This window comes from Chaetodon trifascialis, chromosome 20 (assembly GCF_039877785.1).
Source record: "Chaetodon trifascialis isolate fChaTrf1 chromosome 20, fChaTrf1.hap1, whole genome shotgun sequence".
In the NCBI taxonomy this organism is placed as follows: domain Eukaryota; kingdom Metazoa; phylum Chordata; class Actinopteri; order Chaetodontiformes; family Chaetodontidae; genus Chaetodon; species Chaetodon trifascialis.
Window position 1 is genome coordinate 13,884,186 of NC_092075.1, and position 60,948 is coordinate 13,945,133.

Genomic DNA, 60,948 nt, shown 5'->3' on the forward strand with positions numbered 1-60,948 from the left:
TTAACCCATCTTTCTACCAACGCCACCCTGCAGTCACTATATGAAGCAAGTATCTAATTTCTGATTCCCAAAATGAAAAATTATGCATACACACTCAACAGGAAGTCACAAACAGACACAAAAAGAAGCAGGTTCACTCTATGCTGATGCAAAGACATGTCCCTGTCCCTAAATGGTGGCTCGGTGGAACGGTGGTAACATTGTCGCCTCACAGCTAGAAGGTCCCAGTTCGATTCCCGTGTCCTCCACCATGCCTTCAGTGCCTGCTGCTTGAGGGAAAAGGGGCCTTTCTGTGTGGAGTTTGTATGTTCCCCCTGTGTTCACCCGGGGTATCCTCCATAAAATATACCCCCACTAAAAACATGCCAGAAGATCACCATCTGACCAATGGTGACGGAGAGAGCTGGGTCCCCGGGCCCCGCTGTCGGCGCCCAGCTGTCAGCTGGCAGCCCACCGCTCCTGGTCTGTCGCGGAGGAAGGATGGACCAGGGATGGGTTAAACGCAGAGAAACTAATTTCACAAGAAGCATGGCGTGTGCATGTAGTGTGCAACTGTGTCATGTGATAATAAAAGTACGTTTCTTCTTCTTCTTCTTCTTCTTCTTCTTCTTCTTCTTCTTCTTCTTCTTCTTCTCTACATGCGCTCTTCTCTTCAGTTGTACAACTCCACTTCATGAGAATGAAGAGATAAAATGGGGAGAGTGGAGGCTGAACTAGCCTTGAACAGCTCCCGTAAAAGGGCTTACACAGGCCACTTCTGAGGGTTGATGGCTGTTTGCATCACTCGTCAAACGGATGCAAATCCGCTCCATAAGCCCTGTCTGGGGGCATGGCTATCACAACCGCAGCTTTACAGATAACACTTTCATCTAAGTTTCCCCTTACAACAGACAGACCAAGAGGGGTTGACCGCTGGATTTTTCACTCTGCTGAAAAGGTGGGACTGTAACTGAAAAGGGGCTCAGGCCACACTTTGCCTCAAACAGAGTGGCAGGAAATAAGCAAGGTGGAGATGGAGAGGTAGCGTTTCATTCTGCTGAGTGCAGAGTTTGCACAGTTTTGATTGCAGAAATGACAGCATCTCGAACTGGGATTCGATAAAAACAACAATTTATCTGTTATTTTATCTGGACTTTTGAAACAGTGGATCAAGACTCAGAATTGAAGTTTAATCTGCAACCCTGATTCCAAAAGAGTTGGGACGCTGTATACAACATGAATAATGTCCCTGAGCCCATGCAGTAATGTCCTTTATACAATCATGTGTTCACAAAGTGGTGAACCTCACTGCATCCTCGTTTGACTGAGCCTTTCGAGGATGTCCCATTCATACCCAATCATAATACTATCACCTGTTTACCTGTGGAATGTTCCAAACAGGTGTTTCGGAGGAGTCCGCTACTTTCCCAGTCTTTTGATGATCACATGTTTTATTTACTCAGCATCCCAACTTTTTTTGGAATCAAAGTCGTTGTCTTTGACTGCTGTTATTTTAACCCTTGCGAGCATCTTCAGAACTGGAGAGCTGGCGATCAAATTTTGGAGACTGGGCGGGTTGTTTCACTTTCTTGTTACTTTGAAACAACAATCTTCTCCTTTTTGAAATAGGATGACAGCTTCACCTTCAAAGACTTTTCTTCTGCACCCACTCCAGAAATATGGGCTTCGAGGATGCTGCCTTATAGAGAAGCCTAAATTTTCAGTTACGGTGTGGTTTAGTAACTCCACTACCCAATGGAGGAAAAAGCTGGATAAAATTGTGCACTCATGGGCTGTGAGCTGACTATCATCTGTGGCTCCTATGAGACCTGCATTTAATGCAAAGGAAATTCAAAGATAATAGCAGATATAGAGCGAGTGGGTGGGCAGGTTGGCACCCAGCCTTCATCTTCCCCAAGGGAAAAGGCTGGGGGCAATGAAAAACCAACCATTCTCACCATTTACCACATGAAAGATTACTGCACAGCTCCTCAGCTAATACATCAGCACAAAGCAATCCAAGTGTCAGTTAATGTCTTTTCATATCAGCTAGTATAATATTTAACAATATGCTTCTACTCAGTCAATTCTGGGAAGAGAAGGGAAAGTACAGACCTCATGTCCAGTTAATTTTGACTCATTTACACATAATCTTAAATAAAAACAATGGTCCTGTTCTTTAAATAGCCAGTAGACATGGCAGGGTAGTAGTTATGAATACTGAACTTTGGCTTAATAAAAAGAGGGAGACGTAAGAGAGTAAAGATTATACTTTGGACTCATTATCTCATAGTAATTCATCTGGGTATCCCACCTCTCATAAACCACCGGAGTGCAGAAGGCTGACATTCCTCAGAGGAACAAAACTTTACAGCAACAGCTGAATCCAAATGGGCCAACTCTGGACTGGCAGACTGAGCCCTCCTTGACTGTGGTTTTGTGTATTCCGATGTTGACTGGAGTGCTCGGAATGGCTGCGTGAGTTCACAAGGGTGCAGCGGTGTGAGACTGCATAAAGGGGATGAATGTGACAGCCTTTCCAATGCAATCTTTACATTGGCAACAGCAATCCAAGGTATGATGCAGAGCAGAGCAGCCAGCAAACATAAAAAATATGTGCATATCTGATGATGCACTGAGGAATCGGTCACCATCTTGCATGGGAAGAAATATAGAGAATATTGAGACGCTTGCTTGCTTGTTGAGGCATTATAGAAGAAAGTATTTGTCCATTTGCCAGTGCTGTAAAACTGAAAATCAGCCAATGGTGGCAATTTCTTTCTCCATACAGAGAGTAGTTACATTCTTAGAGCTCAGGTATGAGCTCAAACCTTTCAAACTTACTTGTCATACAGTATGATTGGGGCAGGCTTATCTGTCCTGTAAAATGGGAGCCCCGCACACCCACCTTATCTGTCGTGTCTGGAAGCTTTAGCCTCCATTGTGAGACTTTTGAATGTTTGGATTTTGGATGATCGAGGCAGTCCAGTCAAATATCCAGGAATCTGTCCAGTTTTCAACAGCTCACAGAGGTCCCAGAATTCACAAACTGCTGCTCGTGTGTGCGCGTCCTGTTTTAGAGTAGTACAGTTACTGACACAAATATACAGCTATGTACCAACTGCACAGATGTTAGCTTTCCATAAGCTAGCAACAGATGCACAGACCCACTTTTTTCCACAGTGTGATTGCAAAACAAACAGAAATGTCATATTTCCATCATGCGTTCCACAATTTTTTTTCACCGTTTGAGGTTCAACGTCACCTTGTGGCGACCTCTTCTTCTGCAATGGTATTTTTGTTTTCCCACTGGAGAATTGGCGCCACCTACTGCTCATCTCAAAGAACCAACTCCTAAGAATCGCAGTGGATGGAAATAAGCATTCGTTTACATTTTTTCTTGATACATTTGGAAACCCAGCTACTGACACGCCATGCCACCCAGGGGAATTACCCACTAATCAGTGGAATTGTATTGTGGTGATATGATCATCATCATGTTATGAATGTATAAAATTCTGCCGTTCAAATTAATGGTTCCAAGCTAATTGTAATTAAAAATGAAGAAAATGAGTTATTGAAGTTCTAATATCATATTATTATGATATTGATTTCAACCCTATTGTCCAAACCTAATAACAAGCTTCATTATCAGGACCTGGATCAGTCGACTCATTAAACTGCTAATGGAGGCTCAGCTGCTTTTTAATCAACTGATTATCGGATCTGTAGGGAAGAGTTGGCAGCATGGACCAAACAACTTACAGTGCAAACACTATTTTTAGTTTGCATCTACAGCTATCACTGCTTGTTTCTGTCATGCACTGCTTCTCTCTCTTTGACCTGCAACTCTTTCCTCTTTTAGGCATCCCCCAACCCCACTTTTAGCCATGCTTAACAGTTTTAGTGAGCATTTTATATCTGCAGAACTGCCCCCGATCTATCAGTTTCTAGTGTCCAGTTAGAACATTCATCCTCTGCTCCCATGAGAACGTGTAGTGAAGTTGCAAAGCTCAAGATGCGATGAGGTAAAATTATGCAGAGGTCTCCAGATCCCTAAATTGAAGTCAAAATTGAGGCCTAGATTTTTAGTATGGCTATGCAGGTGTCTGTGCAGTTGTCTCTGCTGTGACACCCCCCCCCCCCCCTCCACTAAATTCATTATTAATTGCTGGACACTTGTGGGAGGGAGGTGAGTGCTGTCTTATTGATTTCTCCTTAGTCCTTGTGTCTCTTCACTAACCTCAGGCCTCATGTGTCTGTTAGCCAAAGAGTTCAGCGTTAGGCCAATAAAAGAAAGAACCTTCTTGGTGCATTGACTTCAGTGATTTTAAGGTTAAGGGTTTTGAGAAGCCTCCTCCACTGATCTTTAAAGAAAGGTTCGGATAGATGAGAGTGCAAGCTTCAGCGAGAGCCGCAGATGTACGTGTCTTTGCCTTCTCAGACTCCTTATGACTGAGGTTTGATGAATCCTATCCACTTTACTCCCTCTCCCTTTATGTCAAGGGGGGATATGTAAGTGAGGATTGGAGAGAAATAATCCAAAAAGAGGTGAATGATGAGAGGCGCTATGAGAAACTTTTAAGAGGACTGGTGGGAAGATAAAAGTTACTTTTGCGAATTGATAATGTCGTTTGCTAATCATTATTTTCATCTTTTTCTGTACCAAAGACCTTTGAAACTGCTGGTGAAAAATGTCCATCAGACTTTCCCAGAGCTCAAGGTGAAGCCTTGAAATAGCTTGCTTTCGCAGCGTAATCTTCCAAACCCAAACATATTTATTTTACAATGTAATACAGCAGAGAAAAGCAGCAAATTGTCACATTTGAGAGGGTGGAAACAGCGAATGTTTGGCATTTTGACTTCCACTCTCACCTCTAAGCAGGATCCTCCTGTATCCTGACAAAGCCTCAGAGTCCGAACAGAGTTTATTGAAAAACAACTGTTGTAGCCGCATCAAGTGGATGCCAGAAGGTGGTTATATTTGTCATGGCAGCACCATGATAAGCAACCACCACCCTCTGCTTGCAACCGAAGAGGCTGGTGAGATGGAGAGGACACACTTGACTCAACAGAGAGGTACTGGCAAGCTACAGAGGTTGGTGGTGGTGGTGCTGCTGCTGCAGTATTTGCAATTATCTAGTTACATAATGTAGAATGAAACTCCCAAGCTTCAGGAAATTTCTCATGCTTCCTTCTGAAACTTCAAGCGTATCAAACAATTTGAACAAGTTTGGGTCAGTTATTTTCTAATCAAGTCTTCATTTCCACTTATTAGCAGATTTCTGGAGAGTTAAGAGGCTAAAGATATGCTTGTCAGGATCTATCCTCTTGAGTGATACTGTGTGTGTGTGTGTGTGTGTGTGTGTGTGTGTGTGTGTGTGTGTGTGTGTGTGTGTGTGTGTGTGTGTGTGTGTGTGCATAGGCAGCTGTGACAGTTGTGTGTGTGTGTGTGTGTGTGTGTGTGTGTGTGTGTGTGTGTGTGTGTGTGTGTGTGTGTGTGTGTGTGTGTGTGTGTGTGTACTCAGGCATACTGTATAATCCTTCTATAAATGTTTGTGTAACTGACTGACATCTCCCCTCAGTGCTCCAATAATAGCCTCCACTTGTTTCTCTCCTTGTGTGACCCTTCCTCTGTTTCCCTCTTTTCAGACGTGGTTGGTCGTGTTTGTGCCCATTTTGATTTACTCAGGGAAAATGCAAAACAATGTCTGGGCAACATCGACCCACGTCGGTACAACTGCGGTGTCAGCCATCTGTATATCTTGCAATGTAGTACAGACAAAAAACAAGGGCAAAATCATGTTTGCCATCCATTCATCTGCCCTCTTTGTGCCACTCTTTTGGTAATTATGACAGGCATATATGACTTTTCTTCCCTATTCCCTATATGTAAGTATTACTTTTGTCTGTTGCGAGCAAAGGAGGAAGCAATGTGATGTTATAGACCCATGTGGTCAATAAAATGTTGGACTTTGAGATTAGAGTTTTCCCTCCAGTTTCCTTCCATCACTCATTTGTATGGTATATAACCATGATCACAACTGTCCCCAAACCAGTGTAAGTGGTGCTAAGCTATGCTTTGTAATAGGAAGTGACATCATCCCACTGATACAAGCATCAGATCAAAAAACGCCTCCAGTATTGAATCTGCTTATCAAATTCCAATAAGTTTTAAAACTAAAACTGAGAGCTGTCATTCAAATACTCATGTTTGACAGCTGCTGTTCTGTACCGCTTAAACCTTTTCTGTGTATTAACATGTATATTTGACAGTTCACAGTCATTACCTGAGACCGGCTCAGTTACATTAATTTGTGTGCTGGTGCTACATATCATACATATTCACACACTGTCTGCAAGCTTATTCAGCCAAAGACAGACTGTTCTTCTTTTTCCATCTTTATTTGAATTCTGTTGAGAATTTCTCTGACTCAGGAAGAGAGAGACTGGCAAACTGGATTGTAAACATGTTCAAGGTCCTGTCAATCAATGGCTTTAATTCTACCCGACTTCACCTCACGCAGGTTTGATGTTTAGCCTCTCCACCAAAAACAAGGCTTTCTCTTCCATCTCAAATCCAGTGTTTCCTAATGCCTCATATATGCAAGGAGCACATTTGCATGGGAGCGTAAACATCACTTTCTTATGTTGACCTAAAGTCAACTTTGACCTGAAGTTACATCACGTACACCAACACATTTATTTTAACTTCTTTTCCTAAACCTAGCCAAGCAGTTTTAATGCCTGAACCAAAGCAAACTGTGACCATTTCACAAAGCCATTATGAAGAATGGCGGTTTGAGACACATTGGCTTCACTTGTCAGACCAGGAAGCTCCTTCCATTATTTATACTGTCTATGATTTGCAGTCTATGTTCAAAGTGTGAATTACAACCGTTTGGAGCTCAAATATGTATGAAATGAGAACATTCTGAGCAAGAACATTGATCTAACATTTTTTTTCTAACATGCAGCTTCTCCATTTTTGGTGCCGCTGACAAGACCTTTGCTTTTGGTGCAGGTATACAGTGTCATTTTTTCTGTTGCAAAAGCCTGAGTCTTTCGTTTACGTGTCAATCACAATCCACTCAGGTGGCAGGATGTGACACCTGCTCTCAACTGAAATTATGTCCTTCAAGACTTTAAGGAACGGGAATAAAGAATCCATCATCACCTCCCTGTACGTTTCAACAGGTGTTGATCCACCAGTTCAATGAAATCTGATGATACATAACAAAGATAATTCCTAGTAAAAAGAAAATTTCTTTTTAATCTAGTCACCTGTCACCGTTTTCATTTACCTGTGATATTGCTCCACCATTGAATCCCCTTTCAGATGCTTTGTGCGTCAGTGTGCGGCTCACACAGAGCAGTTTTTCATCGCTGTCACAGCCTAGACAATCTGCATATGCAGGTTTATTTCATGTCATTCAGCCTCACAGAGTCCTCTGGATGAACAGATGATGCAACCAGGTGCCCATACTGAGATCATTTTGTCTTTATACAGTAAATCCAGTATATAAGATGTAAATATGCAAAGCAGGTGTAGTTCATATGTGCTCATGTTTATGCATAGGTGCGACTGAAAGGGAGAAAACCCTTAACCATCTCACCTTTAAGTTTGATTTTCCATTGTTTTGGCTTTGTTTTGCCTTTAGGCACCTGCGCAATATATAAATACCTAAAACACGAGATACATGCAAAATTAGCATGGTGCCGGGGAACACAAATAAATACAAAGCTAAGTTAAAGTTTCTCTCAGCTGGTTAATGGGATCGCAGCATTGTTATGGATGAGAATGTGGTCAGCAGCCAAAGAGTTGCTGTTTACTTACTTAATTTTTATAATTCATACTTTGCTATATTAATTAATTAGCATCTTGTACACATTTTCCCCTGCTCTTAGCCTGGTAAACAGCTCCAGGCCATTTGGCATGGACAGGAGTATGGCTCTTTCTGTTAAGTGAGATAGACTGTCCAACTTACTCCTCAGTTATTGATTCTCCCTAGTTTAAAACTAAAGTTTAAGCTCTCATAAATAAAACAGATCAGTTCGTAATATTTGTATTCCCATGTTTGCCTCTTAGGCTTTGTCTTGTTCCAAAGGGCTCAGAGGCTAATAATTTTAAAATGGTATTATTCTTCAAACTTGCCAAACTTTCCTCTAGAGTGTCCAAGCAGTGCCTCCAGTATGTTCTTTCACATACCTACGGTAAAGTTTTTTTAAAATGCTGCTCTCTATAAGAGCTGCATGTTTGGATGAATAGAATACAAATGAGTATTATTCTGCTTTATCTTCCCTTACCCTCCTCCTTGCCCTTACCATTTATCAAGAGGACATGTGTGGTGAAGAATGACTAACGCAGAACTCACATCTGCACAAGACCTGGGTGGTGTGCACGCTGCCACTAGTGGGTGGGGAAAGCATTGGGAATTCAGTGAGATTTGTCTTCATGCTCGCACGTCTTCAACTGCATTGTTTTTAGGGGGTTCAGTGAAATGCAGGTTCCCTCGTCTCTCTGTCAGTCTCTCCCCTAAATTAATTCCCTTTGTCCATTTTCTGTTTCTGTCCGTCTTTGCCTTTGTCATTTTGCCTGTAGCAAAATGAATAAAAGATGGGGGACGGGTGAAAGATCTAGCAGAAGCGATTAAACAGGTGCAGGAACGAGGGGTGATGCGTTCAGGAACGAGGGGTGATATGAAAGGAGAATAGATATGATTAACAAGATCACTTGGGGATCTAGAGCAAAAGAGTGTGTTTTCTTTTCAGAAAGATTGCATTGCAGATAAAACTTATTTCAAAAGTTCTGTAGCTGTCTGTTTTTTTCCTGGGCAGATGAATCAGACTGTATGAGTCAGATTTATGTCAGCTGAAAACAAACAAGAAACTGTTGAGCAGAAATGCCAAAGATACATTTGGATGATTTTGAAACAGTGTTGCTATTATGTAGTTTGTCCAATCTAGAGTACTGACACATTAATTTTTAGTCATGCTAGATGTGTGGTTTTGTGGGTGGCAATATCGATCTGCCTGTTAGTCGGTCTGACACTTTGGGCCAGACTGAAATATCTCAACATCCACCAGATGGATTGGCACACAAGTTTGTGCAGACATTTATGAATACAAATACTCTGGTGATGGTCTAACTTTTCATCTAGTGCCACAATGAAGTTGACATTTGTTGGATGGACTGCCATGAAATTTGGTCCAGACAGTCATGCCCCCCTCAGACTGAACTGTAATAACTTTGTATTTAACACCAGCATAAGATCAATTTTAACTGTGCCCCGTTCTTTGATTTACAAATACCTGCAAAGCGCCGACCTCACCTGCACTGTGGCAAATGTTAGCATGCTACTGTGCTAAACTAAGACGGCAAACGTGGTCAGTGACACTGTAGCTTCATAGAGCTGCTAACACGGCTGTGAAACTAGTCTTGATTTAATGTTTATGTTCTGTGATTATGTAGAAAAATGTTCATTTGCGGTTGTCATAGCATAAGCATTCATCTGCCTTACAAAACGTCTCCCTCCTTCTTTTCTCTGAAGTTGATAAATCTCAGACACGGCGCTGTGCAACCTGTGATCAGCGGTCATACGGGTCATACAGATATGTGAACATTAAGATGTCCCGAGCCAAAAAAGTCGAGGAGCTCAATATGGATTAGAACCACGAAGAGACATTATAGTCTAATCCTCGCCAGTGGGTGAGAGCAGAGGAGGAGGATGGAAACCAAAATCAGCTCTTTATCCCCTCCCAGGCTATCAAAGTATCACTTTGGGTGTTCTTTGGTGCCAAGGTTACCTGTGACAGTGATCCAAGACAAGGCCGCCTCACCAGACTGCATTGAGGCTGAGCTGATCCAGCGTGTTTAACATTCTGCAGAAAGCTCTGGGAGTGATTTGGAGCCTGAAGAAAATGAAAGCCTGATGGGGCTTCAGAGAGAGGCGAACTCAGTTTCAATCAGCATCACATAACGAAAGTAAACAATTGCAATTACAGTAATTAGTGTTGGTTAAACTTCGGCTTTGCTAGACTTTCTGGCTGAAAATAGAATTGTTTTGTTACGTCAGAGGAGTAAAGACTTTTCACACAAGAGTGCCATCTACAGTTCAAACCCTCCCTCCGCTGAGACTTTCAAATATCTTCCCTGTGCCTGTTTGATCTAAATCTTAAGGCTGTCAACTGCCGATCACTATCAAATGAAAGCGTATTCAAGTTCATGCGATTTCAGCATGTCTTCACTGACTTTCCAGCAAATGGTGAATGCGACGCTGTATATTTTAGACCTCCATCCACTTGCATTTCTCATTTCCAGTCTTCTCTTACTCCCTTCTCATGCTGTGATCAGTGGTTCTTCCAGGAGTCGATGAAGTTCATCTGCTGCGAACGTAACTTGTCAATGTCAGTCAGCCTTGAATACCAGAGGAGCCTTAAGCTACAGTTCATGGCTTACTGAAATCATTTGCCTCAGCTGAAAACGAGAAATGGTGCTTAAAGCCTGTGTTTTACCTACAGCAACCGCCCCAAAAAAAAGATCCGTCATGCTTTATGGCTAAGCATACACGGATAGGAGGTTGTCCTTTTGAACCACCTGTTTGGGCAAGGGTGTCCTATGAGTGTGTGTTAGTCTGCCACACTGGGATTCAGAGCTCAAATTTTTCTGTGTATAATTGATTTGTGAATGATCTTTTTCCGCAAAAGGAGCCTCACAATCTATCCATGTTCATACTGAACCTTTAGCAGTCTTAAGTGCATGTTTGAGTATTACTATATTACAGTATATAATATATATGATGCAACATTGTGCTTTTATATCGCAGAGAATAACACTGCAATCAGCTGACTCCAGTGTTGATACTGGTTTGACAGAGCAGCAGAATAACCATAGAAAGCTTCTGGGTGGACAATAGGTCAGATACCTTCATTCAAAAAAAGAAAAAGCAGGAGATGAGTGCAGCAGGTAGGGAGAGGACGTACTCTACTGGAGCAATGAAGACAAAAACAAGAAAATGTCTGCACCACAATAAAGCTCCCAAAGACAAAAATTCAATCACACTCTTCTCCATCAGGTTCTCGTCTCTCTCTTAATAGATTTTCTTTTCTTTTCTCTTTTTCAGTCTTCGATTTCTCCCTGATGTTCCAACTATCAAGATGTGCGGATCCTGAGACCATTTCAGCGAACACTTTTATATTGAGGCACACATGTTCACCATTAACTAGTTGCTTATCGGCATGCATATTAGTCGCATTAGTGGCTTGTTATTCGTCAATATAAAGCACTTATTCTGGGAGTTGGTGGTCAAGGTTATTAAGGACATAATTTGTGTAAAATAAGTTCCTTGCTTACTATGAATAAGCAGTAATAGGAGGTTAGGGGAACTCTTAGGTAATGGCCTAGTAGTTGTCATATATGGTCATGCAGAATAAGGCATTAATAAGCTCTTTATAATGGCTCATAAAGAGCTAATATGCAATTAAGAGTGCACAGACACGCACACGCCATGCTTGGTGAAATTATTTCTCCGCTTTTGACCCATCCATTGTCCGTCCTTCCTCCGCAGCAGACCAGGAGCGGTGGGCTACCAGCTGACAGCGGCGTCCGGGGACCAGGTTCTTTTCATCACCATTGGTCAGGTGGTGATCTTCTTGCATGTTTTTAGTGGGGGTATATTTTTATGAACACGGGGAGAACATGCAAACTCCACACAGAAGGGCCCCTTTCCTCAAGCAGCAGGCACCGAAGGCATGGTGGAGGCCCCCAGCGCCAACAGCGGGAATCAAACAGGGACCTTCTAGCTGTGAGGCGAACATGTTGCCACCGTCCACCACGCCACCTAATGAGTTAATGTGCACCTTAATATAAATTGTGACCTCATTTTGTATTGTGGGAACTAAACAAAGCGCACAAGAGACACACATTCTGACATGCGTAGCCTTGTGATGTAAAATAATGCAGGGTGTGTCATTGCTCCTCGTCTCCCTCATAATCATCCTCCTCCAGGTTCTGTCCTGCTGCTATTCGTCATTCGAAGCCTTCAGCTGCAATCCACTCTGATAAATTATGGGATCTATTCATGGTGAGCCGAGATGGAAGAAAAGCCATTCTATAGTGTTCCTTCATTGTCCCTGTGAAGCCGAAATGAAAGCACAGAAATTTCTGCCATTGTTTGTTAAAGATGAAATCATGAGCCATTTACATAAATGGTGCTGGCAGCTTGTTTTAAGAGCTAATGAAACTGGCAGCAATGGAAAAAACAGTGAATGTAAAATCGGCTTTCTGTAACAAAGCCGTGACGAGCAAACATGCCTTCCTGTACCAATACGGACAGCTTCTGCAGCGGCAGCTACAAACAGTTTTATTAGATGAGTGATAATAGGAGAAGTAGTGCTGTATGTCCCAATATATACTATCAGTCATATGAAGCAGGGACTTGTATTACAGTATGGCTGCAAATAAAAATTTTTTGATTCTAAGTTCATGTTAATCATTTTTTTAATTAAATTATTATCTATTTTGTCTCTAAGGAAAAACATATAAAATGAAAAGCGGAGAGCCAACAACACCCTTCATCTTTGTTTGACAGGTACACATCAAAGCAGGTGATATCTGCCTTTGCCCTCCAGCATGGCTCAGAGAGTCAGGCCGATATACCACTTCACTGATCTACTTTTCTGTACACAGCATCACAGGGCAGGTTTGGCCATATAACTTGGAGCCGCACTTATTCGACATTCACATCACATTCTGATGGAGCAGATACAGACTCTGTCATCTGACCTTCCTTTTGTAATCTAGACTGTATATCTCCTCTAACAGGAAATGAGCAATGACAAGACTATAGATTAGATTATGCATATTTTTTGTGTTGTAGCGCAGGAAGTTATTACACTTGATGTGGAATAAGTAGGATCATGGACTAATTTCCCTTTTAAAGATGGGTGAGCTCTGTGGTCTCTGAATAAAACGCAGCCTGGACTCCAGGTATCTCGGCTGAATGAGCAGCGGTGCTTTATTTTCAGCTTGAAGAGTTCTTCAGTTAAGATGAGAGGAATCTTGAGAAAATATCATTGTCATATTTGAGTGTTAGAATAGGTAGAGGGGAGCCTTGCAGCTGTTGTTTGCAATGCCAGTGTGCCAGTGTCAGGAAGGGGTGATGAGCTGGCCTGAAGGAATGAGACACCAGTTAAAAGACAACCATTGATATTTCAACTTTTTTCACCCGTCCTCAGCAAAGAACGTCACTCTTGCACGTGTGTGTCTATAAAACCTCATTTTCCTGCGTGTCAGTGATTTCGTGCCCTGCCGTGCACACAATTTAATCCACAAAACACACAATTACAAGAGTGACAGAGAAGTTAATGAACAGTGTTGTGCTCTACTGAAGGACTCCCAAGGGTAGATCTTTTAAGCGTTAACAGCAATCAAAAAATTTTGTTTAATATATGCCATCAAGGGATAATGGATGTGTGATGAAAATAAGCGTCCCTTTGATTGTCCAACACAGCATAAAGTGGAGAATGGAGATTAAATCAATTCTTCCATTAAGTTTATAATACCCTACTTTCAGGCGCTGTTCACTTTGATGACTGGACAGCGGGGCACGCGGCAGTTATGGGAAATGTGTTTCGTATGGAATATCATCAGGGAGTTTCAGCAGAGATTTGAATTTTGAGATGAATATACATGAAAGTTGCACCTCTTTTGCTTAAATAACTGATAATAAACTAACCAATAACTGATGGCATTCAACCATAATGCCTTTAGATGACTTTTTCAGTAATGAGATATGAAAGGGATTACAGTTTATTACTCAAACAATTTTAGTTGATACAAATCCCACCTGCTCAGTGTTAATTTGACAATGTGGGGCTGTCAGCTTGGGGCTGGCCTCTACCAAAAGATGAGAAGTGCGGCTCTCAGTAACTCCAAGCTATCTTCTCAACCTGTTCTCACTTCCAACTCGTCACGTGCGGACTCATGATCCAATGGTGTCACCTCACTGCACTGGCTACCCCTTTAGCATCATTTTCAATGTGAAGGGTGCTTCAGGGGACTTTTATAGACAGCCTGCTCTCACTCCCAACTTGTGAAATGATATAATGTGAAGCATGGGAAAACTCCACCAATGGAGGAGGCTGGAGTGGTTGGATAGGCCAAGCAGAGGACTTTCACCCATTAAACCATGATGTTTTTCTAAATGTCTGAAATTTTCTAATTTGGTGCCAAAACTTAACCAAAGTGTGACTGTTTCATAATGTTAGCCACATATTTATTATAGTTCTCAGCAAGGACATTGCATATTTATCCTTGCTAACTTAACCTCAGAGCCGTGCAGGTTGAAAAATGATGCTCCCCAGTGCCTTAAAACTGATACCATCCTTATGTGATGAGTTGGGAGTGAGACTGTTTTGGTCTTCTTATCTCACTTGCTAAAATTAGCCACTGGTCAGTCTAGGAAATAGATGGTTTTGTTCAGTGCAGGAGTTAATGTTCGGATTTATTGTGAGGATGCAGCTTCTTGAGGGCTTTGTGCACTCAACAGGGCTCACGTTAAGCCAGTCGTTGTTGGTGAGTTATACTAAGTGCCTCCAGTGTGCAGACCGGTTGCTCCTGAACATTTATTGCCTAAAATTTCTGCATGTATAACTATTTAACATGGGGGTGTGGCAGTTTTGGAGTTGTTTAACTACTATTAATAAACGTCAGGTAATGAGCAATGAGTTATATGAGTAAAATTTAGAACCTTCTCAAGTATCCTTACTTGCCTGACACTGCTAACTGAACATGTGAATGCAAAATAAAAAGGCTTCTGTTGGTTCTGTTAAGTGAATACTGCCTCAAAACACTTACTATGACCTGGCTAATTAGAGAATCCACTGTGCTACATGTGTCAGCGCAAACGGGTTAAAGTAATTATCTCTTGAAATTTGTTCAGGAAACATGTTCCCCTTCTCCCTCCTTCCCACAATCACCCCAAGAAGCATTTCTCAAATCTCCTGCTAGGCGAAGCCAAGATGAGACAGTCAGTGTGATGACTATTCAAATAATTAACGGTTAATTACTGATAAACAATGAATTCTTAGAGTCAGTTAATGAGCTCATATGTTGTGACTGATAACACTGTTAATAAAACAGGAGTGACTGCAAGTGGAATAGTGCATCAATTAAAGATGGCATTTAAAGTTATCGTTTGATATTCTGTTGTCTGGTTCAGGAACACTATACTCATTTATTCTTGGGTATAATCAGGCTGCACTATATGTCTTTTTCAACATCAAAAGGAAGTTCCTTGTTTCTTCGCTGACATTTCAGCATCACATAGAGAAATCCATCATAAAGGAAACAGATATATCCAGTTCTCCCTCCTTAATGCATTGCAGCTGTAAAAGGTTGTGTTTAGGGGCATGATGTGCTTTATCTCAACTGGAAAATGTGGCCTCCCCGTCTGGACGAATTCTCTGTGAGATGCTGGAGGTCATTTTGGGAAATACAGGAAGTCAGTGACTGAGGCAGAAGTTGACAAGAGATAAAGACGATAAAACATGAACATATATTACACCACCTTATCACACACAGCTCTGGAATACTCTGGACATCCATGATTTATTATATTTACCACTGGAAGACAAGCATGGACTTTTCTATTTACAATAAAGCCTCAGTAGAGGCTGTGCTATCGGACTGGCCCACTGCGATTTACCCCGACAGCTAGCGCTAGTGCTGAACTCCACCCACTGAGCATTACACGATTATATCAGATCCAGCTTTTAATCATGAAAGTGAAAACGCAATTAAGCTGGATTGCACTGAGCATAAACCTCCACCCCTGCCTGCCTGCCTGGTTAATTGGGTGGTTCATGTGAAGGGGCTTACATTCACTCCACAGTTAACTCCGGCCATGGCCAAAATCACTGCAGATGTCTTGATATGGCATTTTAATAGCTAATGAAATTTCTCATTTAAAAATAGTAGAAAGGAGACAGGGGTGGCAGGTGCCAGGAGGAGCAGCAGAGGTGTGAATATATTAAATTATGTATGCCTTCTTGTGTGTGTGTGTGTGTGTGTGTGTGTGTGTGTGTGTGTGTGTGTGTGTGTGTGTGTGTGTGTGTGTGTGTGTGTGTGTGTGTGTGTGTGTTACTCATGCTGTGGGGACAGAAGTCTGTTTACAATCTCAAATTGTGGGGAATTTCCTTCTTCTTGGGGACAAAATGCAGGCCCTCATAATGTAAATCATTACATTTTAAGGTGAAGACTTGGGTTAAGGGCTCTGGTGGATGGTGTAAACTCTATTTATTTACTTACTTATTTCACATTCAAGCTTGATTTCTACATAATCCCTTAAACCAGTGTTTCTCAATTCCGGTCCTCGGGCCTCACTGCTTTGCATGTTTTAGATGTTTCCTGCTCCAACACACCTGATTCAAATGAGTGGCTCGTTATCAGGCCACTGCAGAGCTTGATGACAACCCGATCATTTGAATCAGGTGTGGTGGAGCAGGAAACATCTAAAACATGTAGGGCAGTGGGGCCCGAGGACCAGAATTGAGAAACACTGCCTTAAACAATCCAGTGTTGCACTATTTCAATGCCAGGTGATAGTTATACCATATGTATTTTTTTCTGTTGCCATCTCTGCTTTGACAAGACTTCATAGCCTGACACTTACTGCAGCTGGACTAAGCCCCACTGGTGGCCTACGGCAGCTTTCCTGGGGAATCATCATCAGTAATGTAGCAAAATAGCTCCCCAGCTGCCTGCCTGCCTACTCCTGGATGTGCCAGTCCGCAAAATCACTGCTAAGCACTGCTGAGCCTGCCAGCCAGCATACATTATTGATTTACATTGAAAACTGTTAACAAGGAGGGTGGGCCTGCGCTGCTCCACCGGTAGATCATGGCATCAAAACTGCCAGGTGCAGGGATTAGATTCCCTCTGTGCCACTGCTGGCTATTGCTCATAAAACTGTCATGTTTTCTTCTCATAGTTCATGGAGAGGCTTTACTTTAACCTCACCTTATTTAGCCTTTAGAAGCAGTATGTAAACACTTAATAAACGGGTTTATAGTATACAATGACAAATGCTAATGTATATGTAAGCAAATATAAAGAACATTTTAGAAATGTTAATGAATGCTTTGCCAAATATTAAAGCATTTATAACTGATGTATAAATATTTAATGACTGCTTGATAACAGAGTATAACAGCTGTATATACATACGTTTTATGTGATATATAATTAAACACAACCAACTCTTACAGGATTGTTATTTATACAATAACAATTTATAGATGGAGTTAACAGTTCTGACAAGAATGTGATGCATCAAATATTGTTTAACTGTTCATAAATCAGTTCTAGATGTTTCTTAGGAGCAGCTATACAGGAAGAGTTAAAGTTATTATAAAAAATATTGACAAGCGTTAAAAATGTCCTTCATGCTTCATATAGCTACATTATAGTGTGTTATAATGTGCTTAGAAATGCAATAACAGTAAGATAGCTGCTTAGAAATGCTAAAATGGGTTTTAATAATTGACAAAAAAAGAAAAAGCATTTTACTTGTGAGGACACTGACAGTGAAAAATACTCTTTCTCTCATGCATGCAAATCAGCATTCAGGTTATCCATTGCTGCTGTACAGTGAACGTCTTGTGTTTCTTTGTTCAAAATCAAACTACAGCTGTTAAACTGAGAAATACAAAAGGCTTGGATTCATTAATCATTATTCCCTGGTAGTAAATAAGCTTTTGATTTTAGCTTCATTCCTCTTGTTGAGAACTTAATCTGCCTTTTTAAGCAACTCTGAGTGTCTTGTCTCTGCTTTCCAGGACGGTAGACACCACTCTGCTGACTGAGCTAATTCAGAATGACACCGCTAGAGACGGTCTCCGCGAAGAAGTACCGCCAACCCATGAATTGCAATGGCACGTTGCAGCATCTTAAGCTAGATCACTGTTATCCCACAGAGGCATGTCTTGGATGTAAAGGCTGGGACAAGAATGCTGGCACGGAGACAGAGGCAGAGGCTGGCAGAGGTTGCTACATCTGTTTTAGCCTTAGTGTGGACAGGACGGACTGCTAATTAGTGATTAGCAGCTCATTATTGCCTGGACAGGACACTAGCCAAAAGCAACTGAATTACCTATGCGAGACACTGCGGGTGTTTCCAGTCCAGGGACTGTTGGAGAATGTGAGTCGTGGCCAACCACGTACGACCCACCCATGAGACTCTTTTGTTTATAGTTTGTTGCTCCTACAACTTTTTTCATAAAGGGTAAAAGAACCTTGTAATATGTGCAGCATCACCATCAATAAAAAAAAAAAAACTATATGGTCTCCTTTGCTGACCCAGAAACCATAAACCGCCTCCTGATTTGCTGTCACATGATATGTATTATTACAAATAGAATGTATTTGCTGTCAAGTAAACATTGGTTATTTATCATTAAATGGAGATCTCTCAGAAAACCTGAGTCTGACCAAACTGAATTAAGCTGAAGTGCTGATTCAGGTATTGATTATCATACTATAAGGCCCAGAGAGAAGATGCACTTTTCCTCCGATTCTAATGTTGAAGCTACCTCTAGTGGTTGGAAGAAAGAAATGCATCAAATAATAAAACAGGCTAAAACTTTAATTCATATCAAATATATATTAAATCCAAGAGATACCAGAGTGGTTACACTTGCTCTGAAGAGAAATGTGTTTCCAAGTCTCTGCTTAATAAATAATACGTGCATAAAACTGTAGTCTGAAGGGCAGCACAGGGGTGCAGTGAGTGCAAGGCTGTTTTTCACATTGACGTCATGTGTTTCAGCCCCTGTGATTAGACGTGTACCAAGGGAAGCATTCACCCTGTTAAAGTGTCCAAAAGACAGAAATCTGTTATGCTCTGACCTCCCTTTGGAGAGATATAAAATGTCTCTTTTACAGGTTGAATGGTGTATAAAATGAAAGGTCAGAATTTCCATATTTTCTACAGTGCATAGAAAGTGAATGCTAAATGGTGCTGAACCACACCCCCCAAAAATTAGGGATTAATGTAATGATTCGTCGACATGCAATGATTTCAAACTGTTGCAGCTGTATTGATAAATGCTGTCATTTAACTTTTAAAATAAACGTGATACAATCAAACTGCAGCATAACTCTGCTACATGTGCTTCCAGGCATGGTTATCAGTTTGTTGAGATCACACTCACTTTCTTGACATTTGGTTCATTGTTGTCTTCTATGCTTACAGACAAGGAGACAAAGAAATAAAGCACTTTGGATGTTGGATGGCAAATTATCTAACGCGAGTTAGTGAGCAAATATCCTGCCACGCCTTGATAACTCAAAGGATCCATCAGCCTTCAGGGTGGTTCTGAGACGCGAGCTTCAGAATTTGCAGCATTCATTGACGTAAAAGAGATTTGAAATTAAACTTCATGCAAACTGTGTCATGTTGAAAATTGGACAGTCTGCAAAATGTCTCTTGAAAACCCAAAGCCTTTACTTCATGACCTCTGCGATAAAACAATACAATTGTACCGTGCACCAAGACACCAAGAAGCTCTTGTACCCACAAGCACCTGCTGCATTATTTATGAAAACCAGCACTTCTGATAGGAGACAGAAGCTTTTCACTGTATGTGTCACTCATGTGAAAAGGCAACACTGTAGGTCCCTGAAGGATCTGTAATTAATTTCTCTGCAGAACCTCCATCTGATAAATGCTGCAGATGCTGAGATCCTCCTGCGTCTCCGAGCACAGAGGAGGACTCGGGCAGGGCACGCTAACAGAACATGTGGCAAGTTGACTGTAGACACACATCTGCTCACAGCTGTGCACCTCAAAACTGAACCGATGTGATCATCAAATATCGTCTGGTTTTGATTGATTTGTTGCTGAAATATTGTTACTGTAATATTACAAGTGAATTCTCTAATGTCTGATTTAGGCAGCCAATAATTTATAGGCCAAGCATAAACGATAGTGAACATTATCATCAATGTTTGCTCGTTTGAAGACCTGAGTTCATTTTATTGGCCGCAGCTGTGTCCACTCTGGCGTGATAAAGGGCCTGTCGGATGTGCAGACACACACAGAAGTGTTTGTACTTCAGTTTTAGTAAGTCAGCATATCGGGAACAAAGCTTGCTTTTTGTTTTTACAACATAATGGATTTTTTATTTTATTTTATTTTTTTTTTTTTTTGCAGGTGAGCTTTTAGTGCAATGTACAGACTTTGGGCTGGAAAATGTCTAACTTTAACAACTGATCTCTTAACTGCAGTTGGGATCTGTCTGAGACAGCAAGAAATTTTTCTTTTTTCTCAGAGCTCACCATCTATAAAAGGACTGTATATGAGCCATCAGTGGTGGACTTGGCCTGTTTGAGGGCACTAGCTGCATGTGGTTGGGGGAGCAGCCTAGAGAGCACTTTTATCTACTGCAGTAGCCTCTAAGAGGGCTACACTAATGATTTTAAGTGATACTCATCAGTGACGGTCCTTCTAACAGTGTCTATTGGCAGTGTCTATTAACAGTAATAACCACTTGAAAATATGTGTGGGTGACATGGACAATGTTAATATATTGATCAGCAGTGCAGCATTTTTTATATCAACATCATCATCTCTGAACTATTAAATACGTGAAACTAACAATTAAAACACTTTTGTTAATCTTGTCACTAATTGTTAACAGACATCAACAGTTTATGTAAATCAAAGAGCAAGCATAACGGCTTGTTGTCATCAGTGTGTGTGTGTGTGTGTGTGTGTGTGTGTGTGTGTGTGTGTGTGTGTGTGTGTGTGTGTGTGTGTGTGTGTGTGTGTGAGAGAGAGAGAGAGAGAGTGTGAATGGGTGAAAGAGAGACACACTAGAAAGTGCCTTGGATTAAAGCACTACATGAATGCAGATCATTTAGCTCAATTTTCCAATCCTGCAGCAAACAGAGTCATCAGAGTCACTGACGTCAGCCCACATTTCATACTCGAAGGGATCCTGCACTTGAAGACTGAGGTTTTGAATTTGGGGTGTATTCAGTGTGGTATTGCTAATTCTACCTCAGTAATCTCAATACTTCTTCCACCACTGTATGTAAGTTCAAACACATTAAACACAGGCATTTGCTACATGTACCTGCTCCTAACTGACCGTTGCGGTTTGTTTGAAGGACCAAACAGATTTTTAAGCATCGTTTAAAGAGTGTCAGCCTCTCCATGTGCTTCATAAAATTCTGATGTTTCCCCAACAAGCACATCATTTGTCCCAAGCTGTAACCGTCCATGGTGCTGTTAAGCTGCACCTGTGCAAACTGGCCAACTCCCCCTGATAATACAGAGTACGGAGAACAGCAGAGTCCTGAGGGCAGCCGTCTTGGATGGTTACCATTTTATAAACAGTACAAATACAGCTGGCAGAGATCCTGCTGCTTGCTTTGGCACTGCTGCGTGTTGTCATGTAAGAAGTAAGGAAGAGGTGATTATTGTTTCGACTTGAACACACTGAAGAGATTAACAATAGAAAATGTGGAGAATGGTTGTCTTGGTCTAGCTTTCTCATATATTTATATTCCATTATACACTGACAAAGGCAGTGCTGAAATAACTGAACGAAGTACATTTATAATTACTGTCCTTAAGTACAAATTCAAGGTACTTTACTTAAGTATTTCCTTTTAATGCAACTCTACACATCACTACAAGGCAAATATTGTACTTTTCACCCCACTATATTTGTCTGACAGTTTTAGCTACTTCTTACTTTTCAGATTACAACTTTTCGCACCCTTTCTGTTCAGTGAAATCTCAAAAAATTTGGTGTTTTGGAATTTTTCTGGCATGTGTTCCTTTGTGGGCTGAGAAAATGCATCAGCTAAATAAACAGATAGAAATCCTCCATCCTACTAGTACTGTTGCAAAGCTGAAAACGGGGCTAAGTTGACATTTTTGAAAAGCATATTTCTCACAGGACAGTGACCGTACAAACATATGATGATCTTATAGAATATGATGCATTGCTGTAGATGAAAGTACAGCTAGCAGTAAAATGCAAACACGTGAATGCGGCACAGGGTCAATATCAATGCAAAAACAGAAGAAGTTAGAATAAGCTACATATCACAGGGTCCATTTCTCTGCATAACTACTTTTACTTGATGAGGCAGTTTGATTTTTACATTAAAATCATTCTGAAAATGCAGGATTTCATATATCTTATAAGACATGAAGCTCAAGTTTTGAATGTAGGACTTTTCCTTTGTATGGACTATTTTCTTAATACTTCTTCCACCACTGTATGCACATCCAGACAGGCGTTGCCTGCACAGTTATCAATTGTCCAGTGGCAGAGGAAATTTGTGTATTTCCCTGCCAGCCCGTACGCCTTTTAGCTGCCTAGCAAGTAACCTGTCAGGCTTATTTTCCAGCTTGAAATGCTTTTGCTTAAGTTTGTGGATATAATTTCCAAGCTGTTCTCCCAACTTTAGGGCTGTTTTTTGAGTTTAGGAGAATGCGTTTGTTGTTTCTTCCCATTGTTACTTTTGCATTAGTATTTTTTTTTTTTTCTTATATATAAACCGTTTGTGTTTCAACGGCTGCCTTCGTTTCCGTGCTCATTGTCTGCCTCTTGGGTCTTGCTGTTAATTTAGTGATTAGTAGATCATAACACTGAGAAGTGAACAAGCTGATATTTGTCACATTTTTTTGTGTTAAAAATGTGTCTGACTTTTACAAACCAACAGGTCTAACAGGTTTGTCTGGCATTTTATTTTCCAGTAACCTTAAAGTAAAGGGCAGGTAAGTACATATGTATATATTTTGTGGAGTGGAGCTCTAAGGACCACTAAACAGGTGAAATATCTTAAATATTTGTTGAATAAATACCATAAAATCATTTTCTTTTTCCCTTTTCTTGGTTCAATAAATAAGAGCGATTAAAAGCTTAAGGTTTAACAAGTAAGCATCAAGGGTTAAAATATACATTCACACTATCGTGTTTTCATTTGACTGAAGCCTTTAAACCAGGACAGACCGTTCAAAGAATGACAAAGTTGGCGGTATAGAGTGTGTTAAAGGAACTCAGGGCGCTCTGCCTCATGCTAACTTATCTGGAGAAAGCGCCGCACAGCTGTCACAGCAGTCAAGAGCCACAAACTTAGAAGTTCATTTCAGACACAATGAAGAATTGAAGAGTCAGTGAAATCTGTCAAAAGTAGTTAAGATGTATCTAAAACCACAATCTCTTAAAAAAATGAAATTAATCATGAAGTTAAAACTACTTAAACACACACAGAGCAGAATGCGGACTCACGGACATCTTCTCTTGGTAACTAGTTTTTCTGTCGTTATGTTTTTACAGTAACCTTTGTTTTTGATCCTGACCACATTAGACAACCCAACATTCATGTCCGTCCTCTTGTTTACAATTTTCCAAACCTGGTTGTAATTATTCAATACCTGAAAAACTAACAACAGTCACAAATTTAAAACACGTTTTTAAAAATGTTGAAGAGAACAAATGGCAGTGACTGGATCTGAAGACTAGAATCACTACAAATCACATGCTGTGTGATTTTGAACACCATCTGACCCAAACTGGAACAGTCCAGCTTGGTCCGATCAGTCGTCAGGCCCAAGACATATTTGTAATCGGCTCAGCAGTCATAATGTGTGCCCTCACCATAAGAGAGACATGGTCTTACATTTTACAGCCAGTTCTTAAAAGACTGACTATTCAACAAGTAAAAGTGCAAAATACAACAATAGATGCAGGAATTAGATTTTTTTTCTTCTTTTTTTTCAAATTTATTTCTGTATTATATTTCTGTCCCAATGTTTCTGAACCCTTCTTTTCTGATTTGAAGTCCTCTACGTTTCTTGATTCCCCAAAATTGGCTTGTGCGTCTCCACGTAGAAGCAGTGTGTGTTGTCTCTGGGAGCTTATTTGATTTCTGTCCCGATGTTTCTCAGCTCTTCTTTTCTGGTTTTATGGCCTCTACGTTTCTTGATTCCCAAAAATTTGCACATGCGTCTCCACATAGAAGCAGTGTGTGTTTTCTCTGGGAGCTTCTCATCAGTAGATTCTGCCTCCTCCGTGGACTCAAGGGCGACTTGAGCCTCTTTCAGGGGTGTGATGATAGCTGTATCCAGAGGAGGGAATAGGAGGAACCCTTCCATCTTCAATGGCTCATCCTCACCTGTTTCTTCATGCCTGGCCTTCGTTTGGGGAGGTCGACCATCCTCTCTCTCCGCCTCAAGCTCGGTGGAAAGCTGAAGGTTGAGTGAGATCTGATCGTTGAGCTGAGTTTTCAGCTCCTCCAGTTCTCTCCCGAAATTTTGCTGCAAGGTACTCATCTCCTCCGCCATCTTTTGACGGAGGGTGTCCTGCTCAGCCCTCAAGGTGCTGATCACGCTCAAGCCTTCTGACACCATGTCCGTGTAAGACTTAATTTCTTTGTCAAGCTCACACTGAAGTTTGTCAGCCTGCTGTCTTGCAGTGATCAGATCAGTCTCATATCTTTGGCTGATCTCCTGGTAGGAATCTCTGGTCCTTTCCAGTTCCTCTTGGAGAAGCTTGTTATTCACTCTCTCCTCTTGGAGAGCGCTTGTCAACTTCTCCTGGCTGAGGGCACTTGCCTCTTGCAGCTCCTTACTGTGTTTTTGAAGGCGTGTCTTGTGCTGGAGTTCATTGTCGAGCTCACGCTGAATGTTGTCGACCTGCTGTCTCGCAGTCATGACATCAGCTTCGTACCTTTGGCTGACCTCACGGTGTGAAACAGTGATCTTCTCCAGTTCTCCTTGGAGAAACTTGTTCTTCTCCCTTTCCTGCTGGAGCTCAGTCGTGAACTTCTGCTGGATCGCCGCATGTGCCTCCTGGAGCTCTTGGTAATTTTTCAGAAGGAGATTCTTTTCCTCGACTTGCCTCCCGAGCTCACACTGAAGAGTCTCAACCTGCTGTCTGACACTGATGACGTCAGTGTCACAAGTCGGGCTGACCTCTTGGTGTGAAACCATTCTCTCCAGTTCTTCTTGGAGTGTCTTGTTCTTCTCCTTCTCCGCCTGAAGCTCAGCAGCAAACTTTTCCTCGCTGATGATGTAAGCCACCTGCAGCTCCTCGTAATCGACTTGAAGATCCCTCTTCTTCTTTCTCTTGGCGGTATTTCTCGCCTGAGTGGCAATCTTAGCCATGTCGAGAGTTTCTGGATTGCTGTATTTTACCAGCCTCTCCAGTTCCCTCTTTGTTTCTTTCCCCCTGTTGATGTACATTTCTTTCAGGGTTTTCTGTCTTTGCCACTGGTTTGTGGTCCTATCCAGCTGTTCAGTTAGAACCACTCTTGCACTCTGCTCGCTGAAAGACTTGGCCATCTCTGCGCCCAGCTGTTCACTGAGTTTGCCACCATCTCTAGGATGATCGTGATGCTTCTTCAGGATGTTCCTCTGAGACCTGACGGTCACGGGCACTCTCTCGGTATCTCTTGCTGTATTAGTGAAACTCATTTTCTTTGGCTGGTAGAATCAGTCCCAAAAAAAAATGCTATTGTGCGCAGCTGAAGGTTTCCTCCGATGAACAGATCTCTGTGTCAGTCGCTTTATCTCAGATTTTTTCTCTCCTTTCGATCACAGGTTTACCATGCGTTGAAAGATTAGAAACAATCTACCTGATCTAATAGCTGCTGCCCTATATATAGGCCTGAAGACCAAAGACCAAAGCCATTTTATTTGGCTTTGGTCTTTGCTTTGATCAGGTTTTTTTTTTTTTTTCTTCATGTCTACATTCTAAATAGAATTCTTTTCTTCAAAGGTAAACAGAAGGACTGCCCCACTGACAACATTCTAAACAGCTTTTAAAACCTGTTTTTAATCTCAGACTGATTGATGAGCAGCGTTCAGGGTAACGCATTACAAAAGTGGCCTGTTACAGTCATGGATTACCTTTCCCCAGTAACAAAGTCATTTAAAATGTCACTTACAACGATGTCATCCCTTTTAAAACATTCAGCGGAGGGAACAAGAACCCAAACACTTTGTTCAATACAGCTGGAGTCAAGAAACCAATACCAGCCACCTCACTCACAGCTCAAACCATAACCACCACCATAAACCAGCACAAAAATGACAATTACCAACATAAACCACCATTTTCTGAAAACATGCATCACAAACACGACTGTACAAACACTAAGTGTTACAAACTAACACTTACATTTTGGAATATATCTGCAACTTCATGCAAAAGAGGAAACAATGAATAAATGAATGCAGTAAATACAGCAATGACAATAAATGACTGAATGAGGACCAGTGGATAAAGCAGTAAACAATGGTGATGTGCTGAGCAATACAGGAGATTAAGAGGAGGAAACTTTAATCCATGAAAAGCTCCATTCAGCATTTGAGGTGTGTGTGTGTGTGTGTGTGTGTGTGTGTGTGTGTGTGTGTGTGTGTGTGTGTGTGTGTGTGTGTGTGTGTGTGTGTGTGTGTGTGTGTGTGTGTGTGTGTGTGTGTGTTTTTCCGTTGTAAATGCTTTGTTTGCTGGGCGGTACCACGCATGCGTCCGCGCGCTCTTTAGCGTACAGGTGCGCCCGGCTCAGCCCTGAAGAGGACGTACGGCAGGTACAAAGCTCGAGCGTTGCTGTAAAGACTGAAAGTAAGAGAAATGCCGCGGATGTCTCACGTCTCTCTGCCCTTATGATAACGCGGGGAGCATGGCAGCTGTAAGTGGCCTTTACCGGCAACAGTTTGGCGGAGTGGAAGGCTTTCATGTCGCTGAGCAGAAAAGAAACGGCTCATACATCCAGCAAGTGTTGTTGTGCCAGCAGCGTATTAAAGCGAATTTTTATTCTTCAATAGTCCATTTAAACATAAACGTAGCAGATGTTAACAGCGTTCAAAGGCTGTTTATGTGGCCATTTTTAATTAACCTGCTGAATTCCCTTCGTTTCAGCAGCACCTGGATGATAGGACAGGTAGACCAGAGGGCAGAGTCAACATGGAGGATTTTTTCAAAACGGTAAACACACAGCGTCTGCCTTTGTCTTGTCCTATAGCTTATCCAGCAGCCTAATAATGTGAGTGTTTGTGTGTCTGTAGGTGGGTGAGGTGAGAAGCCTCATAGAAAAAATCTGCTATCAAGCAGAGGAGGTGGAGAGGAGACAAGGTGCCATTCTTTCCACCCCCAACCAAGACAGGAGTAAGTACAGAGAGAGAGCAGCGGCATGTTAGTGCATGTGTGGTCTGAGCTGTGGACATGACGTAAATGATGGTAGAATAGTAGAAACGTGATGCCTTCACGTTCGGGCTGACGCTGTCAGAGATCTGTCTCCTCCTTCAGGGCACACAACATTGAGAAGCCAAAAGGACAAACAGCCTTTGACAAACACAGCTGTGCATGTTTGTGGAGGGTAACAGGTATCCCTTGCGGTAAAGCACTGAAATAATTTCAGCACAGATGGCGCCGTGTTGCATGGAGGCTGAATTTAAACACAACATTTGAACATGTGTGAAAACATGGATACGCGTACTTGTACTCCACTCACTGTTATTGACCACTCTGGATCTGGTTCGATTAGCTTAATTCAGCCTCACTTGGCTGGTCAGGGATCTGTCCCAACCATTGCACACCTTGATGACAGACTGTATGCTGCAATGATTCCTTGATGTGAACTTGTGACGACGCTCTCAGGAAGCAAAGAGGAGCTGGAGCTGCTGAACAGCGAGACCAAGAAGAACGCCAACTTAGTCCGAGCCAAGTTAAAATGTGAGTCCTTGCACAGTGTGCTTTTGTGCCGTACATGTTGTCTCATACTGTGACTGGGACAGAACAGTATTACATATAGCAGTGTTTAAACATGCAAAGCTATTATCAGTATGAGGCTGTGGACTGTCAGTGTTTGAGTTGATGAGGAGGAACTGTGCAGCATGTCGCACTTCCTCAAATTCTGGGACTGTGTAGTACATAACACGCCATTTGCCTTGCAAATTGATTAAAAAGGGAGGCTACTAAACCCCCCTCTGAGCACAGTGTGTCAGATTAACAAAACCCAGATTGTAGGAAGTTACAGAACTCTGTTTAACTAACATGCTTTCCATGACTGTGTGCAGTCGTGACTCGTCATGTTTGAGTTTTGATTGAGGCTTTAAACTGATCCTCTGCTTGTTTTCATATTAGATTTGTCTCTTGTCTTCTTCCAGCAATGCAGAAGGACTTTCCTGTGGATGAGAACAGTAAAGGCGCTTCAGTAATCCAGCGGATTCAGAAGAACCAGGTCTGGCAGTGCTTGAGTTTCCTGTAATAAACCCGATGCATAAAGATGCTCAGCTCTGAGTTCATTACGTTCTCCGGGGGAAAAAAAAAAAAATCCCATAAAACCAAATGAGTTATTTCAAATGGGCCTCGATCTTTATGCACCTGACAGCATCGGCAATGGTCTGAGTACAAGACTGATGTTTGAATGAATTCCTTTTCATTTGCGGTTCGATAATCTGATTTGAAATCCTGCTGACTCGCCTTCACCAGCACTCTCATCTGACTCGGTGGTTCACTGAAGTCATGCGGGGCTACCACAAGGCGCAAATGTCCTTCAGAGAGAAATGCAAAGTGAAAATTCTGAGACAGCTCGAGATCGGTGAGTCGCCAAAAACAAACCAAACCAAAACAGAAACACTTGCTCCTCCTCTCACCCTGCTCAGTGTGCTGTAAATGGACCTCATATCAAGCATCTTATCATGCCAGTACAGCTATTGTATTTTAGAGAGGAAGGAGCTCCTGCCAACTCTTTATGAGCAAGAGCACCTGTGTGCCTGTTCAAGGCTAATAGCTCTTCAGACAGCCAGAGATGATGTGATGTTATTATACTTGTCAAGGATTAAGAAGCTCAGTATTAGATTTTAATTATCTATCTTAAAACAATTTTTTTCCCTTTAGATTACACACACACACACACACACACACACACACACACACACACACACACACACACACACACACACACACACACACACACACATACACACACACACACACACACACACTCTCAGGTTGTGGTTAAATGCACAGTATACTTAACTGATTTTGATCCAGGGAAAAGCAGCATAGCAGTAGAGGTGTAAGTACGCCACCCTGTGGTGAACATCCAGAAGCACTTTCTGCTCTTACAGCACACTTCCACAAACACAACAATCAATATGTTGACTGTCACTGGTGATATCTGTCAGCTTTTTCTTTCTTTAATGAGATTGTGATTGTCTGTTTTTGTTGTACAATTGCCTGAAAATCTTTCAAACTCTGCCGCTTTTGTCTCTATTTCAGTGGATAAAGTGACGACAGATGAAGAGCTGGAGGAGATGCTGCACCGTGACAATCTTGCCATCTTCATATCTGATGTTAGTAGATTTTGGGCCACACGCATGGTTACGCAACAGCGAGCAATACCTCTGGTATTTCTGTTTTTTGGTGTTGATCACTTAGTTATGCAGTTGAGTGTGATGAGAAACAGCTGGTGCACTTTTCCTTTCACAGATCAACTCTGACGCTCAGATTTCAAGCCAGGCCCTGAGTGAGATTGAATGTCGTCATCGGGACATCCTTTGCCTGGAGTCCAGCATCAAAGAGCTGCACGAGATATTTGCAGACACGGCCATGCTGTTGGAGATTCAGGTGAGACGGCTGCCTCATTTGGCGTTTAATAACATACTGATATCACGGGACCCAAAACCTGACTGGTGTTGGTTCTGTTTTCCTTCTATCAGGGGGAGTTAATCAACAACATAGAGCGGAATGTGACGAGTGCTGCAGAGTATGTAGACACGTCTAAAGCAGAAACCCATAAAGCAGTCACGTACAAGAAAAACCCATATAAGATAGCATCTCTCCCGAGCTTCTTGAAGCCCTTCAAGAGGAAAACCACTGCGAACACTGCTGCTGATCAAAACGCCTCCGACTTAAACCATGACTGAGCTCCTGAGCCTGTTTGAACATTGACTGCACCAAATATCCTGATCAACATCAAAGCCTGAGCTCGAGGGAGCACACTTTTCATCTGATTTATGGTACGGTACCTGTCTGCCTCCTCAAAGGCCTTCTTTCTAACGGATAATGAGGAACCTGTTATTTTTAACTGAAACGGTGCATTTGAATTTGAATTGCTATGATAATGAACTGTCAAATGAAAGTGACAATGCTGTGGACGAGCCTTGAAAGCAAGCTTACCTGTGGACTGTCAAAAGGACAAATGCTGCATACAACCTCAAAAAATGTTTTTAACTAAGTTGTCAATCAATGTGTGCAGACTCCAGGTCCTGAGATTTTAGATTTTACACATGGCCTAATTGCTCCATTTCCATCACAATAGTTTAACACACATTTTTACACACAAAACATTTGTTCGTTAATTTACTCACACACTCACTCACTCACTCACAGTTAACTGTTGTACCCCTTGATGGCCAGTAGGTGGCAGGACAGCATTAGCTAGAAGTCTGAGCCAGGATCATTTGCCCTCCTTCCCCTCAGCAGTCCCGCTGAACTCTGTCTTTGGTGTTTTTGTCTGATACTGTGTGTTTTTAATAATATAATACCCTTTCAGATTTTATAATATTCAGAAAAAAATGTTTGTAATGTTTTAGGATAAACTAAGTCCATGTCAAGCCTGAAAAAAACGTATGTGGCTACTGTCCACGATGCGTCATTGGTGCTTTATTGTAACATGATTGAAAAAGAGAAAAGGATTGTTTTGAGCAGAATTACTGGAATAATTTAATGTGATTTATAAAAGATATGTCATGTTTTATGCTGTTTTCAAGAAAAAATAAAAAGGAATTATCCAACCTGATACTGACTCATTAAGGTGTTTTCTTAGCCAAGCTAGCTACTTTAAAATGGATTGCCATCTAATGAAAAATAATGCTCCCCTCAGGAAGCTAATACCAAGTTTAGTGAGTTTTTTTTCTAATCATCATTCTGTCAAGGTGTCTAATTTGGCTTATGACCAGTTACCTGCGGTGGTACTTTGTGTTTAGTGCTAATAGTTAATGTTAGCATGCTAGCATTCTAAACTAAGTGTATAATGGTAAACATTATACCTGCTAAATATCAGTGCCTTTTAGCATTGCCATGATGAGCATGTTAGCATACTGGCATTAGCATTTATCTCAAAGCACCTCCATGCACCCGAAGTACAGTCTCACAGAGCTGCTAGACTGGCTGTCGACCCTTAGATCACCTTGTGTCTAGCAGTTGTGGGCTCACACCTGAAAATATGTAAACAAGGGAATACTTTACCTGCAATGGCAATTTGACTGTTTGAAAGGTCAGGCTCATGGTGATGTTCTGTCCATACAGATTTAAATTTAAGCAGAACCAACATGAAGCATAACCCTCTCTGCATTTTGGCATTTAGTTCACACACAAACTCAGGTCTCAGGTCACTGATGACAGACCTTTTGGAAAACTCACTAATGCATAATCCATCATTCCCACCTCAGAGACCCCCAACGTCGCTGGTTTGGAATCCAGTTGGACCTGTAGTTACAGGTAGGCCACTGATAAAAGCTCTTTTTTTAGCTTCCTGGTTGGCCAACATGGCTTTAGGGTCAGGGTTTGGCATGCTCTTGACAGTATATCAATTGTGTTTTTGCATTTTCATATAGACAGATTCTTTTTAAAAGACAGTGTTTGTGTGGACAGGGTTTTGTTTTAAAGGAGGCATCATCATCTTAAAAGAGCACTTCTAACAACATCCTCCATTCACTTTTTCAGGTTTTCCTGTAATTTGTCACCTCTCTTTTAAGATGTTATTTGTAACATCTTAAAGTGATTCTTCCTCTGTGTGCTTCTCATTGTGATCTGTCTATGGGACAACAGGCAAAATCTCTCAGACTGCACTATGGGAATGCTGCCAGGATGAACCCGATGACTTGTCTCTCAGACTGTTTCTCTCTCTCCCCCCTCCTCCTCCCCCACTCTCTACCTCTGGATAACATTTCACAGCCCCTTTGCACTTTTCTGAAACCACTGATTTCCAAACGGGACGCTGGAGAAGAATGTGAGTAATAGATGAGGATGATAATGTAATTTGAAGAAAGAAAAAAAAGGAGAAAACTTAGAAAACAGACACAGGCCTACATAAAAACATGGTTTCTTTATTGGTTGTGCCAGGGTGGTGAGGCCCTCATCATACAGGCCTTGACCACAATTTAAAAGGGCTGAGTGATGTGTGGCTGCATAAAATGTGGAGCCCAGCTGTCTGCTTTGATTGGCAGGTCATTTCTCTGTCAGTCATTAAACAAACAGGGCTAATGTGCTGAAAATGGCCCGTCTCCAAAAGAACCATTAAACATTTCCCCGGTTGGAATGCACTACAAGGATGGACAAGTGGATGGTAAGGTTGAAGGACAAATGGGGGAACAGTCTCTTTGTCTGCCTCCTCACGGAGCCTCCAGTCAGGCTTACTTCTTGGCTTTGCCCTGGGCAGCCACGGCCTCCATGGCCTTCTTTACGGTTTCCTCATCACCGAGGAAAGACATGGGCTTAATGGGCTTCAGGTCTGCATCCAGCTCATACACAATTGGGATTCCTGTGGGCAGGTTCAGCTCCATGATGGCTGCATCAGACATACCTGGAGAGACAGACAGACAGACAGATGAGCAGGCAGAGCACAGGGATGCAACTGATAGCTACAATGAAAAGCTGTCTGCAGCCCAGCTAGGCAGAGACGGGAAGGACAACGGTCTTACACAATAAGATAAGTCAACTAGGCAGGTTTTCTTTATATCCGATTGCATTTAAGTTATTTTTATTACAGCAACCTGTAACATATAATCTAAGAAACTTGATTTACTTCTTTCTCTTACAAATACCATTCCTATGTGACATTTACTATTGCCCTTGAGGCTGGCTGTATAACTCCCTTATCCATGTCTGGCTGCTCCTTGAAAAAGTACAACCTTTCTACATAAAGGTCGTGACTGTAACGGGAACCAAGCTCATGACTGTCTCCCCTGTCCCTGTGAGAGTCCCTGTGTGCTATTTTTATGCACTGTATTCCACAACTGTGTGTGTGTGTGTATGTGTGTGTGAAGTGTCTGACTGTGATTATTTAGGTCTTGGCCTTGCATTCAGATGCGATGAAAGCCATTTTCAAAGCATTGGGTTAATTTGCCATTTTGTGGTGTCAGATTGTATAATGTCAGTATTCACTTCTGCTTTTTACTGCAGAACTTTCTCATTTTCAAGCGTTGCCCACCCACAAACTGTAAAGCTCACCCTCTAAGTGCTTGACGATGCCACGGAGGCTGTTGCCGTGGGCAGCGATGATAACGTTCTTTCCCGCTTTGATTTCAGGGGCAATGACGTCATTCCAGAAAGGCAGGGCGCGGGCGATGGTGTCCTTCAGTGACTCACACGTGGGAAGCTCACCAGGCTTCAGATTCTTGTAGCGCCGGGACTGAGGGTTGAACAGCAGAAGGAAGTTTAGTCCCATACCAATAAAGAGAAGGCACATAAATGACATGCTAAACATGCCAGTTGTCTCACCTCACTGATGATTTTGTGGTAAGGGTGGTCCTTGTCCATGGGTGGAGGTGGGATGTCAAAGGAGCGGCGCCAGATCTTCACTTGCTCCTCACCGTGCTTTTCAGCTGTCTCTGCCTTGTTGAGACCAGTGAGGCCTCCGTAGTGACGCTCATTCAGACGCCAGGTACGAATCACAGGCAGCCACATCTGGTCTGTGCCTTCCATGATGGTCCACAGGGTCTTGACGGCACGCTTCAGCACGGAGGTGTAGCAAACGTCAAACTTCATGCCAGCCTCCTTGATAGCCTGGGCTCCACGCTTGGCCTCCTCCATACCCTTCTCACTAAGGTCGGCATCAAACCAGCCGCAGAAGCGGTTCTCTTGGTTCCAGGCGCTCTCGCCGTGGCGGACGATAACCAGACGATGGGCAGCAGCCATGCTTGCAGTGTGACTCCTGAGTTTACCTTAAACCAAACACAGTATCCTCAGCCCTTCTAAGTTGTGCACACGCACACACTGGCCGACCAACAGTGAGCCCAAGGCAGCATACCACACCGCTCTTTTTATAGCAGCCTGGATAGTGACCGTGCATAGCAGACAGGCCTCCTTTACTTTCCACCTGTAAGAGGCATTCATGTTCTGATGGACATACAAGCCCAGCCAATAGAACCAGACCTCCACTGGGCTGGTGGAACATGTAGTGGCTGGGAAGGCCAGAGGTCAGATATTGAGCCAAAATAGCAACATGACTTTTAAACTGAGATCTGCAGAACAAAAGTGTAAAGATCAGAGTTGCCTGCAGAGAGGCGCCTCACTCTGAGATGAGCAGTTTCATCCCTGAGAGAGAAACTGCAGCTCATTACGCTGCGAAGAGTTCATATGTTTAGTAAATATCTAGGCATTTCTTGTGTGTACAACAATGACAATGAGGCTCATGCGGGTCCACTCAGTTTCAACACTGTGGGAGGGGAAGATCCATGAGCGACATGTTGCCAAAACACAGCTGAATTAGCAGCTGCATGCAGCATGCATTCATGTTTCTCTTACTGTGCTTGTAGCTGCTAATGCCACACAGCTGCAAGGGCCTGAAGAATCATCACATCATATCGTTAGCCTCATAGCATAATTGCCTAAGTCATATTTTAAGGTTTTTCGGGCGATAAGGCAGGATGAAGCAGCAGTGTCAGGAGAGTAGAGTTAGGCAGATATCTCAATTTGGCCAAAAAATGACGATATGAGGGAATCATCGTCTCTATGTTCAATCTTAAACAGAAATGTATAAAGTGTCATTTCTGTCCATCACCTCTAGGAGTTGCTCTAGTATCATTTACATAAATAATGTTTCACAATGCACCATGCATCACTGTATCAAGTCAGTAATTTTATTAAGAAACTGTTGGATGTACATGCATACCATGTCATTAGTCTTAACAGCTGTTTATGTTGTACAAGCATGGGGCTTCAAACTACTGCCCTGTGATAGTATCACTGCAACATACTTCTATTGTACTTAATGATTCAAATTATTCTTGAGCTTTGAGTTGAAGAATTCCTTGAATCCCACCCTGGTGGGAATATTATTAGCTGTCAGGCAAAGTCAACGTCTCCTGCCACTCCCAATGAAATTACAATCCATGTATAGAAAAGAAAACAGAAATACAATAGTCCAAAAATAATATATTAATGGAATTCCAGGCAGGATGCCAACCTGCATCATGTGCTCATGAAAAAGGATTAGGTTATTGTATTGTACAAAGTAGGAACTAACAAAGGTGATGCTGCAGAAAAAAATAAAGAAAATTAGAAAATTTTGTCCACTTTCATCAACCCCTGTAGGCAACCAGTTTCCAGAAAGAAGCTGATAACTCACCTGTATACCCCTTGCCAAGCATCATACGGCTGGCAGATGAAGTTACAGAGTGGCTGTTGGCCATTTTCTCCAGGAGCTGGTGGAGACCAGAGGAAAAGGGGAGTGAACATTGGACATATTATGAGCTCAGTCTCTCAGACTGTAAACTGTTAAGGTGTCATGTTACACTGAGTTCTGGTGCACTGTATGCAGCTGGTGTGCTTTCCATTAAGAACTATGTCGGCTAACCACTGAATGCGAAAGCAAGATATGGGACTGATTTCACTGCAGCTGCTTATTCATAACGCCTGATGTAACATGCAGTGTATGTTTGTGGTGTTTGTTTTGCTGTTTGGCTAAATGTCATGTTTGGTTGAAATAGACTTAAAGCTAATTTAAGTATTGTAGATGATCAAGAAGGCAGTATTATCTATGGTGGTGGTTGTGTATCTGTCAAGTTGTTTTACATTTGTCTGCCCTCTAGTGGCCCAAGGAGGATTCATGTGCCTTTAAGGTTTTGATGAATTAAACCGCTTCTGTCAACATGCATCTGCTAATTGCAGTAAATCAATGAGCCTCTACAATACAAATCTTAAAGTAGCATTGTAACTTCCACCATGTAGCCATTAGGACCTCGCTCTATAAGTGACTTAATTTGTTCGGGAAGAGATGTTAATGGTGCTTTTTCTCTCTTTCGTTGCCTCAGGTCTTGTAAGCATCTTGTCTGCCAAAAAAACGGCCCTGGTGCAGATTGTCAGACTGCTGTCAGAGTGGGAGAGAGTGTACACAGGGGAGTGTGTGTGATCACTACTGTTACGATGACTCAGCCTGCAGCAGAGCCCATGCAGCTCCCACTGAAGTCCCCCACCTCTCGCTGCCTGCCTCACTTCTGTTTGGGCACAGCGCTGTCTGTAAGTACTGGGGGCCTTTGCTGCATAGGCAAATTACTGGAGCGTTCACACTATGGATCATGCACATACACACAAAGATACACATGCGCGCGCACACACACACACAGATATTGCAGCAATGCAATACACTTCGTTTATGCATGGAGCACAAAAGCTAGATGAATTTCCCAACATACACTTTCTATACCTGCACAGATACACACACTCAGGAAGGAAAGAAAATGCATGTCAGCAGCTGGGTGTAATTGACCCGCCAGGGTATCTGTGCTGCAGATGAGAGGGACGCTTTGTCTTTTATAGAATTGAAAGAACAATCCGATGAAAGAAATAAAAGTCTTTTCTTTCCTTGATAAACATCTTTTCCTCATGAAATAAGAATATGTATTTTTGTAATTTAATGAGAATATGAAATGTTTATGTTTTGATGAGTGACCATAACACCTGCTTTGTCCCATGCCGAATCATAAGGACACTAGCTTATTTATGAAACTTGCACAGAAAGTGCAATGTCTTCATTACATGTAAAGTTTTAATCTATACAAATAAAGAAAAAAAAGAGAGAGAGAGACAGCCAGACCAGCCATTTTCCTCTCTTCCTGTGTCGGTGAACACCGACAACATATGCTGTTAGTTTTCCAAAAGGTCCCTTTGCAGGGTCAGAATAAGCTTGCACACATAAAAAATTAACCAACCTCACAGCAAACAGCAGAGCTTACTGATGGATCAAGAACTTAGAGAATGTATTCATATTTCTTCTGCTTGTTAACATTTAATCTTTGGTCACACATGATTGCCTGCTCTATTTGTGACCTCTGTCCTTGTGACCGACAGCGATTTTGTCACTGCAGGTCTTTTGAGGTTGTGGCTGTACTTCTGCTCTCCACCAGAAGGAGAGATGCTGTGTCACGATTGTTAAATCAGGACACCCTCCCCTTCTACCCCCCCATCCTGTCTCTCACTCCTGCAGTGAGGATACGACAGCAATATGTATCAGTTATTTGCAGTATTGCTGTGGTCAAAGTCCAAGTTCGTGCTCAATTTCTTATTTTGTTTGGGTTTCTGCTGCACTCTGAAGCACATCGTCATCCATCTGTTTTATTACAAGTGATGCTATTGAGAAACTTGGCTTAGCTGAACTATCAATGCCAAAGTCAGACATGACAAACAGAAGTATTTATCCTTATATAAGATGTGTTGCAACCTCCTTTCTCCTGTCTTTTCTTCTCTCTATCTTTCACCCTTACTCACTTCCCTCCCACACTCACTCCCATGGTCTCTCTCTTTCTCATTCCTTGCCGTTGCAGTGTAAGCCTATCGAGCCTGCATTGTCAGAGTTTGGGGAAAGCGCCTGCGTCAGAGCTCGCTGTCCTGCTATAAAAGCACAGGCTGCTGCAGCAGTGAGCAGTTGAGGTTTAAACCTGAGCCCTTCATACGCCTCCACACACACACACACACACACACACACACACATACACAAAGAGGAGAGGGAGAGCAGCCTGTCCTCCCACAACTCGGCCATGAGTAGCATCGGATATGACCCTTACTACTCCACCACGTCATGCAGACGCTGGTATGTCGAGGCTCCCCCTCGTGTGGTGACCAGAGGGAGGACCCACTCCGTCTACTCCTCCCATGCTTCCCCGCTGTCCTCCTCCCGTCTGCAGTACTCCTCTCCCGGCCGGGTGCTGCTCTCCTCCTCCTCACAAGCCTCTTCCCTGGAGCTGGAGCTCAGCCAGGCGGCCCAGATCAGCTCTGAATTTCGCACTGTTCGCACCCAGGAGCGCAGCCAGCTGCAGGATCTCAACGACCGCTTTGCTGGCTTCATTGAGAGAGTGCGTGAGCTGGAGCAGCAGAACCGTGCTTTGGAGGCAGAGCTCCTGCTGCTGAGGCAGAGGCACAGTGAGCCGTCCCGTCTGAGAGCGCTGTACGAGCAGGAGGCCCGGTCCCTGAGAGCTGCTGTGGATGAGGCCAGGGCAGAACAGCAGGCTGTCCTGGGACAGAGAGAGCGGCTGGAACAAACCCTGAGTGCTCTACAGGGTCGATATGAGGAGGAAGTGCTGGCTCGTGAAGAGGCTGAGGGCAGGCTGGTGGAGGCCCGTCGTGAGGCTGACCAGGCTGCCTTAGCTAAGGCTGAGCTGGAGAAGAACATCGAAACTCTGCTGGAAGAGCTGGCCTTCCTCAAGAGGATTCATGAGGGAGAGGTGGCTGAGCTTCAGGCCCAGGTCCAGCTTGGTGTCCAGGTGGCGGTAGAGTCTGAGGCCGCAACCCCGGACCTCTCTGGTGCTCTCAGGGACATCCGGTCCCAGTATGAAAGGCTGGCAGCAAGAAACATGCAGGCAGCAGAGGAGTGGTTCAGAGGGAAAGTGGGCTCCATGACTGAGACCGTGGCCCAGCACAGCGACGCCGTGAGGAGCTCCAAGGACGAAGCAGGAGAGTACCGACGCCAGCTCCAGACCCGCCTGCTGGAGATTGATGCATGCAGAGGCCTTAACGAATCCCTGGAGAAACAGCTGCATGAGATGGAGGAGAAGCAGAGTGCCGAGATCGCTGCTATGCAGGTCAGTAGTGGTTGCAGGTCTATTCCATCAGGATGTGCTATTAATTATTCGGATCTTTTGATTTTGGGGATATGAATTTTTAAAACCTCAGTTTTTCATTTCATTTCAAATTATATGTCCTTGTGTCTTTGTGGCATATACAAGTCTTGACTTTATCTTCAATTTAGGACACCATCAGAGAGTTGGAGGGTGAGCTGAGGGGAACCAAACAGGAAATGGCACGCTACCTGAAAGACTACCAGGACCTTCTTAATGTCAAGATGGCTCTGGACATCGAGATTGCTGCATACCGGTGAGAAGCAGTAAGAGCGAGCCTGAGAAATCACAGTGGATGTCTGAAAACAAAAAGAATCAGAGAGATCAATTTTCTTATTAGTGCTGATTTTAGCATGTTAAAGTAGTGCATAAATACCTAATCAGGGGCAGACATATGTGTTACTGTAGACTATTTTAGAGCTGTTATTCACAAGGTCATTGAAGGTGATTTTTTTACATTTAATGCATTAGCAAAATGGCTTTTAGGATAGGACAGAAAAGTCTATTTTATTCTGGTAAACACATTCTGGGACAAATTCCTAATCAGGGACTCAATAGGGGCTGCACGGTGGCGCAGCAGGTAGTGCGGGTGCCTCACAGCAAGAAGGTTGCCGGTTCGATCCCCGGGTCAGGCGGGGCCTTTCTGTGTGAAGTTTGCATGTTCTTCCCGTGCATGCGTGGGTTCTCTCCGGGTACTCCGGCTTCCTCCCACAGACCAAAAACATGCTCATTAGGTTAATTGATGACTCTAAATTGTCCGTAGGTGTGAGTGTGAGCGTGAATGTTTGTTTGTCCTTGTATGTGGCCCTGCAATCGGCTGGCGACCGGTTCAGGGTGTACCCCGCCTCTCGCCCATTGTAGCTGGGATAGGCTCCAGCCCCCCGCAACCCCGAAAGGGATAAGCGGTATAGATAATGGATGGATGGATGGACTCAATAGGAAAAATGAGCTTCACTTTCCACATTTTATATCAGACACCGTAGTGTTGCATGCTAATAAATGGCCACTAACAGCCAAATTGCCTTTCCTCATCAATCTGCACAGGAAGCTGCTGGAAGGGGAGGAGTCTCGCTTCAGTGTGGGAGTGGGTGGGGGCGTGTCCTCTCTGTACAGCCACAGTTTGTCCGCGCCCTCCTTCGTCCGGCCCGTCCTCTCCAGCCTGAGCTCCGGCACCTCCTATCTTATGACGTCCCGCCTGCTCAGCTCGAGCGTCAGCACCACTGAGGGGATCATCTCTGCAAGCCAAGCCCAGCAAGCAGAGGCCAGCCCACCCGCGGAAGAGGAAGAGGCAGAGGAGGTAAAGGAGGAAGAGGAGGAGGAGGAGAAGGAGAAGGAAGAAGAGGGAGGAGAGGAGACAGAGGAGGCAAAGGAGGAAGAGGAGGAGAAGGAGGAGGAAGAGGGAGAGGAGGAGGGAGATAAGGAAAAAGAAGTTGAAGAGGAGGCTAAAGAAGGAGATGAAGAGGCTAAGGAGGGAGAAGAGGGTTAGTGGTGTTTCTGATCTTATTCTGTAATTGCTCAGTTTAACATCAATGCTTAAGGTCACGGTGACAAATAATAATAACATTCTCATCTATTGATACAGGTGGTGATGAGGAGGAGCAGAAGGAAGAGGTGACAGAGGCTGCTGAAGAGGAGGGGGAGAAAGAGGACCAAGGAGAAGGAGAGGAGACTGAGGTTAAAGAAGAAGCACAAGAGGAGGTCAAAACAGAAGGAGCTGATGGCAAAGATGAGGATGCAAAAGAAGAAGAAAAGGAAGAGAAAGAAGAAGAAAAGAAAAGCGAGGAGAAAGAAGATAAAGATGATGCCAAGAAAGAGGACAAAGCCGACGACAAAGATGACAAAGCTGCTGCGAAAACAGATGACAAAGCTGACGTCAAAAAGGAGAAGGAGGAAGGAAAAGCAGCCAAACCTGAAGTTGCCGAAGAAAAGAGCACAAAGGGTAAAAAGTAAGCCAGTAGCCTCTGCAAAATTCAGTCAAGACTGTCCATTAGCTCGATAAACAGTAGAGACATCTACGCTATTCTCTCAAAGCTGCTTGTTAAACATGGTGCTCAATAAAACAGTCCAATAGCCATTTACAGCAACAAATCAAGGCTAACTGCTTGCCAATACCCAGAGTAGTCCATGAAGGTCTGCTTGCACACTTCCTGGTGAGTGTAACGAGTAATTGCTGAATACAATATGAGTGTATGAGTTTTTGGTGGTTGAATAAACGCCTCTTAAAGCCATTTGTGTGATTGATTTTGAGTTTTTTAAAGCATAAGCAAGTCGTGATGCAACTTTTAACACATGTCAAGTAAACAAAGGACATATATTTACAGCATAAGCCTCTGTAAATACTGTTCTGTAATAGTGGTTGTTAAGTAATATGAGGATATGTCATCTTAAGATCCCAGTACTTATTGTGTAGCCTGAGGATTTTCAGAATCTGACACTGTGAGTCCCCCCATATAACCCCTTCTCAGCCATATTGATGGAGCAGTGTCAAATAAATATTGATAGGACAACACACACACACACACACACACACACACACACACACACACACACACACACAAAAGTTATTACTTTTTGGCACTCCTACAATACTACTGCTATTATTCTTTGCCTTACTTTAAGTCAAAAACTCAAGCTCTACGTTTTGGAACTCCCATAATGCTTTGGTGGATGTAAACAGGAAGTACAGAACACTGTTGCCATGGATCCAGTGAGTTGGCTGTGTGCTACAACCTGAACCCCGTTTTTTTTAGCCAATATTTGTATACATTTTGACAAATTGACACCATTAAAAATATGACAAATTAGCTATTAACAGTTCCTCTTTGCAGTGTATCCATGGAGGTATTGACAGCTATCACTGGATTACTTTGACACTGAAGACAACTTAAAAACGTGAGGATTTTCAGGCAAGTTCTGGAGTCATATGCAACGTTTTTTTCTTTTTTTTTTTTTTCTTTGATTTCTAAGATGATTTATGGGAGTTTATTTGCAATGGACTTCGGAGGCATGTCTATCATGTCAAATTTGATTTGAGTTATCTTGACTCAGCGCCGCTTTTGGCTAAGGGTTTTGAAGTACCTTAATTGCCTCCATGGGCTGCTTGACAACTGCTGCTGCACCTGCTTACAAGCTACAATAACTAACTTTCCGTGTTTTTTAAGACAACAACCCTGTCTGCCCCTTTCACCAAATTAAACTCGTCATCCCTGCTCAGTTTAATAAACCTCGGGGTTTTGCTGCTGCAGCATGACTTGTAGCTGATGCTGGCTAACATTAGCCAATGTTAGCAACTGCCGTTACGACTCCACTGAAGATATACTAGTTAAGTTACGTTTTAGTATGTCACAGAAGAACATTTCAATCAATTTATTGCAAAAGCCAAACAATAAGTACAGACATTATACCTCTTTAGAAGTTTGTTGTTTCCTGCTGTGACCCATTCCACTACATGTTAAAGAAGGTTAAAGAATTATATCTGCCATTATGCTGTGATATCAACTGATGGCCACCGTGGCCGCTGTTACATAAGCTCGGTTTACATCCAAAAATATACAAAGTTTAACCAAATGGAAAGGAAATTCTGCAAAAGAAAATTGTAATGCTTGTTCCATTCCACTTCCAATGTGCAATTATTAGGAGTTGATCCATCAAGATAAGCAGTAGGTGGCGCTAATTCTCAAGTGGGGTGCACTTATGGCTTTGTAGAAGAAGAAGCCACAACAAGCTGCAGTAATTAAATGAGTCCTACTCAAAGCTTTAACATTGAAGAACAATAGCTGTATTTGGAACCGCCTACTACATACTACCAAAAATATTACAGTGGCTACTGTGGCCACAAGTGGCAATGATAGGATAATGGTAAGTGTTAAAACACAGTTTAACAGTCTAGAGAAGAGTCATGGAGTCAATTAAAAGACTCAGTAAAGTACACTACAGACTTTATCTGAACTTTTCTAATATTAGCTAACATTAGCCACCATAAGCTACTGGCCGCACCAAGGCTAGTTGTGGTAGTAGCAATATCCCTGAATTGACTGAAGAAATTATGTTTTAATGCAAATATATTCAACTTTTCACTCATAAGAGAAAGAATGGGTTTTTCTTCTTTTAGGAGTAACGTGAAGGATGGAGGAAAGGCGGAACAGAGGACAGCCCAGTGAGCTTCCATCCTCCAGATGTGCTGATTTCTTGTGAGTACTGGGAAGCCCCCAACCTTTTCTTAATATGTCTAAACTGAGACAAAGTGGCACACATACATACGCAGTAGCTACGAGTGCGATATTAGTTACTGTCCTTTCATGCTTTTACTGATAAACTAAGGAATAAATAAATCATGATAATGATTAGTCTATTATGAAATATAAAAACTGGCCCCTGTTGAAACTATATCTTCACACAAGACAACCTTGTTTTTGCAGTTACAGTACCTCAAATTAGTACTTTTACAGAGAGACTTGTAGTAGCAGTTTATATTCTGTTTCACAAGTGCAGCATCTATGATCTTCCCTTATGTGTTAAGAAGCCATTTACACACTGATACGCACATTATCCTCTGACACCTGGTGTCATCCTGCGACTGCTCTTTTATTTTACCCCCTTGGGTTGATATTAACAATGGATAGTCAGCAGCGGCAGGCTTTCTGCAGCCCTGGTGGTGGATTTAAACCCCACCTGAGCCTGTCAGTGATAACATCAGCCATCTTCTCTTGGTTTATGCTGCTGCTGCTGACAAATAGCGAAACAAAGTCACATATTTAAAAACCAAAATAGTTAGGCAGCACATCGATCAAATCTAAAGCTGAAGAAACGTCTTTTAGCAATACATAAAACCAATAAGCTGAGAAATAATGCTTTCCTTTCAGCACAGGCACTCAAACCTTATTTAAAACCTTCTCATTTATTAATATCTTCTAAAAATGTCATAAACATGATGAATGGCATTCAATTAAAAGCAATCTAATATCTTTTTCACTTAAATTACATCCTTAGTTGACAACTTTACTCTTACAAACAGCATTATAGGCAAATTGCCAATTTTTAAGAGCTCCTTTGGATGATGAAGGCTTTTTCGTCTGAATATTAATTATAAATTTTGATACACCGTACAATTATGAGGCTAATATCTTTCATCTCTCTGTCTTTATCTGGTCAGGTGAAATCCAAAATGAGATATGTAGGATGTCTGGGGGAAGGTCCAGAGACATGCCAGAAATATATTATCCTTATTAACATATTATCACCCTTAATTTTCTTTAATAACTGTCTCCACTGACTGGTATCAGTAATATGTTTTGATTGAAATAATCTAAATGAGCATTAGTTAAATGAGCTGACCTCATTAAGTCACGTAAAGAATAGAAAATCTAATAAGTTTGTAAACTTAAAGTCATTCGCTTTATAATTAAACATTTATTGTAAGGCTCTTTGTTGCTAAGTTGTAACGTTTGATGCCTACATATGCAATTGCCAAGCATACCTTAACACATTCACATAAAATGACAAGACAGTCTGTTTTTTGTTTACTTCATAATGACATTTATTGAGCAAATGCTGCTGGGAAATCGTTCATGATGAGTAAAGTCATGGGATTGCAAACAGTAGCACCTCATTTATTTCTGTATTTAAATTCAAGTCCATCCTATGCATACAAGAATGCACGTGTCTGCGCATTTACAGTTGTTTTTATTTTTTTTCTCAGTTGCACTCAGGTAAACATAACAGACACTGATAAAAAGCATGTTTAAGGCTAGGAGTTTCTTCAGGTTCGTTAAGCTTGAACTGCTTCAGTTACTGGATGTATATGGTCATGTGTTTATAATATCGCTGCCCGTCTCTTTCTTCACTGTACGTTGTGGGTTTGTTGTTAGTTTCTTTTTGGCTCAGTTGGTATCTTCACAATGTCAAGTAAGGCTTCTTCAGTAGAACGCGTGTCTATGTGGAGGACCCTCCCACCTGCCCGTCCCCCTCCTTTTACTTAAACTCAAAAAACCTCGCAACTTTAATAATCCTTCTCTCACTCTCCCACCCGCGTTGCATTTATTCCTCGTACATATTTGCTCTTTTTACAGTGTATTTCTACCATACGTACAGATAAGAGAGGAAGGTACTCCCCTCTCCTGAGCTAGCATGCAGGCCCCCCTCCCTCCCTCCCCTCCCTCCCTCCCGTGAGCTCACCCGTGAACTGCAGAAAGAAAGAAAAAGAGGATAAAATGTCTCAGTCGCTTGCTCCTGACCGCGTCTGCAGCGAAGCCCAATAAAGCTGTCACTCAACATGCATTTTTGAAATTTGTAGCATTTAAGTTTTGGCTTCTCTCTATGATTTGTTTTGTATGTTTGAGAGTGGTTATCTTTATTACATCGCTCTAGCTGTATGATTTTCTTTGTTATGTTAGTTCGGGGTTGATTGCTTGTCTTCATGTCCTCTCCTCTGGCCCCCCCCTCCCCTCCTCGGCCGGATCAGCCATCTGGAGTCTGCTCAGTCGGCCTCGGTCACCTGCTTGATGGACTGGCTGGAGTGCTTCTCTGTCTTCTTGGTGGCCACCAGCTTCTCCTGCACCACCTGCTCCATCTCCTCCACCTCCTTCACTGTTTCGGTCACAGTGACGGATTTGGTGATGTGCTTGGATCCGTCCTCTCCAGTAGTGATCGTCTCCACGGTTTTGGTGATGACCACCTTCTGGCTGCCATCTTCCTTCACCGGGCTCTCGTCCACGCCGTTGGCGATCACATCGGCTTCTTTCTCCTCGTCCTTCTTCTCTTTCTCTTCGGGGCTGCTCTTGTCTATGTCGCCATTCATGGCAACATCCTTCTTCGTTACTGTCTTGTCCTCGGTTGAGTCACTCTTTTTCTCTGATTTCTCTTCAGCAGCCTTAGGAGCCTCGGGCTTGGCGGTCTCTGTCTTTGGGGATTCAGCTTTTGGGGATTCAGCTTTTGGAGATTCGTGTTTCGGGGATTCTGATTTTGGGGAATCAGCTTTTGGGGAGCTGGGTTTTGGGGATTCAGTCTTCGGTGAGCCTTCTTTGGGGGACTCAGACTTCGGTGATGCAGGCTTGGGAGATTCAGATTTAGGAGACTCAGGTTTAGGTGATTCAGACTTGGGGGATGCAGGCTTTGGGGACTCAGGTTTTGATGCCTCTGCTTTGGGAGCCTCTTCCTTCTTGGCCTCGGCCTTTGCAGCTTCTGCCTTCGGAGCTTCTGTCTTGGCTACGACTTCTTCTGATTTGTCCTCTGCTTTCTCGTCTTTCACCTTCTTCTCATCTTTTTCACTATCTTCCTTTTTGCCTTTGTCTGCATCCTCTTTTTCTTCTTTCTCATCTCCACTTTTGGATGCTTTGTCACTGCCTGCATCTTCATCCTGTTCGCCACCCTCCTCTTCGGCAGCGGCTTCCTCCTCTCCTCCGCTGCCTTCCTTGTCTGCGGCCTTCTCTTTGTCAGGAGAGGCTTTAGACTCAGGAGCTTTGGTGCACAATACAGTCTCCTCAACTTCCTCCTCTTCCTCCTCTCCTCCCTCTTCTCCTTCTGCTTCATCACCTCCCTCTGCGTCACCCCCCTTTTCTCCCTCATCCTCTCCCTCACCTTCCTCTTCCTTGTCTCCTTCCTCACCACCTTCTCCCTCCCCCTCTTCTTCCTCATCGCCACCTTTTCCATCCTCTTCCTCCTCTTCCTCCTTAGCGGGGGCACTGGAGCTAACTTTGGCTTCACTGGCAGCTACTACTTCCTCCTCTTCACCCTCTCCCTCTTCTCCCTCACCCTCTGCTTCCTCTCCCTCTCCTGCCTCTTCCCCCGCCTCCTCTTCTTCCTCTCCCTCCTCTTCCCCCTCTCCGAGTTTGGCAGAGAGCTCTTGTGCTATCTCTGCCAGGTCCTCGTCAATGTCAGACTTGTCGTCCTCTACCCTCGTCTCCTCAATGACCTCCTCCACAAACTTGTGCTGCACCTTAAGCTTGGTTTCTGATTTAGGCTTAGAGATTTTGGTGGAGGTGACGGCCTGGCGATACGGGAAAGTGCTAAAGTGGGTCTCCTCTCCCTCAAGGAGTTTCCTGGAGACAACAAACATACACATCATGCATTTAATAGTCACCTTTGGTTGACAGAAGAGTAAAAAATGTGTAAAAAAGACTGTAAAAATCAAATACATGACATTATATATACCTGTATGCAGCAATCTCAATGTCCAAGGCCATCTTGACATTGAGCAGGTCCTGGTACTCACGCAGGTGACGAGCCATCTCCCATTTGGTGCTCTTGAGCTCATTATCCAGCTGGTGAATTGTCTCCTGAGGAAAAACAGAGCAGAGGCAATACGAGGTTGATGAAGTACAACAAAATGATGTTCAGGGGAAAGCTACATTCGCTTTTGCAGATTCATTTATGCAGCTTTTAAAATCCCTATGCATGGAAGACTTTCAGAGCCTTTTTCTAATTGACTTTAATGCTGTTAGTTTAGATCTCTTGCTGTCTGGGCACACTTTCTAAACTCTGTGGACTCTGTGCAGCAGAGGCTGTTGCTTTAATATATTCTGACGCAATACAGTATTCTAGAAATTGTTGAATGCCTCTTTTTCAAGGGCAGCCTCCACATTTGTCAGTACACCCCCACCCCAAGATCTCAGTGGTGTGATGCAAGGAGGGAGCCAATGAAGGCATCGACCCATGGCTCTGACTCAGCAGAACAGAGAGAGAGAGAGAGAGAGAGAGAGAGAGAGAGAGAGAGAGAGAGAATCTGCTGCAGTGTCTCCCTTTAACCATTTCCTGACACTGGGGAATCTCTCAAGCTTGCAAAGAAAGTCAGCGTCAAGGACTTGTTAGCGCAACGACAGCAATCATTACGCAGCAGAAAATGTTTTAACATAGGCCCCCAACCATGATATAGAAAATAAAACTACGTCACTAAGATATATTGATGTATAGTATATAGCAGATTAACTTCAATCATGGAGCAACCCAAACCCGATTATTAAGTTTTAAACACACACAAAGTATTTTATCTTATAATAAGACGTGCTAATAAGAAGCCTATTCAAACCATATTCTATCTTTGAAGCTCTTGACGCACGGCTCTCTGGCTACCCCGGAGCTCTTTCTGTACCTGCAGGCTGGCCAGATCGCTGTTGTGGCGGTCCTCGATGTCATTCAGCTGCCTCTCCAGCGAGTCTCTTGTCCCGCGGACAGACTCCAACTCCACCGTCTTAGACTGCAGCTGGCGGCGGTAGTCTGCGATCTCATCACGGGCGGACTTTATGGCGTCCTTGTTCTGCTCCGCAGCCTCGGTGAGCTTGGCGTAGCGGCACATGAACCAGCTCTCCACCTGCTGCAGGTTCTGTTTGGAGTGACCCTCCAGCTCGCAGCGGATCTCCCGGAGCGCCTCGGTGATGTCTGCCTTCTGGAGGTCTTTCCTCTCCACGGTCACCTGAGACGCCTGAATCTGAGCGATGAGGTCGCTCACCTCTTCCTCGTGGTTATTGCGGATAAAGGCGATCTCATCCTGCAGCGACTGAACTTTCTTCTCCAACTCGGACTTCACCAACTCCGAGTCGTTCGTGTCCTTCTTCAGGACGCGGATTATGGCCTCTGTCTCCTCTCGGATCCGAGCTTCTTCGTCGAGGCGGTCCCTGAGCCGCTGGATGTCCTCCTCGATATGGTCGGTGTCGAGCTGAATTTGCGCCTTGTCATGGTGGATTTGCTCCAGCATGGAGCGCAGCTCCTGCAGCTCCTGGTCGTAGAGGTCGCCCAGCTGGGAGCGCGACACCTGCTTCTGCCGCAGTGCCTGGATCTCCGCCTCGATCTGCTTGTTCTGCTGCTCCAGGTAGTGCACCTTGTCAATGTAAACAACAAACCGGTCGTTGAGCCCTTGGAGTTGCTCTTTCTCATTAGATCGCTTGTAGTCTCCGTTCAGGATGGAGGTTTGACTATAATCAACGCTGTCGGCGGAGCTGAGCACCGTTGAGCTGTAAGCTCGGGACACCGGCATATTCACACTCCTCTTGTAGGATGTGGTCATGGTGGAGCCGGGACTTGCCCGGGACCAAGACTGGGAGCGGAAGCCACTGGAGGGGGTGCCGCTGGAGCGGCTGTAGCCGTAGCTGGTCGTCCTAGTATCCATACTTCTCCTAAAGGGGCTCCCTATAGTGTCCACCGGGTAACTCATCCGGTCAGACTGTAGGGGATGTGCGCAGGAATGAAGGGGGACGGTGCAGGAGGTGGAGGCGTGTATGTGGGTGTATGTGTGTTATGTGTGTGTGTGCAGGTGAGGGGTGTATGGCTCTCACAGCGACTGAGACCTCCTCTGTCTGCTCCTTATATAGCCTATCTGAGGCTGTGCCGCTAACAAGGCAAGACCAAGCAGTTTTGTTTCGTCCATTGATGGAAGGGAGGGGAGGGCGCATCCCCCTCAGGCCGTCTGCTAATGGTCCCGGGTCCCGTCCAATCTGAGCCACGTGGGCTGGAGGGCCAGATTTAAATAAACAGATACAATTAGACTGTAAAGTAAAAAAAAAAAGGCAGAACCAACAGACAGAATGAATCAAACAGTCAAGATATGGATGAGTGCGCTCTGATGACACAGTCCTCGCTGTATTTGTCCGGTTATTTCAGCACCACGGACAGCGAACAGCTAAACAAGCAGGCAGTCAGTTCAGGCTCCCTGGATGAAAAACCTCCTGTGATGGAAGGACAGCAGTTCATTTTACAGCTTCTAATGTGAACTGTGAATGGAAGAACTTGAGCGACCACTTGATGATTTTTGCTGACAGAAAGTCTGAGGAACGAGGACCTTGTCACGCTTCCCCCTTCACCTGAAAACACATGAATAATAGCAGTATGCTTTTGTATGCCTCCTCATCAACATGCAATGTGACAAAAGAGAAGTTCATTTTCAAATTCATTATTGGTCAGAAGTTTTATTGTGATTCTGCATTTCTAGCTTTGTACAGTTTTCCTTACTGTGCCGTTGGAGCAGGGTAATACTGAACAAGCACTCAAGAACTAACAATGATAATAATGACCAGGGGTTTACAGGTAATTTCAGACTTCAAAGCTGAATGAATTACTGCTTCATAGAACCCAGATCCAGACACTGATTCATGAGTGGATTCTCTTCCAAACTGATGTGATTTTGGTCATTTCTTTATGAAATGTTCATCCAACAGTCTGTTAAACCACTGCAAAAGGTCAAGATTAAGCACATAATCTTTTCAAACGTCTCGCCTGCAGTCCAGCCCCTAAACAGAATTATATGAGGGAGCACCTGTACTTATTGTATATTCCTGCACAGCTTTACTGTATAGTGCTATCATCTGTGCACCACACAGACGCACATGTACACACATACCTTCCGGGAACAGAGTCTGTACAGTTATCTGTAGGATCCTAACTATTGTAGGTGCAAAGCCACATGGGATTTGTGGTTTATCTGTTTCCTGGGACATTTTTCCCCCAGAACGGTGAAGCGTCAGTGTGGGCTGCCTGTCTGGCGGCTCGGCCACTTCAGCAGGCTATTGATCTTTTATCAATCTTGACGCTTCAGCCTAATCTCGGGTTGCTCTGGTCAATGTAAAACGATTACCAATTGTTGGAGGCAATGCACCAAAAAAACAGCTGCATTGGTGCTTTTTGAGGATCCATTACTTAATGCACCTAATGGTGTCAAAACAACCGCCACGCTGCTCTACAAGTGCAGCCTGAATGCAAACAGCGACTGATGAAGGCACAAACTTGTACAATTATTGCATTTCTGGAGATTGTTCATCAAGTGGCACCTAACTAAAGTCTGTTTGCTGGGCTCTACCATGTGACTACAGAACTTATTCTACTTTTCAACACTGAATTCGATGTCTGCTATAAATCACCTGCCTACATTCTCTCATCCCACCTCATTGGCTTTCCACTGCAAGCGTTCGTCAAGCAGAGCTAATGCATCAAGCATGGCCAATTTTAGATTGCTCCAGAGACAGAAAGGCAGACAAGGGAGAGAGAGCTAGACTGAGAGGGAGGGAGAGACGGTCACAATGGCTCCCTCCTCCTGTGTATGCATGTGTCTGCCTATTTTAAGCACTAATATGTATTGTAAATGATTATATGCTACAGGAGCCGCACCCACAGTCTCCTTGCTTGCTGACGTTACAGTGTCCTTGACCGCTGCTCCGCCAGTTTCTCCATACAGGCGCTTCCTGCTGGCTGCAGGATTTTTCATCGCATATATTTTATTGTCGGGGCTGTTTGAAACCTTGAGGTGCTTTTGAATGCCCCTGCGAGGGCGGCGGTGGCGTGATGTACACGGCGGAGTGAGGGTGTGTGTGGGTTGGGCAGAAAAACAGGGGAGTCATTCAACATCGGTGCTGGGCTCCAGCGCACTGCAGAAGGGTTGGAGTGTTTTCAAATGGCACTGCAGCAGAAAGAGGCTCTCGCAAGCAGACGAGCCCATCCCAGTGTGTCCCAGCCTCTGGCGTGCAGGCGCCAGGCCACAGAGTTAGAACGTACAGAGAGTTCATTCCTCTTTGAATGAATTTAAGGCACTGGCACCTTTAGGTGACGTGGTGCAGCGATATGTTCTTCTGTGTGCTGATACAGAGAATACAAGGACAGCGTGACCTTTTAATCAGCTGATATACTGTTGGGTGGCACATATAAGTAGCAGCGTTGCCATATTTGTTAGTAGCAGGATAATAAAATATTGATATGAAAGATGCCGCACATATTTCAAAAGCAGCCTTTGATAACCAAGAGTCAGTAGTAGCAGGGTCATAGCCGAGATTCCAGAGATACTGAGGCAAAGGGGCAAGTGCCCACTGAAAGCAATCTTAGTTTTGGGGGATTATTTTTTATTTTTCATAAAAGTTCTGGCAGGAAAATAGTGACATTTCATTTTTTTTTGCTGGCTTGAAAGTAGCCAAATTCAAATATAGTGAGTCCACACTGGAATCATCAAAATAAATCATGTTTAATTGTAGGATTTAAACTCCCCCTGGTTGCTAAAAGTCCCAGAAAAAATCTGGAACAGCTGACCTCAGTGTTCTCAGTGGTAGCTGTGGACCTAAATAATAGCCTATTTCCTCCTATCTAAAGAGAGGCTTTGTAAGTTTTGCAGCCACTGTGACCACACGTGGTCAAAGTAATGTGAGTTACACATGAACTCAACAGTGGCATTAGCTAACATTAACCACCATAAGCTACTGTTAACACCAGACCAAGCGAGGCTGTAGCAGCATTAAAAATGCTTTTACTTAGTTTAAGCACATTTTATTATATGCATTTGCTCAAGTAAAGTTTTACAATTTTTACTTATAACAGAGTATTGTAGTATTGCAGCTTCATGCAACTAGCATGACTGTCAGCTGCAGTTCTGTCCGTAATATATCTACGAGGAGAAACAGAGAATGTCACGAGTCAGTGGAGAGTAAGAATGGCATTGAGATAGAGAGAGAAGCAAACGCGGGGACCTTTAATTAAGAGTCACATTGATAATGCTCGGCCACCGCTGCAGCAGGACAACTCGCGTATGCGTGTGTGTCTGTGCATGAGGGTGGAAGATTAATGATCTATGTCACGGGTGTCAATACTGTGATTGCTTCACATCTAACATGTTTTTCACACGCTGCACACGTAGTCAATGTTAGTCCAAATGAAAACGTTTTCTGTGCAGAAGCTGTAGATCAATGAATGTAAACAAAAGTTAGCATTTTCAGTAGGCTGAAAGTCAGAAGGGGATGTTAATGGTACCGGAGTCTAATGAAAATCTGTTTTGGCACTTGAGAAATGTGCAGGGTTTATGTTTTTTAGGATGCACTCACAAAAGCATGTGGCCACCCCAACGCTACACCCACGTTTGATTGTTGAACGTCTCATCTGGCTGCTGGTTACCATTCAACCATGAGAGCATTAGTGAGTTCGGGCTAGTGATTTTGGGTGATGAGGCCTGGCTTGCAGCCGGTGTCCCAGTTCATCCTAAAGGTTTTGGATGGGTAAGAGACTCAGGCCAGTCAATTTCCTCCACACCAAACTGGGAAAACCTTCACTTTGTGCACAGAGGCAGAAAGAGAGTCTTCTCTAAACTGTTACCACAAAGCACACTGTTCTGTTGGATGGGTTTCCATCCACCTGTTTTTAGACAGATTTTCAATTTGCACAAATAGTTTGACCTTAAAAGAGCTCACATACCCAGATAGTCATATCTATAACAGTAATTCAGTGTAGTTAAAGTTCTCCATTTGCACACATGTATTGAAGGGGTCTTGAAGGTATTGCGTAGGATCTTTTGGTGAATGTTAGTAACTGTGTGAGACCACAGACAGTGTAGCTTGAGGAAGATGCAGAGGACAGTTTTGGGGGAGTGCAGGTGGCCAGACAGAATGACTTGACACATACTGAGCCATAAATACTGAGCTGCTCAGGACACGAGTCAGAACAGAGTCTGCTTTATGTCTGTTATCTGTTGGATTGTCTTTTTCTTTATTTCTGCTGCTCTGCTTTTATTTCTTGATACATTTTCTTCTTTTTAATCACTTTATGTTTAATGTGTGTCTTACTTTCTACTATGTCTTTATCTTTTTTTGCCATCACATCCTCATCTCTCCATCTGTTCCCAGCCCCCCCCGACTTCCTTCCTCCCTCCCCCTGTCACCCTCCCGCCTCCTCTCTGTCTCTACCGCCATCACTGTCTGGCTCGCACCCACCGAGTATACCTTAACGGTTGTCTCCTCTTGTTCACCATGATAACATTGTCACTTTTCTGCCCTCGGCAACACTAGAATCCATCTGTTACATCTGGCATCATTTACTGTCAGCTAACCACAAGCCGTTGTCACGGGGTGTCCTTCACAGGAAGCATTACATAAATATGTAGGATACCAAGGTCACAACTATGTCCTGACTCACCGTTACACCTGAAGCATTGTGTGATTCCAGTTTGCCATGTCTAATGATGTATAAAATTGGTTGCAGTTGAAGGTATCATAACTCTTTTCAGTATTCAGTTTTATTAAGATGCATTTGGAACATGCTACTACATCACTTTTTTTCACCATTTGCATCATTTCGCACATGTTTGCACATGTGTGTGCACTTCAGAGGCTTGACAGTGGTGGATTCAGCTTATTGCACATTCAGCTCTCATTTGTGGTTTGTTTTGTATTGATTAACATTTTACCCAGAGGTTCTCACAGCTCTGCTGATGCACAGACCAGCCAAGAAAATCTATATGTGGGTTCACATTTTTGGGTTGAGAGAAAAATAATTAGTGAAATGCATGACAGTGAACCTGCAGAAAACCAAAGACCCTATGATTCTGTTATATTTACAAATGTATGGCAATCTAGAAATCTGTGTATAGTTTACTGGATTCTCTGAATTCACTCCTTTAACAGTTTAAGTACATTTTGTTGGGGTCTATTTTCAGGTGCGGATTAGTACATGTGTTCCTGTATTTATGGTAGCAGGAAGGTGTATGTGAGACTCAAGATAAACCTCATCAATTCGTTGTTGGCTTTTTTCTTTTCCTGAATTTTGTAGACTATAAGAAAAATAGAGAATATCAACAGACTTATCCTTTAAGAGTTGAAACAAGTGAAATCAGAATACCATCAAACAGACTGGAATAAGAGGATTTCACAGCTGTAAAGCTATTTAACAAATGTGGGGAGTGTCTGTCAGTGAGGTGAAAGCAGCATCTAAGTGACAGAAATGTCACTTAGATGTATAAATGGATTTGTTTTCAGTTGTGGAACATTTGCATGTTCTGTAATTATGTAGAATTTTGCCATGCTTGCACTTTACTTGAATCTTTCCATATGCAAATGTGTACATGTGCATATTACTGTATATTTCAGAGAAAAATGCTGTACTTATCGCTTCGCTACATTAATCTGACAGCTATAGTTATGAGTTACATGAAATAAGATAATCCTTTATTCATTCCGCAGCGGGTAAATTTGCAGTGTTACAGCAGCAAAGGAGATTAGTGTAATAGCAAGAATGATCAGTAGAAAAAAGCAAGGGATGATAAAGAAGTAAAACATGGTAAAACAGACAGTGGTTGGATTAACACCTTTATCAACACATTTATTGCACATAGGAACTATTGATATTACCATATTTAGTATACACTGATGTAGTTAAGGTCAGAGCAGTGCTGTCAGAGTGTCCCGCATGGGATGGAACATGTTCTATCAGCGATGAGAGCTTTGCAGATTACTTGCAGATTATTTGATATAGAAAAACATAAGATCAGCCTCTGATGATCTGCTATATATATGTGCCCAAGAAAGTAGTTAAAATTAGCTCCACCTCAACCAACTGCAGTAAAATGCTGCTTCAAGCATAATAATCCAATAACGTAATGAATATATTAAATCTCTGAATGGGACAATTTTGCATAAATAGTACTTTTTCTTTAAATGCGTCGCCAATACCAATATATGATGAGCCTTATATAATAAGGTTCATAGAAATTAATGATTAACACGTTTTTCTGCATAACTAAATTGGCTTTTGAACAGAATCCTGACAAACTGAGTCTTTACTGATTTGTGAAACAAAGACTTCAGACTGCAGTATTCTGCAAAGGTCAAAGCTCTGCTGGCTTGTGAGATGAATGGGTGAGAGGTGTAAGGTGAAGAGGATCAGATGAGCTAAGCAGGGTGTGACAGGCTGTAGATAGCCGTATGGGGTGATGTTGGTGGGAGGTCTGGAGGCAGTGATGATGTCATGCATAGTGGCCTGGCAAAAGAGCAACAAGAGCGGAGGTGGGGGGGTTGCATTGGAGAAGAGGAAGGGAGGGGTTACACTAAGATCTGCAGTTTATCTGCAATGCATCAGTAGCTCTCTCTCTCTCTCTCTCTCTCTCTCTCTCTCTCTCTCTCTCTCACTTACTTCCTTGGGCAGATGCAGCGTCTTTTCTCATAGGTGATTCTCTGTGGATTGCTAAGTATCTACAGAAATAAAACTGCTCCACATTCTCTTCACACAGGGAAAACGGCTGGCAAAAACCCAAGAAATAGTGCACACACACATCCCTTATGACACACACACACACACACACACACACACACACACACACACACACACACACACACACACACACACACACACACACACACACATAAAAACAAGTTATCAGATTGGACATATTTGAGAGATCATTTTGGAGTTTGTAATTTGCACACTACAGTATAGTTTGTGTGTACAAATTAACGGGGGAAACAAGGCCTAGCTCGAAGGCCCACATACAGATCGTTTGCTCCTCTGTAAAGCCTTGAAATGCAACCTGAAAAATAGCAAGTTCTTTCCGTAGGTTCTTCTTCAGTGAAGGGGAGACATCAAACTTTCAATAAAATGTCAGCATCAGTTTCAATCTGTCACCCTCTAATGATGTTATCAGCAAAATATATAGCAAACAAAGTGCACAGCGTGGTCTAAATCTGTTTTCTCCCTGAGTAAATGCAAAACCAATTTAAAGCACACACACAGAAGCGCGCACACACTTTGTATTCTGCTAAACTTGTTTCCTTATGTCCCAGTGATGAAGGGAAATACTAATTTTGTGTTGAATAACCAGTGATTTATATTCTTGTTTGCACTTCATCCAGCCTTTGGTGCTGCAGATAAATGATTTAAAGTCTACCCTGATAATCAGACTGCTTATTTCCGCCATGTATTATGATAATACTCGCTCTGACCTCCAGTCCCAGCGCCATCATTTACCCTGAGAGCTTTGTACTTTATGTTCCAGACATTGTGCTGTCTCTAACCACACAGCAGCGTGTCGTCAAATGTATCTTATTATTGTGCTTAAGTACAATTTTGACTTAGATGCACTTTGCATTTCCATTGAATTCTACTTGTACTTCCTAACATGCAAATTCAGATTATCAATACAAAATATAGATCAACTGACAAATCAGAGTGTAGTATTATGGATTAAGCTCCCAAGCAGTAGTTCCACCTTTACCATCTCCAACATTAGTGTTGCTTACACAACACTAATTATAATGCATTAATATAATAAACATTATTCTGAAAAGGACCATTTTGCACAATGATTGTTTTTACTTTTAGTACTTTAAGTGTATTTTGATGACAAACTTTGAATTTAAATGGCAAACTTTTACTTCCTTGCAGGCAGCAATTATCTTTTTTTACTGCAATATGAACATAAACCTGAGCTTTAAAAACTTGGATGAGGCTGTGCCGCACCTGCATTTTCATGCAGTCAGTGGTGGAGGAAGTATTCAGAACCTTAAGTAAACATACTGACTATTGTTTACCTTCGCATGTACCTTTGCTTTGCCATGTTCAGCACGCACTGTATGGACTGTTACAGTATGTATGTAAAGCACTTTCTACTGCCTTCAGCATGTTTGCGGCGTTCTCTGCCTTGCTACGTGAGCCCCTGTTGTCCCTGAACCACGCGTGTCAGCATGTACTGTGCGGCTGCGCCAGTTGTCAATACGTCCCCGCTCCAATGTCATCGAGACAAATTCGTGTACACATGTACTTTGCAAATAAAGTGACCCGACGTCTGTGGGTGGAGATCCTGCATCGTGCTGCTGCTGCTGCTGCTGCTGCTGCAGGACGCTGTTGTGATGCTGTTCTTCAGGGTCATTCAGAACAAAGGGAAGAATCACACAGTGTGTTGAACATGCAAACACAATCGAACACACACATACTCTCACACACAGTCGTGTTTCCATCACCTCAGAGGGCATTACATTGACATTCATTTCCTGCAGGCTTAACCCTAACTCTTTCCCAAACCTAACCTCAAACTTCGCCCTAAAATGTAATGATTTACGTCATGGGGATTTGCTTTGTGTCCTTAAAAGAGGGGCGAATCCCTGCAATGTGACTGCATAGACAGATTTATGTCCCCACAACATGAATAATGCATGCACGCACACACATAGCACATCTGTGTCCCTCTGTGTTTTCTCTCTTTCTGTCACTCTCACACATGCTGACAACGCCTTTCCTCAAGATGAGTCTTAAAGTATTTAATGCTGAAGTCAGCAGCTTTTCTCGTCTGAAGGAGGAAGTGATCGATCTGCAGAAGCCAGGCAGATTTAACTGAATTACCCCACTGAGGGTGACCACTGCGAGACCCCTGTTTAACTTCATCAATGTCTGTTTTTTCCTCTCCTTTCACGAAATGAAGACGTGTTCCTCGTGTAAGGAAACTCAACAAGCTCAGGCCTGACAGTTTTTAGCATTTTAATGCAAAGACAGACTGATCAGAGGATTAATCCAGTGATAAGGCCGCCTGGCCTTAAGGTGCAATATGTAAGACACTGAGAACATTTTAGTTTAAAACATTCAAAAAATGAACTTGAAAAAACCTGTGGCTTGGTTAAAATAAACCCTTAATTCACAGACTTAGATGTGAAAATCCCTACTTCTTATTCCCGACCTTCCTCTTGCTTCTCTCCCACTTCACAGCTCTCTTCGTCTTCATCATCCTGGTCGGGGCTGCTGTAAATCGCCTTCATTTTGTTTTTCCTGTCATCATTGTGGCCTCTGTTGATCTCAAAGGCTGTGTTTGGTCTCATTCTGGCCATGTTCACTTGGAGATTGCTGAGTCTGGTTCCATTGTTAGTTAGCACTAGCTGCATGGACTAACTAGCTAACAGCAGCCACTAGCGACAGCCGAACATCCAGCAAAGAGTGGAAGTACGCAGCGGTTAACTGTTGGTGATTTGCTGCCCCCAATTTGTTTAGGGTGACCTTTGACAGGTGGCCTATTCTTACACATTGTGCCTTATTAAAGGTCCTTTAAGTCCTGGTGCCCGAGGGTTCCAGCTACCTGAGTCATGCTTATGAGCCTCTCGTCAGAAAGAAGCCATGTACATGGCAAAACAACTAATGAGACGACTGCTCACTCTGAGATAAGTTTATGTGTGCAAATGCCGAAACTGTCAGTGAGTCTGTGTTTTTGTTTATGTCACTTTTTTAGCTTTTAATCTATTACAGTAAATTATCTGTTCAAACATCCTTCCTTCTGTCTCTCATCAAGGCACTCAGTGAATCAGATTCAGGTCATTTTCTAGAAATATTGTGCATTTTAGTTGTAAATGTAAGAGAAAATGCATCTGGGGTCATTTCCAGACTTCTATCTGTCTCCAGTATCCTGGACCATCTTCACTGGTCCGACATCGTGTTTTTAATCTGCAGAGTCTCTCATCACCCTCCTTCTCTGCAACCCTCCCCCCTCTTCTGCTGTCTCCACCTACACAGACTGTCTCTCTTTTTATGTCTCCATCCTTCATCATTTTTTAGACATTTTAATGTTACATCCTCTGTGGATCATCCAGTTCCTGCGCTTCAAGAAATTACCTCATTGCGTATTTTTCTGATGCACCAGACAAAGTCTGACAAAACCAGACAAAAAATAAGAATAACTTTAGTGACATTTGCAAAAAAAATACTTGAAATATGCCTGACTGTGCAGCCACATATCCAAATGATCACATGATTTGGGAGACTGTACACACAAACTATACTCTATTGGGAAAATCACAAATGGGATGCACAATGTAACACAACCAAGCCAGCACTTGACAGATGCTGAACCATGACTTTGTCAGCACTCCTTTCATCGTATTTGTACTCTGCTGTATTAAATGAATAGTATTGTTTTAGAGAGTAGTGTCGGCACAAAGTTAAATGAAACATTTGAGAGTAAAGTGAATATTGTTGCACTGATATGTGAGGGAGAAAGAAACTGTTCTCTCTGTTGGATGACTCACCTGAATCCAACTGCTATGAGTCATCACCTGTTGTACAGTACCTGTGTGTGTGTGTGTGTGTGTGTGTGTGTGTGTGTGTGTGTGTGTGTGTGTGTGTGTGTGTGTGTGTGTGTGTGTGTGTGTGTGTGTGTGTGTGTGTGTGTGTGTGTGTGTGTGTTCAGTTCAGATCTTTGTTGTCCCACAAGAGGACACACAAACATGAAACATGAACGTCTGTGTGTGTGCGTGTGTGCGTGTGTGTGTGTGTGTGTGTGTGTGTGTGTTACATTTAATTTTCAGCAGTTCAAACAGAAACAAAGAGGTTATTTTTTCAAATGCAGGTTTAAGATTTCAAAGCATTACTCATTCAGACAAAAGACAGACAGCGATGTGACTCATGGGATGCCAATGGTCAGTGTCAGCTGGTCGGCCCATCGCTTTGGTCCAGACTAAAATATTTCAGCAGCCATCAGATGGAACACCGTGAAATGTCGGCCCCCACTGGATGGTATCCTGCCTTTTCATTCAACTCAACCAACAGGTTAAACATTCATCATTCCCGGGCCACTAAACTGAATGACTTGGTAATGCTGGAACGCATTGGGTATCGTCAGACAACCCTTTAGCCTCTGGGGGCAACGGCCAGTGTTTCAGGGCTCACGGCGTAGCCAGCAGATATACGGATAACGGATATCCAGGCAACGACTTCCTCTTCTTTGCAGTGGACATTGTTCACAGTCCAATTAGCAACTTGACTTTATGGGTGGGTGGGTGGGTGGAGGGGGTGTTTATGTAGCATGTTAGCATGCTGAGGCATGCTGCTTTGTGCATTAAGCACAAAGCCATCGCACAGCCTGACAGGGCTGCTTGCATGGCTGTTCTCTTACTCCTGTCTCTCCTATTAAGGCCAAAAACATAGCTGTAACTTCATAATTGGTATTCCAGTAAGTTGCAGCCTCTCTAAAGCCTTTGATGAAATGTGCGCAGAATAAGTTGATAACTTTTAAAAATGAAGTGCTCCAGACGGAGTCACAGACGGAAAATAACCTTGTTCGAGCTCAACCCTGAGATGAGAAAACTCCTTGGGATATGAAATTTCCATTTCTCTGAAGACATATGGTCAAAGGGAAAAAAATGGGCTCAGCTGGTTTCTTAACATGCGTGAGAGGGGAACGCTGGACAGTGTTTAAAACGAGTAGTCAGTGCAGCGTAGAGTCTCCTTTCAAGATGCTAAGCAACAGTCTCAGGGTCGTGGTGGTTGTTCATCAGTAAGATCATAGAAATATCTCTTTCTTCACTATAGGATTGTTCTCTTCATTTAAAAAAGAGTCTGTTTCTTGTCCTCCTTTTTCCTTTTCCTTGCTTTGTGAACTTTTTTTTGCGCCTACACCCTCATA

General features: G+C 43.0%; 4 protein-coding genes across 4 annotated transcripts; 2 read left to right on the top strand and 2 right to left on the bottom strand.

The window, feature by feature from the left end:
- Positions 1-26,654: 26,654 nt before the first annotated feature.
- LOC139348742 (syntaxin-2-like) lies at positions 26,655-30,330 on the top strand. Its single transcript, XM_070989055.1, has 9 exons — positions 26,655-26,692; positions 26,926-26,988; positions 27,069-27,168; positions 27,661-27,735; positions 28,170-28,243; positions 28,495-28,603; positions 29,287-29,360; positions 29,497-29,634; positions 29,727-30,330. Exons 1-9 carry the CDS (start codon positions 26,684-26,686, stop codon positions 29,931-29,933), a joined length of 849 nt encoding a protein of 282 aa, XP_070845156.1. The 5' UTR covers positions 26,655-26,683; the 3' UTR covers positions 29,934-30,330.
- Positions 30,331-32,097: 1,767 nt separating this feature from the next.
- On the bottom strand, positions 32,098-34,027 carry pgam2 (phosphoglycerate mutase 2 (muscle)). The gene is made up of 3 exons (XM_070988992.1): positions 33,511-34,027; positions 33,241-33,421; positions 32,098-32,593 (listed from the first exon to the last, which is right to left on the bottom strand). Exons 1-3 carry the CDS (start codon positions 33,925-33,927, stop codon positions 32,424-32,426), a joined length of 768 nt encoding a protein of 255 aa, XP_070845093.1. The 5' UTR covers positions 33,928-34,027; the 3' UTR covers positions 32,098-32,423.
- Positions 34,028-37,658: 3,631 nt separating this feature from the next.
- Positions 37,659-41,071, top strand: nefla (neurofilament light chain a). Its single transcript, XM_070989702.1, has 4 exons — positions 37,659-38,807; positions 38,975-39,099; positions 39,888-40,324; positions 40,426-41,071. Exons 1-4 carry the CDS (start codon positions 37,767-37,769, stop codon positions 40,791-40,793), a joined length of 1,971 nt encoding a protein of 656 aa, XP_070845803.1. The 5' UTR covers positions 37,659-37,766; the 3' UTR covers positions 40,794-41,071.
- A 3,283-nt stretch (positions 41,072-44,354) lies between these two features.
- On the bottom strand, positions 44,355-49,321 carry nefma (neurofilament medium chain a). The gene is made up of 3 exons (XM_070988922.1): positions 47,929-49,321; positions 46,992-47,116; positions 44,355-46,879 (listed from the first exon to the last, which is right to left on the bottom strand). The coding sequence occupies exons 1-3, from the start codon at positions 48,985-48,987 to the stop codon at positions 45,319-45,321; spliced, it is 2,745 nt and encodes a 914-aa protein (XP_070845023.1). The 5' UTR covers positions 48,988-49,321; the 3' UTR covers positions 44,355-45,318.
- Between the last annotated feature and the right edge of the window lie 11,627 nt (positions 49,322-60,948).

Excerpts from the sequence above, each read along its gene's own strand:
- LOC139348742 (XM_070989055.1), top strand. Across the intron at positions 28,604-29,286 it reads TCTGAGACAGCTCGAGATCG|TGGATAAAGTGACGACAGAT; the intron begins GTGAGTCGCCAA and ends TCTCTATTTCAG. Across the intron at positions 29,361-29,496 it reads TTGCCATCTTCATATCTGAT|ATCAACTCTGACGCTCAGAT; the intron begins GTTAGTAGATTT and ends TTCCTTTCACAG.
- pgam2 (XM_070988992.1), bottom strand. The coding sequence starts at position 33,927 with ATGGCTGCTGCCCATCGTCTGGTTATCGTCCGCCACGGCGAGAGCGCC. Across the intron at positions 33,422-33,510 it reads ACCACAAAATCATCAGTGAG|TCCCGGCGCTACAAGAATCT; the intron begins GTGAGACAACTG and ends TTCAACCCTCAG. Across the intron at positions 32,594-33,240 it reads CATCGTCAAGCACTTAGAGG|GTATGTCTGATGCAGCCATC; the intron begins GTGAGCTTTACA and ends CTGTCTCTCCAG.
- nefla (XM_070989702.1), top strand. The coding sequence starts at position 37,767 with ATGAGTAGCATCGGATATGACCCTTACTACTCCACCACGTCATGCAGA. Across the intron at positions 38,808-38,974 it reads CCGAGATCGCTGCTATGCAG|GACACCATCAGAGAGTTGGA; the intron begins GTCAGTAGTGGT and ends TCTTCAATTTAG. Across the intron at positions 40,325-40,425 it reads GGCTAAGGAGGGAGAAGAGG|GTGGTGATGAGGAGGAGCAG; the intron begins GTTAGTGGTGTT and ends CTATTGATACAG.
- nefma (XM_070988922.1), bottom strand. The coding sequence starts at position 48,987 with ATGAGTTACCCGGTGGACACTATAGGGAGCCCCTTTAGGAGAAGTATG. Across the intron at positions 47,117-47,928 it reads GCGATCTGGCCAGCCTGCAG|GAGACAATTCACCAGCTGGA; the intron begins GTACAGAAAGAG and ends GTTTTTCCTCAG. Across the intron at positions 46,880-46,991 it reads ATTGAGATTGCTGCATACAG|GAAACTCCTTGAGGGAGAGG; the intron begins GTATATATAATG and ends TGTTGTCTCCAG.